General features: G+C 43.9%; 5 protein-coding genes across 6 annotated transcripts in view; 2 read left to right on the plus strand and 3 right to left on the minus strand.

Moving 5' to 3' along the window:
* Positions 1 to 1,992, minus strand: part of LOC120711751 (protein DETOXIFICATION 16-like) — a 4,530-nt gene extending 2,538 nt beyond the window's left edge. Inside the window, exons 1-5 of the mRNA XM_039997377.1 lie at positions 1,276 to 1,992; positions 970 to 1,056; positions 790 to 846; positions 459 to 697; positions 239 to 357 (exon numbers count right to left, since the gene is read on the minus strand). Coding sequence (XP_039853311.1) covers positions 239 to 357; positions 459 to 697; positions 790 to 846; positions 970 to 1,056; positions 1,276 to 1,955 — 1,182 coding nt within the window. The 5' untranslated portion in view covers positions 1,956 to 1,992. The remainder of the gene's footprint in view (positions 1 to 238; positions 358 to 458; positions 698 to 789; positions 847 to 969; positions 1,057 to 1,275) is intronic.
* Positions 1,993 to 7,525: 5,533 nt separating this feature from the next.
* Positions 7,526 to 11,942, plus strand: LOC120711752 (pantothenate kinase 1-like; the record flags this gene model as incomplete). The annotated part of the gene is made up of 7 exons (XM_039997378.1): positions 7,526 to 7,746; positions 7,948 to 8,071; positions 8,345 to 8,461; positions 8,571 to 8,665; positions 9,196 to 9,289; positions 9,882 to 10,183; positions 11,762 to 11,942. Coding segments are annotated over 6 exons (822 nt in total), but the record flags the coding sequence as incomplete, so codon positions are not given.
* A 16,587-nt stretch (positions 11,943 to 28,529) lies between these two features.
* Positions 28,530 to 29,302, plus strand: LOC120711753 (cysteine-rich and transmembrane domain-containing protein B-like). Its single transcript, XM_039997380.1, has 2 exons — positions 28,530 to 28,919; positions 29,029 to 29,302. The coding sequence occupies exons 1-2, from the start codon at positions 28,717 to 28,719 to the stop codon at positions 29,072 to 29,074; spliced, it is 249 nt and encodes an 82-aa protein (XP_039853314.1). The 5' UTR covers positions 28,530 to 28,716; the 3' UTR covers positions 29,075 to 29,302.
* A 1,994-nt stretch (positions 29,303 to 31,296) lies between these two features.
* LOC120711754 (probable gamma-aminobutyrate transaminase 3, mitochondrial) lies at positions 31,297 to 36,745 on the minus strand. The gene is made up of 19 exons (XM_039997381.1): positions 36,580 to 36,745; positions 35,960 to 36,081; positions 35,764 to 35,848; positions 35,544 to 35,616; positions 34,893 to 34,990; positions 34,551 to 34,643; positions 34,134 to 34,207; positions 33,735 to 33,773; positions 33,561 to 33,649; positions 33,405 to 33,481; positions 33,241 to 33,315; positions 32,756 to 32,803; positions 32,599 to 32,682; positions 32,426 to 32,513; positions 32,257 to 32,335; positions 32,082 to 32,172; positions 31,911 to 31,989; positions 31,587 to 31,702; positions 31,297 to 31,489 (listed from the first exon to the last, which is right to left on the minus strand). Exons 1-19 carry the CDS (start codon positions 36,622 to 36,624, stop codon positions 31,418 to 31,420), a joined length of 1,527 nt encoding a protein of 508 aa, XP_039853315.1. The 5' UTR covers positions 36,625 to 36,745; the 3' UTR covers positions 31,297 to 31,417.
* Positions 36,746 to 38,353: 1,608 nt separating this feature from the next.
* LOC120711755 (general transcription factor 3C polypeptide 3-like) lies at positions 38,354 to 56,675 on the minus strand. Of its 2 annotated transcripts, XM_039997383.1 has the most exons (19): positions 56,158 to 56,284; positions 55,936 to 56,064; positions 55,614 to 55,725; positions 55,003 to 55,110; positions 54,098 to 54,279; positions 53,294 to 53,489; positions 51,406 to 51,663; positions 51,020 to 51,166; positions 44,001 to 44,109; positions 43,398 to 43,511; positions 43,156 to 43,325; positions 42,362 to 42,480; positions 41,714 to 41,789; positions 41,557 to 41,628; positions 40,473 to 40,599; positions 40,151 to 40,265; positions 39,287 to 39,477; positions 39,076 to 39,188; positions 38,354 to 38,907 (listed from the first exon to the last, which is right to left on the minus strand). In XM_039997383.1, exons 3-19 carry the CDS (start codon positions 55,668 to 55,670, stop codon positions 38,638 to 38,640), a joined length of 2,424 nt encoding a protein of 807 aa, XP_039853317.1. In that variant the 5' UTR covers positions 55,671 to 55,725; positions 55,936 to 56,064; positions 56,158 to 56,284; the 3' UTR covers positions 38,354 to 38,637. The 2 variants fall into 2 exon arrangements, with proteins under 2 accessions (XP_039853317.1, XP_039853316.1); XM_039997382.1 differs by lacking the exon at positions 55,936 to 56,064 and having other exon boundaries at positions 56,158 to 56,675.
* Between the last annotated feature and the right edge of the window lie 4,273 nt (positions 56,676 to 60,948).

A 60,948-nucleotide genomic window follows, 5' to 3' on the forward strand; every position in this document is an offset into this window, starting at 1 on the left:
ATGCTGCGGCCTTAGTCTAGAAGGTTCTTTCATTTGCTAATTGTGGTTGCTGTCTGTCGGGAAATTTTAGCCCTCTTTTTCAAATCTTGATCAATCACGGATAATTATCAGTGGTGGAAATTAATACTTTTGAGCTGTTGGTGATGACCATTTGTACTGTTTTAGTAATGTCAATACATTTTGGAAGAAGTTCTTAAGCTAAGTTTGCAGATGAGATGTTGAGCAAAGACATACATACCTTCCCATTCATATGCAAGACAAACGCAAGCACCGAGGCCATTGGAATGCCTACCAAGTAGAATGCGCCGAGATTAATGGCTGCGCCAAACTTTTGCTTGCCGCAGCCTGTGAGCACGCCTGGGAAGTTGAAACACACAAGATTACTACTCGGATCCCCCAAAATTACTCCTGATGAAGTGAGTATTCAGCTAGTACTAGTATCAGATTTGGCCGGCCACCTGAGAGAGTGCCGTGAATGCTATCCATGAAGAAAGATATCCCAACAACCGGCAGCATCTTGGCAAAGTATGCCACGACCTCACGATCACTGCTGTACATGTGTCCCCAAACGTTGCGTAGCAGGGCCATGGCCAAGGTCATGACGAACCCTGAAGATAAGGCCATGCACATGACTACCCTCGCAGCCAACTTTGCTGCCTGAGGCTGCCCAGCACCAAGTTCGTTCGAAACACGCGTGCTGCAGGAAAATGAAGAACAAGACGATGCATGGGCCGATAGATCCAAATGACAGGAAAGTAATGCTTGTAATTGGGACAGGCAGCCAGTCACCTAACGGAGAAATTAAGCCCCAATGGTATCATGAATAGCAGAATCGTACTGTTAAGGCTGCAGAATTGATCCAAGAACATGCATCAGTTGGTTAGCTGCTAGATGGAAGCGTGCAGTGTCTTTCTCTTTTTTTTCCTTTTCCTGCAGCAGGTTGATGACTTGATGTACATGTGGCCATACCAAATTGACAGCACTGAAGTCTGTAGCTGAGGATTCGGCAGAAGACCAGACAGCAGCACAATGACCTCGAAAGCCCAAAACTCCAAGCTGCAACCAAGAAAGGATCTATCGATCAGACATTCAGAGTTTCAGACTTCAGACATTGTTTGGATCTATCAGACATTGTTTCTATTTCTATATATCAAAGGGATGCTTGGTGATGCACCATCAATACCATTGTCACCAGGTGTGTCCCTCGTCCAAATCATAGAAAAGGTAGCTCAGATCCAGGATTATTCCTGGAGAGTCGCCGGATCATCATCTTACCATATCATGAACCCAGACGGCACGGCGAGAGCGGCGAAAGGCCGCAGCTCCTTAAACGCCTCGACGGAGAAGCCGTTCCATGTCCGCTCGCAGGCGCTCGACAGCCTGATGTACGCGGCCAGGATCACCAGGTTGATGGCGTAGGAGATGGCGTTGCTGATCGCGGCGCCCTTGCTCCCCATGCCGGCCTTGTACACGAGCACCCAGCACATGGCGGTGTGGCAGAGCGTGGCGGCGCCGGAGCTCGCCATGACGGGCATGACGAGGCTCTGCGTCTGCAGGAAACGGATGTGGCACTGCAGCGCCACGCTCACGAAGATGGAGGGGATGAGCCACCGCGCGTAGGCGCCGGCTTCGGCGGCGACGGCGCGGTCCTGGCCGAGGAGCGCCAGGATCCGGCCGGTGCAGGCCCAGACGAGGGCGAAGGGGACGCAGGCGAGCCCGATCACCACCATGGCGCGCTGCTTGTAGACGCCGAGCAGGTGGTACTGCCGCGCGCCGAACGCCTGGCCGCAGAGGGTGTCCAGCGCCGTCGCCATGCCAGTGATGATGTTGAGGCCGGTGGCGCTGGTGATGGAGATGGCGAGGGAGGCGCCGGCGAGGTTCAGCTTGCCGAGGTGGCCGACGAACATGAGGGACATTATGTTCACGGCGTTCTGCAGGAAGCAGCTGGCGATCATCGGGCCGGCGAGGCGCAGCAGCCGCTTCGTCTCCGCCGCGGCGGGGCCCTGCCATTGCCAGCACCCATCGTCCGCCGCCGCTGCCGCCGCCGCCGCCAGGAGCTGCGGCTCGCGGGCCGACGTGCCTGGCTCGTGGGCCATCCGGAAACTCCACACGACAAACGCGTGGACGCGCACATCAGAATCCGGAGTAGTTTCCACATGGCGCCGGGATTCTGTTGCCGAGCCGCATGCATCCCAAGGGTTGTTGCCAATCGTAACGGAACAAGATCTGCCAGTGCGAGGTAGGTCACGAGATATTATGGAGGCCCTTTGGAAAAAAAAGGTTATATATATAACACTACCAGAAATGGCACAGTTGCCGTGTGCCTACGTCTTTATCATGTGCACTAGAGTGTTTGTCGTGTGCCATGTAGGAAACACACGGCGTGCGGGCCAAGAAGATAGACGGCAACTACATAACACATGGCAAAGTACTCTATTTTCCAAAAATCGAATTTTTGCCGTTTGTATTGTTTCTTTGTCGTGTGCCTCAGGTTAAGCACACGGTAAATATTTTGAAAAACTATTGATTCTGCCCTTTCAACTTTTTCTGGTACTATACGTGGTAGTCTATGTTAAGTTTTGGTGTTTTCTCGATCTTTTTGCTACATTTAACTATTTTATTTCATAAAAAAGATTTCTTGAAAATAAGTTAAATTTGAACTGCAAGTATCTTCAATAATGGAATATAATTGAATCAAAAAATGATATTCACATCATGGAGCCCAATGTGAGGCTGTATCCATGAAATGGAAAGAAATTTCCTAGATCTTGCTCACGAACTATGACTATAAACGTGTGGCCGAACTATTTTAAAATTCTATAAAATGCAAATGAAGTATGAAAATCATAAAATTTGTCATGATATCACGATTTCATACGTGAGAAGGTTTTGCACAAGTTGTCATGTACGCTCCTTACAAATCAAAGCATCTCCGACAGCCCCGCGACGCGAGGCCCTGCGGGGCCCCTGCTCCCTCCACATCATGCCGCCCCTCCACGACGCTGCATCTCCAGCCCCTCCACGACGCCGTCCCTCCATGACGCCATGCCCCCGCCCTCGCTGCCCCTCCTAGCCATGACACATGGACAGGGGCCAGGCCGGCGGGGCCCTCTTTTGTCTCCCCTCCCCTCCCCCTCCGCTCGCCCCTCACAGGCAGTGAGGAGCAGCGGCAAGGCTAGGTACGGTGGCAGCGCATAAAGAGGAGTACAACCTCCTCTTCCTCGGCGGCGGCAAGCATGGTGGCGCCCCCCCCCCCCCCTCCATCTCCGGTGGGGGACATGGTGGCAACGGCGGTGGTGAGACTGGTGGTGGCAGTGGCCGCCGGCGGCGGGGGTGCGGCCAGCGATGGGGTGGATTTTTTTTATTTCTCATTCATATTTTTGCCTAGTGTCAAAAATACACACAAAAAAACTTTGTTGTGTGCTCGGAAGAAAGCACACGACAAAGATGGCTTTGCTTCCCAGCGTGCCTCTGGCACACGGCAAATAACCTAAATCCCGTAGTGTACCTATGTGTAGCAGTTTATTCTATACCAATAACTATACTGAGCAGAAGTACTTAAAATTGAATTTCCAGTAGTTCAGTAACCAGCGGCTATTACTAAACAATGTTCAGTAACTTGGTAAATTTAGTTCAGTATTTTGACGATTATCTTTGCTAGTAATAGAAGGTGGGTTGATATTCTACACCTAATATTCTACACTCTACTTATAAGATATATAAAACAATATCATGTTATTCTCAAAAAACCCATGAGAGATGAAGTGTCCAATATAGGCCTGGGCATTCAGTTCCTCCCGAACCGATCAGTTCTGTTCCTCGGTTCCTATACAAGTTCGGTACTTAAGAATCAGGGAATGATCGGTTCTTTCCAGAAATAGGAACCGAGGTAGTTCAGTTTTGGTTCCGAAACGAGTTCACCAGTGGAGAGGGCGCCGCCACCATGCCATCCCGCGGGCCAGTGTCGTTGATCCGAGGCTGGCACGGTGTTTCGCGGCCTGCCGCCGTTGATCCATGGCCAACGCTGTCGATCCGCCGCCGCCATTCCTCCGCCATGGCGCCATCGATCTGCTGCCATTGCACCCTTCCGCCGCCACCACGCCCTCCACCACCACGCTGTTGATCCGCTGCCACCGCGCCCTTCCGCCACTGCTGCAACCTTCTGTGTACGCTGCTGTCATTGCTCCTGCGGCCGCACATGTTAGGAAGGAGGGACCGAGGGGGGGGGAGGTGCGGGCTGGGTGCCAAGAGGGCGACAGCCATGGGGAGCGGGTGTAAGGCCTTGCGGGGCGAGGCCGGGGCCAAGAGACAGCGGGGCCGACGGGCTGGTCGAGCTGCCGAGGTGGGGTGGGGTGGCTGCCTGGGTGCTGGCGTCTGGGGAGACAGGGAGTGGAATGGCGGCTAGGAACGGGAGTCTGCTGGGGGGAATTAGTAGCTAGGGTTTGTAGTTGGTTCGTATTGGGCCTTGGCTAGGCTAGGCTAGCTGGGCTAAATTTGATATGGGTTCGGTTCCTTCCGTTAACCGAGAGTAAGATCCGAAGAAACTGAGTAATTTTTTATTCCTTAGAACCGGGAACCGAATTTCCTCAGTTCCGGTTCTTGGTATTTTTGGTTCGGTTCTCGGTTATATTTGCCACTCCGAGTCCAATATAAGAATCTTTAACAGTCCCCTCATCCCAAAGTATAAGACCCCGATTTGTCTAAAAATATAAAGAACTATGATGCAAAGGTCAAAGGTGGTCACTTGAATTTGTCTTGGTAAGTACTTTCTAATGATCAAACTTTTGTTGCCATTAATAAAAGTCAACCACGGGAGGAGACTCCCCCATGTTTTGTTCAAACAAGGTGTCGCGCTGAAAACGCTACTAAAAAAATAATTAACCGAGGCACTTTGAAAAAGACTCGGAGGCGGGCAGAAAAAATAACCGTCTCGGTTAATGGTCCGAATTAACCGGGCGGTCACTTTTTATTTACCGAGGCGGTTATGGAAAACCGTCTCGCAATATCTGTTAACCGAGGCGAATGCCTTATAGAAGTCCGCCGGTTAATACTCTATTTGCGGAGGCGGACTCCTTATAAAGGTCTGCCTCGGTTAATGGTCTAAGCTCATACGAAGCCCGTATGAGCCCAGTTAGGGTTAACAGACCAACCCTAACACTCACTCCCCTCTCTCCCCACCCGACGCCCCAGCACTCTCCTCTCTCCCTTCGCCGCACTCTCCTCTCCCCCTCTGCACTCTCCCCTCCCCCTCTGCACTCTCCTCTCTCTCTCTCTCTCTCTCTCTCTCTCTCTCTCTCTCTCTCTCTCTCTCTCTCTCTCTCTTTCTCTCTCTCTCTCCCTCTCTCCCTCCAAAGCCCGATGCCAGTCTCTGTTGTGCGGCCTGCAGCGGCGACGACACAGAGCCTGCGGGGCGGCACGGAGCGCGACCCGCGGTGGGGAGGCCTGCAGCGGCGGCACAGCACGGCGTGGTGGCGCGCGCGGGGCCCCCGGTGGTGGCAGATCCGACGCCATCCCCTCTCCCCCTCCTCCTCATCCCCGGATCCGTCGGGCGAGCGGTGGCAATGCGGCCAGGAGGCCGGATCCGACGGCATGGCAGTAGGACGCGACGGCGGGGAGGCCATATCCGGCGCCCTCCCCTCTCCTCCTCCACCCCGGATCGGGCGGGCGAGCGGCGGCGGCGCGGCCAAGGAGACATCATAACTGCTTATCATATGATTGGTGACATACATACATCTATGTTTCTGATGACTAGATTGGTTGGTCTGTGCATTTGCAATTTTGCATGCATGTGTATCTTCGAGAACTAACATATCGCGTTCATGTGTTAATATTTGGGATATCTCATGTATTAGAGGACTTCTGGTAGCTTTATTAGGAGTTTTATCTTGAGTTTATGTAAACCTAGAGATGGGAGTTTATGTGAATCTTTTTATAATAGTTTTCTTAAGCCTACATTTCCCCTAATGATATCTAATGGTTCTTTTAATCATAATCAAAAGTATTGAGTTGCATGCACCGACCAGTTCAACCCAAAAGCTTAAGCTGATGGGGAACTCGAGACCTCATGCACCAACCAATTCAACTCAAAAGCTTAAGCTGACGGGGAGGGATGAGCAATTCACTTATATTCCAACAAAAAGAACTCCAATTTGAGAGAAGACTCTTTCTAGCATATTCCTTTCTTAGTTGCTGTGAAATGTCTGTTATCATCTTTTATTCCACAAGATATCTTTTGTTGTGTTGAGACTTATCTATCTTTTCTTTTATCATCGTTGTGCATCAGTCCTCATGGATGGTTGATTGATTCATTTTTTACATGTGCCAACAAGGTGTGGACGCAAAATCTAGTCACACACTCGAACGCGCTAGAACGCGCAGCAAGATCGTCAAAACGATTAACACCGGCAGCTATGCGCTCACCGGTCAGACCGGTATAGCGGACCGGTCAGACCGGTGCTCTAGGAAGACGGCGAAAACCTAGAACCGAGAATTCGGGAGGGACCCCGTCGGAGCTAATGGAGCTAGGGTTGCTCTGAGGTCGGCAGGCCACTCAGAACGCCATCGAACGCCGTAGAGATGAGCGTAGAACAGAAGATGGGGTTGGAAAAGTTAGGATTTGTAGGATAAAAGGTACAGGTAATTGTGTGAATTGATTGGGATTGCCCTCAATCGGCCGTGGCCCTTCATATGTATAGGGTGGGGGGTCTGTACCCATTAGGAGTCGAAACCCTAACAAATCTTATGTCAAAATACAACTCCTAATTCGGATTGTGCGTTTCGGACCGGTCTGACTGGTCTTTGGACCGGTCTGACCGCCCCTAGACCGGTCTGACCGACCGGGGTGCAGGTCTTCCAGGAGGCATAACTTCCTCGTTCGGACTCCAAATTGGACGTTCCATATATACATTTTGATCGTCTCGACGAGATCTATGTAATGGTATAGTCCAATTGACAATTTGACAAACTTTTCCTGACCGGTCTGACCGGTTTCTATGAGAGGTCTGACCGGTCTGTCCAGATTGTCCAGATAACCTGAATCGTGCCAATTTTGGGTGTCAACACAAGAACTTTCAACATCAACTCTTGCTTCTAGCTTTGGGAAAGTTATTATTTCCAAAAAAGGCTGACAGATTATAAGCCTGAAGACCTTACATCCACATTATTGAGTGCCTTTACCTACAACGTTGCACAGGCAAGTTCCTTTCCTTTTACTGTCTGCTTCAGTGCTTCTAAACTTCTTACTCTCAAATGAAAATATTGAGCAAAAAGGAATAAATTCTGCCAAATGAAAACATTGAGCAAAAAGGAATAAATTCTGCCAGCTACTTCATTAGCTATTTGCATCTGTGACACCCAAGATTTATTTTATTGAAGGAAACAATCTAGATATTTGCTTGTTTTGAAGAAAAATATGGTATGAGAACAACTCTTTCTAAAGTTAAATGGAGAGAATGGAAGTTTTCTGCCTTATTTCTATTGGGTGAAACGGAACGATAGAAAGATTTACATATGAAGTAGTTTGTGAAATGAGCTCCAACAAGATAGGAGCACTGTCAGAGACTGCTCGATCTTGGTTTTCATCTATTTCTGTTATATTTATTGTTGTTATCAATTCACGGTATGTGTCATTCAGATTGTTTTCCTTGTTGCATCACTCCTGGGCCTCCGAAGGGTCTTCTTTGGTGGATCATATATACGTGGACATAAAAGCACAATGGAAAACATTTCTTTTGCAATTGATTTCTGGTAAGCATTTCGCATGCAATCATTTGCTTTGTACATACATTTGTTATAAGAAAAAAAAGGGGAACTGCATGCTATATTTCAGTGTCTGACTCTGAATTCTCTAGCTTTATCATTATGAAGATTCTACGTTCAGAACTACTTTAGGTAGGATTTCTGTTACTCTAGGCTGGCAAGAATCTAAACATATGTATGGATCATCAGGTCACAGAGCCAAATGCAAGCAGTATTCTTGAGACATGAGGGGTATTTGGGAGCTCTTGGTGCCCTGATGAGTTATGGAGATCTCAGTGTTGAAAATCTTACTGTTGAGGAATCAAAGGAGAAGGTGTTTCAACAAGGATATCCTGCGCATCTGTATCATTGTTTCCCTATTCACATGAAGTTTTAGTCTCTTGCTTTATGTATAAGGAAAATGCTTTTATCCAGAAACCAGCACTATAAGTTGCATGCTTAAGTAAACCATGATTTGAGGGCTGACCTTGACCAGTCTGATCTATATATTTTTATTAACCTTTTCAGTATGTAGGTTCTACATACAAGGATTTTTATTTGCCAAGCTAAATAGTATTTTCACTGCTCTGCTTTTTTATTGATACAGGAGCCGCATCACGAGTCAGCAGCACCTGTTGATGGAACATCATCAGATGAAGAGAACGATGGCAATATATTTCCTTATCTTCTCGTTAATATCGGATCAGGTGTCAGCATGATAGAGGTACACTGAAACTGCTTCTCTTTCCAGTAATCATATTCTTCACAAGTCAGCTGGTGTCAGCAACATGCTTTTAAAAGTCTTTTTCACAGCAACATGATTTCATGAACAGGTAATTGGTAAGGGGAAATTTGAAAGAATTATAGGATCCCATCTAGGTGGTGGTACTATTCTTGGTCTTTCCAGGCTTTTGACTGGCTGTTCAAGGTACAACTATCCAGATACAACATTTTTTCCTGGACTGTCCTTATGCAAGATTGGTCTGGAGGATTATCTTTTTTGCTAATAGTTTAACGCCACCTAGATCAATTCACCATATATTTAATTCTTGGCTGTCTAATCAATCTAAAAAGATTAGGAGGGTCATCTGGGTGGGGGTTGCCGCTGTATGCTGGGCGATTTGGAGATGTCGAAACGATTTAAATTTTAACAAAATCAAAGTTAACTTGGTTTTGCAGGTCATCTTCAGGGGAACATACTGGTTTCGTTTCTGGGCGCAGTTGCAGCGAGAGGAGCACGCCAAGAACACTTTCTCCAGGTCTATCGCTTGCAGTAGTTTGGAGTCTCTCTAGTGACTGGTGTGCTTTTTTTCTTTTTCCAGCTTTTGCAAACTAGTTCTTTTGGCTGTGTATGTCTCGTCATAGAGGCCGGATTGGTAATCCTTTATTTTAAAAAAAACTATCCAGTTACTGGTATGAGATTCTCATTTGGTTACATAATTAATCTTTTCCTTTTAGTTATGAAGAATTCTTGGAGTTGAGCCAGAGGGGCAATAATTTGTCCGTTAATTTGACTGTTGGAGACATATATGGTGAAGAAGGTTACCCAAAGGTACTTATCTATATCCTCTAAGAAAAGAGGCCTTTTATGTGCAACAGCTGTCTTCTACTTTTTGTTTCTAAGATTCTTTTTCACGAAAATCACACTGCCTCTGCTGAATGATGACCTGGGAAGTAATCTATTCTGTTCTGTAGCAGGAAAAGAAAATCAGAAAAATACATAGTAAAAAATACATACGAAAATACTACATTGGAGAAAGTGCACGGAACAGTCATCTTAGTTGGACTAAACACTTTCCATCCATCAGGGCACAGTAAACATCAGAGGCTTCCTATTCGCATTTATGTACATATACTGATATACCACTGTCATTCTTTAAAAGATGGATGTTTAATAAATGCTTCCTTTATAAGATTAGTTTTAGGTATTTGGTGCACATATCATGGAAGCAATAAAACACAAGCACATTAGCTTAGAATTCTTGAACCATTATGTGTAATATTCAATTATCCTTACATATAAGTTCAAAATATATTATATATTTGCAGAATTGGTGTTGCAATACTTTTAAGTTGTTAGCCTAATGTGACATTGTAATGAATAATTATCAGTGTGTCCATTAGTTCTTGTTTCTCTTTGTCAGATTGGTCTTCCAGCATCCACTACTGCAGCTAGCTTTGGAAAAGTGAACTCAAGCAAACTATCAGACTACAAAATGGAGGATCTTGCTGCTGCTCTATTGAATTCTTTCACTTACTACATTGGACAGGCATTCTTCTCTCCAGATATGTGGTTACTAGTTATCATCCATTAGTTATCCTGGCCTTATTAGATAGCCTACTTCGTGGCTAATCTTTGAGGCCTAAAGCGAATTTTCTTCACAGGTGCTTATGTCTGTGGTCATGAAAAGACTATGGACAAGATCTCTCGTTCCCTAAAATATTGGTAAGAATTTTGATTATGATTTAGTAGGAATGAAAGTGGAGATGAAAAATCCCCTTTACGGGGTTGTTTCCATAAATGTGATAATTTACAAGCACTTCTGATCTTTTTTTCAAGAGAAGCAACCAGGTTAACTGCCCGTCTATGTATTAATAGAGAAGGAGGAAAACAAAAAAAAAACACAATTACAACACACAACAATGCCACCTCCACACGACAAAAATGGCCACACAATGATAATTGGTGACCTCTAAAACACATCACAACTCCAATGAAGAACCAGGTGCTACCGTTGTTGCGCCACAACGACAATGATTGCAAGGAGGCGCCTTCACTTGGCTATCTCAACTGAAGCAGAGGTAGTTAGAGGCATACGTGAGTAGTTGCCTGACTTGCCTCAGCGCCAGTCTACATAGACCGCCTCTTGCCAAGCTGTCACCGACCCCCATGGATCGCCACCAATCACCACCACAACAATGACAACCAGCCCAACAATCGGAACAAAACTAGTAGTCGCTAACCAACCCACCACCACAGACTCTGCTACCGCAGCAAAAAACACTAGGGGTGTGAGATCTCCTTTGCAAAGCCTCCAAGGAGGGAACAAGGTTTGACAACGACGCCAATGTAAGGTTTTTCAACCAGAGAAAACCGTTGGGTTGGGGATTACACAACGATGCCTCCAATGAGGTACATGCCGCCCAAGGTGTCACCATTGTCAGCATTAGCATAAAGCCAAGCATGGCCTTTGCTTCAGATCCCTCGCCACCCACATGTCCCAACACAGTGGGGAGTCAAACCCAAGACCTAGGGAGGTGCTACTTGAACCCATCTAACCAAGTTAGCTAGAGGGTCATTCGCAAATGTAACCTATCTGTTTGTGTTCTATTTTGAGTTATTTGGATCTGATTTATTCGTAAATAATATGTGTGAGTACAAGCAAAAGAAAACACTAGGAGGGAACAAATTAGTTCCAAACAACTAACATGTAGAGTACCAATAGGTGTCATTTTTAGGAAAACAATTGGTATTAGTTTCATATTTTCTGATTTAAAATAAATTACAGTTTTTACTTTAGACTGGAATTTTTAAAATTTCCATAAAATGGAAAATCAACTTTGAAACCACTAAGCCGCCAAATCTGCTTGATTTCAACAGTTGGATGACCCTCGCTATCCGATTTTGTAGTTACGGGTTGAAATTTAGACTTTTATAATAGTTGGGAGGGTGTAAATTGGATTTTTCCCAATTTTTCTCAACATGGTATTGAAGTCTCCACTAAATGGTTAACTTCACAAATATGGAAATCTGTGCTTGACTAGGAATCATTTCCGCATAAACGATGTTGCTTTTAGCCATTTCTGACCGATGTACTTTGTGATTTGCCTCTCCATATAATATATTGTTCAGGCTCGCAACTTGCCCGCCATACTCCCCCTCAAAAAAATCTGATCATTTTCATTCCTAGGGAGATGTGATAAATATTATTGTACTAACTGAAATTTGCTATCCGGCGCCATGACTATGTTTGCTACATGTCCACTTAGTCTAGTTCCTTACCTCTTTGTTCTTTGCTTCTAGGTCCAAAGGTGAAGTCCAGACTACATTTCTATGTCATGAAGGGTTCTTGGGAACACTGGGTGCATTTTGGAGTTACGAAAACATGGGCATTGATAGCTTGGCGGCGCATGAAGTCATTAGGGAGGTCTTGCTTGGCGCACCATACACTGGCCAATTCCCGTCTTTACCTGTCACTGAACAGCAGGCGAATGTAAGAGACATACATCAGCAAGAAGCAACCTAGCTAAATTATAATAGAATAATGCCAACCTAACAAGTTCTCTTACTTTGGCATTTTTATTCTGGCCTTCCTTTTTTCAGGGGGAGAAAATAATACACTTGAAGGGGAAATTGAATGCTTACGGAATAACAACGCTGCGCTTAAGGCTGAGGTTGAGCGATTGCAGAGGGGGAACGCAGAATTGAGAGCTACTCCCTCCGTCTCTAAATAACTGTCGTTCTCGTTTTCCGAGAAATAAATTTGATTAATTTTATATAAAAATATATTAATATTTATGATACATAATTGATATCATTAGATAGATCTTTTCATCTAGTTTTTTAATAAATTTATTTGGAGATACAAATATTACACTTATTTTTTATAAATCGAGTCAAACTTTTGGCACGCACACCAAAAACAATTGGTAAAAAGGGATAGAGGGAGTAAGCTGCAAGGTGCAACCTTGTGAACCAGTAAAAGGCCAACCTCTGTTGTAACCTATAACAGTTTAGGGAATGGCTAAAAAATGTAACTCGTATAGGAAGACCAGTCTGGCAAAAAAAGGAAATGCCAATTAGCATTGCTCATCTAGTGAGCCTGTGTTGTATTATTATTCTTTTTCTTCACAAGAGCCTCTGTATTTGCTCCCTTGAATCCTTGATGTAGCCTTGTTCCTGTGTAAATGTTGTATAAGTACTTATCGAAACGAGTAATTATCCGGTATTGTCAGAATGGTATATATTTTCCAATTTCCGTTGGAAAACATTCAGTTTCAGGTGGAATAGTAAACTTCATTTATTTTTGGAACAAGTCCAATTTACCCACCCCCCGAACTTGTCAAGAAGTCTAAAATACCCCCCTGAATTACAAAACCAGACATATTACCCCCCTCAACTCCTAAAACCGTGCAACTCACCCCCCCCCTGACTGGTTTTCAGGGTGGTTTTAGCTGACGTCGGCATCTGGGTCCCACATGTCAGCCTCTCAATCCTCTCTCCTCCTTTTCATTTTTCTTTTTTTTTATTTTTCTCTCATTTCTCTTTCTTTTTCCTTTTCCCTTTTCGCAGCTCTCTCCTCTCCTCGTCTTCTCCGCAGGGCCCAGGCCCGGGTGGCGCACCTGCCTACCCATGGCGGAGCTCCGGCCATGCCCCAGGCAGAGCCCAGGTGGGGCGGCGGGCCCCGGCCTCCCGGCAGCAGAGCTCCAGCCATGACCCAGGCAGGGCCCAGGCGGGGCGGCGGGCCCCGGCCTCCCGGCTGCGGAGCTCCGGTCAGGCCCCCAGGCAGGGCCTAGGCGGGGCGGCGGACAGTCAAAGATCCCGCCCCTGCCTCCCGGCGGCGGAGCTCCGGCCTCCGACCGGATAGGCTCCGACCACTCCCCAGGCAGGTCCCAGGTGGGGCGGCGGGGCGTGCCCCTGCCTCCCGGCAGCGGAGCTCCGGCTTCGGCCGGCCACGCCCCCAGGCAAGTCCAGGTGGGGCGGCGCCCCTGACTCCCAGCAGCGGAGCTCCGGCCGCCGGCCAGGCAGGCTCGCGGCTCCCCTCCGGCCTGCGCTTCCAGATCTGGCCTGCCGCCGCCGCCTCCTTGCCACGCGGAGGGGTGCGCGGAGCTCCGCCACAGCGAGGCGAAGATGCGCGGCGGCGACCATGGCGGCAGCGGAGGATCGCGGTGGCCATGGCAAGGCGACGGCAGCACTGGTGGGACGCGGTAGGGAGAGCTGGACGGTGGCACGCGCCGACGAGAGGAGCGCTGGAACCGGCGGCGGTGGAGAGGAGATCGGGAGATGAGAGGGGAAAGAGGAGAGAGGGTGGGAGAGAGAGGGGCTGACGTGTGGGACCCGCATGTTGACGTCAGCAAAACCACCATGAAAACCAGTAAGGGGGTGATTTGCACGGTTTTAAGAGTTGAGGGGGGTAATATGTCTGGTTTTGTAGTTCAGGGAGGTATTTTAGACTTCTTAACAAGTTTAGGGGGGTAAATTGGATTTATTCCTTTATTTTTCTTTCTTCATTAAGGGCCTTGAAAGAGAGAGAGAAAGACACAACACGTCACCTGGTCACCATGTCATTGCAGAAAAGAGGGCCCATAGTAAACTGAAGCTCGGCAATTTGAGATTGGTTGGTTTTCTATCGACTAATTGCATCTATCTAAAGTGTCAGAGATTCATCTAATAAATTCAAGAGCACGAGATTACAAATGCTGTTGAACTTTTACATGCAGTTTTCGTCCACAGGACAAGACATAAAATTCACCTTTTATTATAAAATCACTCAAATTACCCACCTCAGGAACACAGAAGTTTATCGTGAGTACATGGACATAGAAAATTAAGGTGCAATGAAATGCACTCCAAAGTGCTTAGATCAATCGAAGCCTCAGCTGCAAGATGGGCTCAAGGAAAAGACGCTGACCGGAAATAATTGTGTGAACTGCTGCACTTGGAGCTTGAGCTGGTCACCGGCTCGATCAACTTGTCTTAACCCAAGCCACCCAAACTTGATCTACACCCTCACGCCGTACACCTCATGGATGGATCCAGATCGGATGACGCCACCAACTGTGGTGGCGAAACGAAACTTGAACTCTTGGCCACCGAAGGTTATGGGGAAGTCACACTACCTAGGAAGGATCACCTCAAATTTACCTTCCGGATTAAGAGTGTATGACCGCACGCCATTGGGGAGAAGGCCACGCGGTAAGTTGTTTTTTTCTAGGACATTGTACGCTGTCGTGGTCACTTCTGCTATCAAGTTGACGGAAGTTGTAGATGTTGTAGCGCAGGCCACATGAAGGATTGAAGCCACCAGGGCAACAAGGAGAAAGTGGCTAGCCATTTTTGATTCCTATGAATGGGATTATTTCGTGCACGAGTATATGGTGAAGCTGAACCTGATGGGATAATATGGCGTTAACCAGGTACTTGTGTCTATATATAGACCAATTTCCAGCCATCCATGCGAGGCCGAATTGATCAGAGTTTAATTGCATTTATTTCTATGTTAATGCCATTCTATCCAAACGTCCACCATGCAAACGTCCACTATGGGATTTTAATTGTTTTTATTGTCGCTGGCATAAAATTCTTATTGCAACATCCACAATGTTACATTACTTCACCGTTTTTTGTGAAACAATGCTACTCCATTTTCTTTAATATAATTATTTGCTACTCCATATTTTTAATATAATTATTTGTTTCAGATTCTGCAGATATATGAAATAATGGATTTTCATTTACAAATCATGAAAATTATAATTATTTGATATTTTCGGGCATTTGTAATCTCATGATTAAAGTGAGAAATATTTCACACTTACTAGTAGAGACCGGCACGTATTGATTCTTCTACCATCAAGCAACAATGTTATTTATTTTCTTTCCAAAAATAAAACATACCTTTTTCCCCCTTCCATAAATAATGATGACAATTATTATCCTTCCAAAAAAATTAATAACACGAATTACAGGTGAATGCATGTGCAAAAGAAAGTAAAAGTGTGTGCCAAAGGAAAGTTATGTGGGTACAAGAGATGAGTATAGAAAATTGCTGGTGTAAAAAGTATTAGGATTTTGGTGAAAAATATTTTCCATCAAGCAACGATGTTAATTATTTTCTTTCCAAAAAATAATACACATCATTTTTTACTTCCATAAATAATGATGACAATTATTATCCTTCCAGAACAATTAATGACGCGAATTATAGATGAATGCATGTGCAAAGGAAAGTAAAAGTGTGTGCTAAAGATAAGTTATGTGGGTACAAGAGGTGGGTATAGAAAATTGCTGGTGTAAAAAGTATTAGAATTTTGGTGGAAAATATTAGTGAAACCAATCTCCCCTCCTTTTCGTCAAACCTTTTGGCCTGACAAGTGAGGCCTCCATGAGGAGTATAGTGGGACTAATCTTGGTGAGAAAGGATTTTAATTGTTTCAACTTTTTATAGATTGAATTGGTTAATATGCCGGTTTTCTCCCCCCGAGTATCTTACAAGGACATACTTATTTTTAGCAGACAATAATTTGGGAAATATCTCATTGTCATTAGTCCAGAGAGCATCTTGCAGGCAAAGACAGATGAATCCTCCCTAGTCTTTTCGCTGGCTAAAAAAATAAGTATGTCTCTTTCACACAAAAAATGGTGAAATAACATAATATTGTGGACGTTGCAATAGGAATTTTATTTAGTGACATTAAAATAAATTAAAATCCTGATTAATTTCTTTGCATGGTGGACGATTGGATGGAATGGCATTAACACAGAATGCATTCATCAAAGGGCGTAGCATCCACGATAACTTCGTCTTTGTACGCAACATGGCAAGGTGCTACCACATAAACAAAACCCCAATGCTCCTTGTCAAGCTGGACATCTCAAAAGCTTTTGATTCCGTGCGGTGTGGAATTACCTGCTATCCTTAAGGCAGCAAATGGGGTTCTCGGGTCGATGGAGGAATTGGGTGGCTGCGTCCTTCTCCACTTCTTCGTCACAAGTCCTGCTCAATGGGATGACGGGGCCACGAATGCAATCGCTCACGGTCGAGAGCTTCGGCAAGGCGATCCGGTCTCACCGCTTCTCTTCATCCTCGCCATTGATCCGCTACAATGGCTTCCCAGCATGGCCACTGGCGCTGGCATTCTCAGCAGAGTGTCAAGGGACAAAACCAGATTACGAGTCTCCATGTACGCGGACGACATCGTCATCTTCCTAAAACCGGCAAAGCATGAAGCGGAAACGCTTAAATCCCTCTTGCATTCTTTTGGGGAAGTAACGGGGCCGAGGACAAACGTGCACAAAACATCGGTGGTGCCAATTCGCTGCAAGCAGATCGACCTTGATGAAGTGTTGGCCGGCTTCCCTGCCGTCAGAGCGCATTTCCCGGTCAAATACCTTAGGCTTCCATTGGCCGTCCGGCGGTTACGAAAAGTCGACTTCCAACCACTAGCGGACAAAGCTGCAGAAAAGTTTTCAGGCTGGTGGGGCCGCAATGTGATTCAGGCAGACGGGTAACGCTTACGAAATCCCATGAAATCCGTTCTTTCCTCACAACCGGTCTACCTACTCATAACACTAAGCACTACAAAAGAGATCTACAAATCAGTTGATAAGTTTAGAAAAAAGTTTCTATGTGCAGGTGACGCGAACATCTGGGTGTGTGTGTGGGGGGGGGGGGGGGGGGCAAAGTCAACTGGCCGACTGTCGCTTGGCCAATGGAATCGGGTGGGGCCGGCCTTTTGGATCTTGAGAAGTTCGTGAGGGCTCTTGGATTGCGGTGGCTTTGGTAGGAATGGATGACACCAGAAAAACCCTGGGTTGGTTCGGGCACGCCGTGGGACGAGACAGACGAGCTACTTTTCGCAGCATCCACGTAAATCCAAATCGGAAATGGAATCAGAACCTCCTTCTAGCACTCAGGCTGCGTGGCAAGCCGTCGGCCCAAAGACATTGCGCCGTCTTGGCTATCTCAAAGCAGAAAAAACAGATGCGTGTGGATGCTCTCACAGCCAATCAGTGAATTAGGGATATCAACACCAACTCCAACATCACCGTCAACCACATCCAGCAGCTACGCTTTGTCATGTGCAAATTAAACAAGCAGCGGTCGTGCACATCCGAAACCGAATTAGCAATTGTGATGATGAAGCCAAGCGACCATCAACCCATCAACGGCGCCAGGGAAAAGCAGAAGATCATCAAGAAAAGTGACCCAGACTCAGGAAATTCCTGATCAAGCTCAATGCACAAAACGATTAATTAGAACAGAGATCAATACACAAACTATCTGTATATTCATAGTACCGTACACGACTACACATAATACCTCAGATACCATTTTTACATGTAATAAACGAAACTTTATGTTTGGGTAATTCCTAGTATACTAGTTAGGCTTAGGATAAATGAAATCTCGACTGTCTCATTTGCAACAAGAAGAATTCACATTTGTCGGCCAAATGTCCAATTCGGAAGATGCCGAAACCAAATGCATCTTTCTTTGGGTTGGGGAAGGAGTTTGCTTTCATCAGAATTACAGACGTGGATTACAAGCTCGAGACACCGGATCCGTCACCCACGGGACTGGTCACTGTCACTAGGGGGCACATCACAGTGGAGGTGGTTCAGTCTGAACTTGCCCGTATCACCATAACAGACTGGAAGTGGGAGGCTTTAGTGCATGATGAAAATTCCTTTTTGGTGGCTTTTCCTAGTGATAAACCGCTGCAGAGTATGGTTGACATTGGTTTTTAGCTGAAAAATCATGGTGTCACACTCACAGTGTCAGTCTGGCAGAATGATCAGGATATTGCGCCTACGTATGAGCTAGAGGAGGTCTGGGTTCATATTACCGGGTGCCGTGCATGCATATAGGTACTACTTAGTCTTCTGGGCTATCGGTACCGTGATCGGCCGGATCCGACGGTGGGACGCGACGGCGGGGGGCGAGGTCGGAGACGAGCGTGGCGGCGGCCGGCGCAGCAGCTGCACCGTCGATGGGCTAGGCGGGCCCATGAACGGGCTCACCGGGCTTGCCCATGGGTTTTTTATTTTTTTTTGTTTTTATTTACCGAGGCGGGCACCAAACCTCCTCGGTAAATATGGCATTTACCGTGACGATGGGTTCGAAGCTGTTGTGGTTGCCCGCCTCGGAAAACCCATTCGAACCGCCTCAGAAAATGAATTTTGTAGTAGTGAATCCTAGGTTGGATGACAAGCTTTGACATATTATAAGAAATTAATGGTCAAAATGTGGTTTTGAAGAGTGCAATGTGTTTGTAACAAGGCCTTTGGCTCGGCATTGTCTGCGGCAGCCTCACCAAGGTTCTCATGTTTGCATCTATCGCGTGGTCCACAGATTGGAACAAGTAGAGTTACTCCGACAAGGATGCTGCTAGCTCTAGACTAGCAAGGGTGACATATTCTCCTTTTCCCGTGTTTCAAATTTCAGGCACTCAATGCAACGCAGGACAGGGTGTTCGGCTCATCTCTGCCAGTATCATGAAATTGGAAGCATCATGGTGTTGACGCAAATCTCGGTCAACACACGAACGCACTGGATCGTACGGCGCGAGAAAGAGCTCGATGTAGCTCTTCCTGCGTGGAGCAGTCAGACCGGTCTAAGGGACCGGTCAGACCGGTCGCCGGTGAGAATCGGCGACGGCCAACGAACACGAACACGGGAGGGACCCCGTCAGGGTAGGCGCACGTAGGGTTGTTCTAGGATCGGCAGGCCACCTAAAACGCCTTCAAATGTTGCGGAGACGAAGGAAGAACAGCAGAGGGGGTTGGAAAAGCTAGGGTTTGAAGAAGAGGATAAAAAGTAAGGTTTGTATTGATTTTGTTCGATTGTCTCCTCTAATCGGCCGTGACCCTTTATATTTATAGGGTGGGGTGGACTTATCCCGCAAGAAATCCTGTTTACAGATCTAAATCTATGAAAAACCCTAGTTGTACTCGGACTCTACCTGGACCGGTCAGACCGGTCGGACCTACCGGTCAGACCGGTCGGTCCCTGCCGGTCAGACCGGTCGGTCCCTGCCGGACAGGCCGCAGTGCTTCTACCGGTCAAACCGCTTGGTCAGACCGGTCAGACCGGTTGGTGCCAATTTTGGCTGTCAACATATGCCCCCCTGTTTTTTGGTAAAACTCGTTTGCCAAAAAATATTCTTCTGAGCCAAAATTATCTAAGGGCGATGATTAACACTGCATCGGCCATGTTTTGCTCAAGTCAATGTTGAAACAACTTGTTTGAGCCGCCACCCTTCTTCATTGTCGCTGACGTCTTTGGCACCGTCTCCACTTGTTGTCCCATTGCCTCCTTCTTGCGCATACGTTGCAGCCTTCACTTCTGAGTATGAGACAAACCTGAGGGACACCACCTCGGCTGTAAATACTTTGAATCTTGCTCCTTGCTCTTCCCATTCTCTTTGCTGCAATCAACATCTTGCTTGACCGGATTATTGCTAGCAACAATCGGTCTTTGTAATAATGCATGATTTGGATACATAGAAGGATATTGAATATAATATGATTGCATATGCATCCTGCTATAATCCATAGGTATATAAAAGTAAGGATACCAGCAATACCATAGAGCAATCGGTCCACTAGATGAAGTATAATTACTTTGACTCGATTGTTCTTGATGTCTTGACGATGATCTCATATCCTTGACTTCGCTTGGTGGCCCCTTCGGTCTCTGAGCACTCCCTTCCTTCTCATATTTGGCCAAGAGTTCTTTAAAACTCGACCTTGTCTTAATTTTGGAGGAGTTCCCAGATTTACTGGGCGCACCGGTCAGACCGGTCCCATGACCGGTCAGACCGGTCGAACCGGTCAGACCACCGCCATGGCCGGTCAGACCGGTCGACTTGTTGTCGGCCTTCTTCTTCTTGTCTTGCCCCCCGAGTATTTTTGCGCCTTGAGGGATCTTCTGTGTCAGCTTCTTTTCAGGTCTTTCATCACCAATAACTACATTCTTCCCCTTGGTTGATTCGGCTTGACTCGGCCGAACTATCACTTTAGGATTATTCAATTCTAACTTATGGACCGGGAAAGGAGTCTGATCAATTTGCATATTAGAAAGAACCAATCGTCCTTCATTAATGGCCGATTGAATTTGTCTACGTAACACATTGCAATCATTAGTAGCATGTGAGAAAGTATTATGAAATTTGCAATATGCTCGCCGCTTCAATTCTTCAAGCGACGGTAAAGTATGTGACATTTTGACGTATCCAATCCTATATAACTCATCAAATATCCTTTCGCACTTGGATACATCAAAAGTAAATTTTTCATCTTGCCGATTTTTCTGAATCGGCTTAAGAGCAGAACAAGTAAATGGTTTAGATTGAGATGGCCAAGCAAACTCAGCAGCATACACATCATTAGATTCATCGTCCGAACAATTTGAATTGCATTCTAAAGTATGCACATTAGAACGATGATGTCTTTGAGACTCTTGAGGCTCTTTGCTTCGGCTTTCTATAGCCAAAGCTCTTTGATGCACCTGAGTAACGGTAAAGAAATCATAGCCCTCTAATCTTTCTTTAATATGAGAGCGCAAGCCATTAAAAGCCAAATCAGCTAAATCCTTTTCTGCAATATTCACACTAAAGCATCGGTTTTTTGTATCGCGGAATCGTCTTATATAATCATTGACAGATTCATCACGCGATTGTCTAACCGATGTTAAGTGAGACAATTTAAGCTCATCATGCCCACAAAAAAAGTGCTCATGGAACTTCTGCTCTAATTGTTCCCATGAGCCAATAGAATTAGGTGCCAAAGATGAAAACCATGAGAAAGCGGTTCCAGTTAGAGATAAAGAAAATAAACGCACTTTCAACTCGTTTATTGAACCAGCTTCTCCTAATTGGGCAAGATACTGACTAATATGCTCAAATGTACTCCTAGTATCTTCCCCACTGAATTTAACAAACTCAGGCAACCTAAAACCAGCAGGGTATGCAACCGAATCAAACGAAGTAGGATACGGCTTTTGGTATGTGCGGGTTTTACTTCTAACATTCACTCCAAAACTTTCTCTAAGCAGATTAGCCAAATCATTCTTATAATCAGTAAGCATTTTATCGAAATTACTCGAAGAATTTGGCTGTGTGGATGTAGATACCTCTCGCTGGTTTGGAACAAACTGACCGGTTGGTACAACCGGTCGGACCGATTGGGGGGAACCGGTCTGACCGGTCTGATATACCGGTCTGACCGGACTCTGCCGGTTTTGCCAATGCTGCACATATCGGTCGAACGTCTTGTCGGAGATTGGACCGATGTGTGGCACTGAGTTCTTAGAGATTTCTGGTGGTGTGTACTGAACAATCTCGTTTGTTCGGCTAATGTTGGCCGAACAAGGAATACTCATAATAGGATCAGTGTACGTGGGCGTAACAATTTGACCACTGAAATAATTCATCGGCATCCTATATTGAGGTTGACTCGTAGGAGATGCTGCCGATAGTTGAGGAACATAAAATTCAGAAGCAGAAATAGATGGAGGTTCATCGGCTGATTCTGGTTTCTTACCGGCCGATTCCCTTTCCTTAGAGCTAAGCCAATTAACCCAATAAACATCACGCTCAGCTACTAATTTCTGAATTTGTTCCATAGTAACAACAGAAGGTGGAGCAGTTGCAGCAGGTATTACCTCAGTAGATGCATTCGAGGAGGTAGAAGCGAAGTCGATCTCTTTGATCTTGGTGACCTTGCCGCATCGACTGACCTTGATGCTCGCAAGCGCCGCTTGTAGATCTTCTTCATCACGCTTCTTCTTGCGCTCCTCCAGCAGCAAACGAACGTCCTCCGGAAGATGCTCATACGAAGGGATGATGTTCTCCTTGTCGATTTCTGTGTTGGAGCCCATCTTCTTTGGAGTAGATTAGATCGGTTCTATTAACCAAGATCTTTCTTCCCCAGCGGAGTGGGCAAAAAGTATGTTGACGCAAATCTCGGTCAACACACGAACGCACTGGATCATGCGGCGCGAGAAAGAGCTCGATGCAGCTCTTCCTGCGTGGAGCGGTCAGACCGGTCTAAGGGACCGGTCAGACCGGTCGCCGGTGAGAATCGGCGGCGGCCGACGAACACGAACCCGGGAGGGACCCCGTCAGGGTAGGCGCGCGTAGGGTTGTTCTAGGATCGGCAGGCCACCTAAAACGCCTTCAAACGTCGCGGAGACGAAGGAAGAACAATAGAGGGGGTTGGAAAAGCTAGGGTTTGGAGAAGAGGATAAAAAGTAAGGTTTGTATTGATTTTGTTCGATTGTCTCCTCTAATCGGCCGTGACCCTTTATATTTATAGGGTGGGGTGGACTTATCCCGCAAGAAATCCTGTTTACAGATCTAAATCTATGAAAAACCCTAGTTGTACTCAGACTCTACCTGGACCGGTCAGACCAGTCGGTCCCTGCCGGACAGGCCGCAGTGCCTCTACCGGTCAGACCGCTTGGTCAGACCGGTCAGACCGCTTGGTCAGACCGGTCAGACTGCTTGGTGCCAATTTTGACTGTCAACACATGGTAAGTTGCAGTCAACTGAAAGACATATAATAAACTGAATGGTAAAAAAAATTACGCTTTTTGTTGTAAAAGTGGAACCACGGCGACTTTTTTTTATTGCCACTTTAGCTAGGTTTCTTTAGAGGACTCCCTAACTTAGACCCTCCTATAAATAACTCTCATTTTTCTAAGGGCAACGGAGACGTGATCTTTTTGCTACGCAATAAATGTAACAGCTGAGACAGCACTGTTAGATCTTATGGTTTAGGGTATGTTTGAAGGTACTTTAGCACCTATTAGCACTCATATTTGGATAAGCTAGTGCTAAAATTTAGTCCACCTCATTAGCATTTCTGTTTGGATGTGCTAGTGCTAAAGTTTAATACTTTTGAATATCAACACTTGAATCCAAATAAACACCCTCTTAGTTGAAATGACATCAGTTTAATAAGACTCCAAGCAAATCCAACTAATCGGTAATATTCAGAGGAACTTAGTGGTTGTGGTTTTGAGCGCAACTACAGCACCATGAGGACAAAGAAAGAATACAACTTGAAACCCTAATCTTGCGGATCAGTGAGATGATTTCGCCTAAGAGAGCGGAAAGCTGTTGGCCCACAAGAAGTATGAGCGGGCTAAGGCCGTTGTGCGGTGCTGCTTCATTTCAATGCTAGCCGTCGGAGATCAGCATGTGCTCTCTTTTTTATTTCCCTTTTTTATTTCATTTTCTTCTCTTTTATTTTATTTTTATTTTCTTGTTATTCATTTTCTTACGATTTTCTTCTTGATGGATGCATTTGTTCTTCATGTTAAGTCTTTTATTTATTTATTTATTTATGTTTGAAGTTTATTTTTTCTCTATATGTGTGCATGCTGCATGCTGCATGCAGCTTTTATCTATGTGTGCATGTTTACTGAGGATGGATTCGGATGTCTATTCGAATGTTAGATTTTTGGTCATTTTTCTTCGTTTATGGACAAATAAGATATATAATTTACTATATAAATTCATAGCCTTATATTTAACATTGATCTTGTAAAGATTCATAAAAACTAAACCTCAAATTTATCATATATATTCTCAAATAATAGATATAAAAATTCGAATCCGGATCGGATATGGATTCGAATCTTTTTTCACCTTTTTAATTGTAGGGAGCAAATAATACATAAAAAATCTATACAAAATTTTATTCTTATGTGTAATAATATGCTTGATAATATAAAAAAAGATTAGTATAAAATTTTAAGCATATCTATTTTAAAATATCAAATTTGTTCTAAGAATTCGGATGTCTTCCATCCTTACTTACTAGCGGTGGTGCAACGCAAGCAGCTGCACCTTTCTTTTCCTTCTTCTTCCCCTTTTTTTCTCCCTACTTTCCTTTTTCTTTCTTGATTTCAATCCTTTAATGATAATTTCTTCTCAGCTTGAAAATTATATTCTTATTTTCATTTAACTTCTAATTATTTATTTTTATAATTTTTCTACTTTCAATATATAGTATATGTCTCATTAATTTATAATTTTATAATTCATATTTATTCTTTTTTCATTTTTATTCTCAATGTTTTAAGTGTGTCAGTGATATCACTGCATCAATACTTGGTATTCCTTTTCACTGATATTTTTTACCTTTATTTCATTTAGTTTTCTTATTCATATCTATTTGTTCATATTTAGAAATGGTCCATGCTTAATGCATACTAACTTATTTGCATTCTAGACTAATTAGTTGGTGTATAGAACAATTTAGTTAAATACAAACTTATCATATTCATATTCCATTTGCATATTTATTAGGTCGATACGTTGTTCTTCATGTCAAATTATTTGTTCGCTTTGTAGATTAAATTATTCGACCATGTTAAAACTTTATTCGTGATATTTATTTTCCATTATTTATTATATACAATGAAATATTTACGATGTCTAATATTTTGTTTGTTGTACATTATTATTATTATTTGTTCATCTGTAAAAATAATTATTTATTCATGCTATTAAAATATTTATTCTCAGTAGCGGAAACTAATTATTTAGTACAAAAACAATATTTTTAAAAAAGAAAGTTTAAACATAGACAAGTGTGGTCTTGTTTTGATGATTTTATCAAAAAAAGATACCGGCACAATCAAAATTTATTTGGATGAACGGTTTAAGATTTATAATTTATTTGTTGTTCTACTTTATTAGCTAATATATACGACACATTAATTAGACAAACATAAGCTTAGTTTATTGGGCTGATCATAACGGCCCATTTACTTTTTTTTTTGATAAAGACGAGTATATATTAAGATTTAGGGAAAACATACATATACTCGTACACGTACAGGATCATACGCAAAGGATACGGAGAGGACAACAGCTCCAACCAAACTACACAAAGAACCCTGGTAAACAAAGAAATTACAAAGAAGTCCTCCAGGGCCTCCGTGACCACCGATGTCGCCGCCGGTCGCCGAGCACCACCACCGAACAGGTCGTCGGAAGAGCTTGACGAGAGCAGCCGCCCGGACCAGGGGAGCGCCATCGCACAAAGGCTTTGAACAGAGCAGCAGACGAAACCCGCCGCCAAGGACGAGACGAAGACGAAGGAGGACCATCGGCCGGGGACATGCCCCACGCTCACCCAAGCCTGGATCTGCCGAACCCGCCGGGCGGCGGAGAGCACAAGGAACAGATCCACTAACCTTGCTGCCGCAGAACCCGAAGCCGCCTCTCCGACACCGAAGTGCAACATCCTGCAAGCAAAAAGCCAGCGACCGCACACCACCGTGATGATGAGCCGCCACCGCCGAACTCCTGTACAGGGGCTCCACAGGTGAAGCCCCTCCTCCATGGTCTCGCCACCGGTGCCGGAGCGGAGCGCCGACGAGGCGAGGAAGAGTCCAGAAGGACTTATTCCGCCGCGACGCCGGCATCGTCGCCTCGCCGTCGCCGTCTGGAAACTTAACCTAGAAAACCTAGGACCTAACCTACCATTCCCACCGCCAGCCGGCCGGAGGCCAACAGTCTCCGCCACCTCGCATAGGTTCTTCAGGTGATTGTTCGCCTCAGGCGATATTTAATCGCGCACCCTAATCCTCCTCAGCTCCTCCTCCTAAAAATGGTGAAGAAAAAAGAAAGAAAAGGGACTTGTCTATATGAACTGGGAATATGGGCCCAAAACTAAGGCGGGCAAAATGAAGACAACAACTTTCAGCCCATAACACAAAACCGGCACCAAAACCCTTAGTGCAGAATCGGCACTCAAGACAGATCGGCCCATAATGTAAAATCAGCACTTTGAACAGCTCGAAGTTTAGCCGTCAATACTTGACTGATGATAACAGCACACCAAAATTTTAGCCGGCTAGTATATAGAAAAATTCGTATTGAAATTTGGAAAAGAAAGAGAAGAGAAAATGAGAGAAGCAACAAAAGGGGTAAGGAATTTTAATTCCAAAATCCTGAGAAAAATCTGAGAGGTGAAGTTGGATACGACGAATCCATTTAAAATATTTGAAGCTCGTTTAAAAGTTGTCTAGAAAGTTCCAAAAAATTAATTAGCTCTAGAGAAAAGAGAATAAAAGCTATCAAAATCTGGATAATTCGTAGAAAGTATAAAAATAATTTTATTTGAAAAGATATTCACAATATAAAATTAAAATTTCAAGGGTGACAATCAACCATTGTTGAAAGAAAATTCATGCAAGCACTATAATTAATGACTTAAAGGGATTGATAGAAACCAATACACCGGTGCTCATGTGAACATATCTACTCTTTATTTTGATCTTTCTTCTTTTCTTGTTCATACACTGTCCACCGACCAAACAGTAGCAGTTGCTGTCGAGATCAATTGACTTCAATAGTCTGGAACTAAAACTTAGTCACACCACATCGGGTGTTTGTTCACCATTTAGGAGTATTAAATATAAACTAATTTATGAGGCGAATCCTTTTTTCTGTTCTTACTTTAGTGCACTCCATTGCATCTTGCCAATATTTCTCCAAAATAAAGCAATTCAATTATTAAAAATATAAAATAAATGGTAAAGTCCGATTTACACTCTCGAACCATTATAAAAGTCTGAATTTCAACTTTCAGCTACGAAACCGGATAACATAGACCATCCAATTGTTAAAAACCGGGCAAATTTAGCCCTTAGTTGGTTTTTTATTTTGTGAGAATTGTATTCCATTATAAACTAAAAAATTCATAAGTAATTTATTTTAAGTCAAAAAATACAAAGTGGGTATCAAATGTTTTTTAAAAATGTAACTATCTAATGGCACAATACTTGTCAGTTATTTAGATCTAATTTTTATGTTTATAATATTTGGTTAGTTATAGTTATGCCTATTTTTTTGAATAACTAAGATTCAAATGGAGCAATAATAAATAGGTTATATTTTTAGAAAAAATTTGGTACTAGTTTCATATTTTAATAATTTAAAATGAATTAGTTTTGATTTTTTTAGATCTAATTATATATTTCTTAATGTTTTATAAAATACAAACCACCGTCAAAACCACTCCAAGGGTCAAATTTGCCGGTTTCAACAGTTGAATGTCCTATATTATCCGATTTTGTAGTTGAAGATTGAAATTGAACTTGTATTATAGTTCGAGAGTGTAAATCAGATTTTTCTATAAAATAAAATAAAATAACATAAGAGCAATTGTGAAGTAATCCATGGCCACATTGCCTACAGACTAGCACAGTTGAACCACCCTCCACCACACCCTGCCTCGGCACAAGTGCACACCAAAGTTTTTGTATTTGTGTTGCCGAGTGCCAAAGCAAACATTCGGCAAAGTTTAGTAAATGCTGAGTGTCTGGTCTATTGCACTCAGCATTACAATATATTTGCCGAGTGCCCCAAGCTGACACTCGGCGAAGCATGTTTTTGCTGAGTGTTACCTAGCTGGCACTCGGCAAACAATAACGGTAACGCCCGTGGAAAAATGGGAACGTTCGTGGCAACGGCGTGTGCGGGGCACGTGACAGAGTTTGCCGAGTGTCGACTGTGGGGCACTCGGTAAAGATCTATTTGCCGAGTGTCCCCTTGTAGGCACTTAGCAAACAAAAACAGCCCCCACCGTAACGGTCATCTGCGGGTGGGTGCAGTGCACGTGACGATATTTACCGAGTGTCAACTGGCCGGCACTTGGCAAAGTGTGTCTTTGCCGAGTGCCAACTGGCCGGCACTCGGCAAAGAGATATTCCGCCGAGTGCCAGTTGTTCACCGAGTGCATGTTGTTTGGCACTCGGCAAATAGTAGCTTTTTGCCGAGTGCTTGTGATTCTGCACTCAGCAAAGAACTTGGCACTCGGCGTACGTGGTTTTCCGGTAGTGCGGGGCGTGCCGGCGTGGCAGCATCCTCCGCTCTCCACGTGGCTTCAAGGGATGATCCATCGTGAAAACTTACTCTTTTTTCCCTAATCTTTTTAGTTAGTAAACAAAACAAAAGCGCGTCCAATCGCGAGGCGGCGTTTCTGCGAACGACCCCTTGCAGCTCTTTGGTCAGCAGCAGCAAGCAGCAGGAAGAAGACGACGACTAACGCCGACGCCGACGCCGACGCGTCTAAGCAAAGCCATGGTGGAGGTGGATCCATGCGCGTCTCGCCTGCTCTATATAACACAGGAACACCGCGCGATCATACATCCATTCATCCAAACACCTCCCACCTCGCCTCTGCCGTCCGACTGCCCTTTCTTGCGTGCTTGATACTCGCATCAGTCAATCATCATGAGCTACCAAGCAGGCAACCCGCCGCCGGGCACAGCCGCGTACCCTCCGCCGGGGCAGCAGGCCTACTACGGTGCGCCCCCGCCGCAGGCCTACGTCGCGCCGCCGCCGGCGTACCCGCCGTCCCAGCAGGACGCCGGTGCGTACGGCCAGCAGCAGCCGGAGACCACCAGCCGCGGCGGCGACGGCTTCTGGAAAGGATGGTGAGCTGAATTTCTTGCTGATCCTCTTCAGCTTATTCCTGACATGCATGTGGCCTCTCTTTCGATCTGTTTGCTAACTGATCTGCTGCTGTCCCCGGTGATGTCTCAGCTGCGCCGCCATCTGCTGCTGCTGCGTCCTCGACATGTGCTTCTGAGGACGACGACCGGCGACGGGGAAGAGATCCAACGCCGCCATGGTCGACCAGGCCTCGCTGATCGATCGAGCTGCTCTGCTATCTAGCTAGCTGTGTTGTTAATTACATTTACATATATACATCTTGATAGAGTCATTAGTCTTCGTTAAGCTGTTGTGGCTTGTAATTCTTCTATTTTTATGATGGAAAATATATTATAAATAAATGATCCCATGTTATTCCATGATATTCGACATGGCATTACTTGTTCTCCAACGGCGATGAATTCGTTCCATGAAAATGGGTTGTGCTAACCTGTAATTTTAGCGAACTTTCAGCATATTTTTTTCTTCTTTTTGAGAGGAAAATTCCAACATAATTTCGGAAAGGCAACAAATTAATAACTTTGCGTGAGGGAAATATTATTTATTTATTTATTTATTTATTTATTTATTTGCTTGCGAAAGAGAGGGAATGACGACAGATTTGACCACACAGTTCGTCTCGCACGTCGTGGTCGATTCAGCGCCCACATGCTCTACAGTCTGGAAGCACAAATATCTGCAGCCTATATGGACCGATTCAGCTTTGAACTGAATTTCAACGGGAGCAAGCCACCAAACCCACCAAAGCTCCAAACCAAACCCATTAACAGAAAATGAGACAAACGCTACTGGCTTCATCGCCTCGCCGCAAGAACTTGCTGCTTCTCTGTCATCAGGAGTGCCATGTAACCTGTAGCAGATGGTATTCAGCAGCTTCAAATGAAAGATGATAGGCTTACCAATTGCTTTGCATATCTACTCCAAACCACCAACATGGCACAAGTGTGCAGTCAGTTCGCTTTTTTTTTTTTTGGCAGTCACTATCAGAGAACTGGCGCATAGTTTGGCAAACATACGAGACTTTCATTTGTTGCCTCTGTTCATTTGGATAGTTTGGCTGGACCGAGGCAGAGTCGTTTTCGTTAAAATTAAACTCAAGCACGAGATTAGACAATGCAAATACGAGATCTTACTTCTTCACTGCTCTTGCTCATTTTTGGGCATTGCTTATGACCTACAACATCGATGGATTCAGGAAACGCTTCCCAGCTGCACCAACATCTATCTGCTGCCTCTTGGGCCTGCTCACCATGATCATTCTATTTATATTTCTCTCTTTTTCTTTAAGGACTGTCCCGAACAAATACGACCATTGCTTTCGGCTTCGGTATACTCCTATCTGTGTTTGTTGATCCATCATTTTCAAATCATATCTGATGATGTTTCCCGTCTCTATTATTCTATTTTATTCATAAATTTTGTAGCCACTGACTAACTTTGGAGTTTAGTACGACTTGTGCATGATTGGGGCGAAGTATCCTCTGCAATTCGATCAAGTTGAATATCCCTGTAGTTTTAGTTGCTTAGCCTGTCAGAGTTCACCTGACCATCTTCGCCTATCATCCCAAACCCAATATTTTAGATGCGACCAAATATCTGATGGTCAATCAAAGGAACTTTTCCCATTGGAAAATTAATCAGGGCAACATTCAATTAATGTCAAAGGAATTCCAACTCTCGGTAATCTAGAAAGCATAGCAAACTGATGAATTTGAACGCTAATGCGACACATATTTGCTGCCTATATGGACCAATTCAACTTAGAAAACAACAAGATCAAGTAAGCCACCTAACATAGAAAGGCTCCAGAACTCCAAACCAATTCCAAGCACAAGGCCAACCTAACCTATCACAGACAATGAGACAAGCAGTACAGAGCATGATCATAGCCTTGGCATATATATGAACCTGCTCAACCATAATATATAGCTATGTACTACTTCACAACCATATCAGAAGTACTCAAGTAGATGATTTCAACCTATGTTGATGCTAATCATGATATACAGATATCTAGAATAAACCATTGGCAGTTTCCAGACATGGTTGACTTACATACTCTGCCTCTGCATATCTACTACCAGAATGCAATTCATATTATTTTGGCCATCACATCAGAATGTTGATGAAGAAAAGAGTCCATAATTTTGTTGTTGTTGTTAATTAGCTTAGCCGACAATTTGGCTGCAATTGGGTGGTAGTGTGTGTGTGTGTGTTTTGGGGGGGTGGGGGGGTGGGGTGTGAGACTACACGTCAACAGTACAAGAAGACAGTGAAGAACGTCTTCAGGGAATGCTACTCTAACTGAGAGAAAAGAGCATGTGTTCCCCATTGCTTGATAACAAGGAAAAGTTGTCATTCTGCACAATAAGTACGAAGTTCCAGCACTTTATTCAGAATTTGAGATTAAGTATGAATTACTCTGTACATTAGATGTTGTCATCATCATCTCCCAGATCGTTACAACCAACGGTATTAGCTAGTTCTTGGATTTAAGCTCTGCGATCCTTTCCTCTGTGGCCTTCAGGGCATGGTCGAATTTGATAATGATCTAAAGGGTCAGTCAAGATTGAGTTAGCTTCGTATTGGTTACATGATCACATCAATAACAAAAAAAAGATTGGATAATGTAAAACACATGGTCTTACTTCTTCAACTTCTTCAGGAGTCATTATCAGTGCGGGTGACAGCATGATGCTATCCCCAGCCACCCTAATGAGCATTCCACGCTTCTCACACTCGGTGCCGAAGATCGAACCCACACCTGAAATTACAGGCATAACGAAATCAATTTACTCTCACCATGCAAACACACGGCAGGCCTGGGGATTGTGATGAACTTTGCCTTGATATGCTACATTAATTCAGGAACACTAAGTGAGCCTTCAGAGAACATTTTGGTAGCCTAAGAGTTAATTTTTTAACATAGTAAATTCTTTGAAAATGGAACAAACATCAAGAAAGATACAAACCCCATTCAGCTGGGAATGGATCATTTGGCGATTTGTTGTCGACAAATTCAGTTCCAAGTATCAGTCCCTGACCACGTATCTGTGTTGTGGAGCACAAAATGTATAAGCACAAATAAGAATCTCCTGAAATATATACGAAGATAGGATGTATATACTCATAAAGATATATACCTCGCCAACAATTGGGCTTCCTGAGAACGCCTTGATTCCCTCCTGGAACCTTGGAGCAATTTTGTTAACATGTTCAACGATATTCCTTTCTCTAACAGCAATTATGAGAAGGATTAGTCAGATATATGCATTGAATAATAGGAGTTTGTTCATCAATACAGGAAGTGTGATTTACTTATAAATCTTCAATGTTTCTATCGCAACAGCACAAGAAACTGGATGTCCCGAGTATGTAAAGCCATGAGCAAAAGAACCTATACCAAAAAGGAAAGAGAAAAAAGAAATTATGGCCCTTTTCAATAGAGTAGCAGTAGAAAAATGAGTTCACTATGGGATTAGCTTACCAAGCTTATTGCTCTGTGAGTAAATTACATCCGTTATTTCTGGGCTAACAAGGATTGCTCCGATTGGCATATAGGCAGAAGAAAGAGCCTGTTAGAAAAAAGAACACTAAGTTCACCACTGCCACTTTATAAAGAAACTGTAGTAACTAATTAGCGTTCTATACAGAACTAACCTTGGCAATGGAGACAAGATCTGGCTTAATGTTATACATATCACATCCAAACATGGTCCCTAGTCTTCCGAATGCAGTAATGACCTAAAACAAGATATGGAATTTTAGCAACTTCTAAACCTTTCATCATGCCTGTTTTGCTGGAGGCATATGTTACCTCATCTGCGATTAGTAAGATGTCATACTTCTTGAGAACTGCTTGAATCTGTTGCAAGGGAACAAAATTTCACAAAATCAAAAGAAGTAGAATGGGGGGAAAACATTTGATAAAATGAAAACAATACATTGTCACATATTTTAGCAGTCAGAACTAACTTCTTTTTTGAAACCCTGGAGAGAAGGTATACTGCAAATTTCTAGAAACGTCATAATTTCAACCTGATGCACCCTTGATTAAGCATGAAGTTCATTCTAAAATTTAATTTTAAATATAGCTCTTAAGGTGATGAAAGAAACAGTTCCAATGTTTGGGTAGTATCCACAACTAGTACATTTGATGATATGCTTACAGTTCAATACGTTTGTGACGTTTGAAAAATAATAAGAAATTGAATTTAGAATTTATTATGGGTGCCAATACCCCATCATTTGTGTTTATTTAGGAGTCATGACAAAAATCTGTTATTTAATGTGGTAGGTCACCTTCTCAAAATAGGTCTTTGGAGGAAGGATCACACCACCAGCACCCATCACGGGTTCTGCAATGAAAGCAGCAATCTAGAAAGAAAAAATTAATTATCAACCAAATGCCAACAAATATGAACTGTTCTTATATTATCAACAAGAAAAAAAGAGAGGATTTTTACTGTGTCAGGTCCTTCTTTGAGGATAAGATTCTCCAAATTGTTGGCAAGTCTAGTTGAAAACTCTTCTTCTGTCTCATCTATATCACAACAAAATTATTTAGTTGGCATTGGATCCTTGTGTTATTGTACGTAAAATTATTTACTGATGTAAGGTACCAGAAAGATGGAAGCGCCAGTAGTGAGGGCAGTCTGTGTGCAGAACAAAAGGTGCTGGTAGATCAAACTTCTGATGAAGTGCAGGCAAACTACAGATTAAGAAGAAATTAGAGAAAAAAAACTACATGGGAAGTCACTCGAATGGAAGCACAATGTGTTGGTTAGTTAGGTTACCCCGATAGACTAGCTGCTATTAATGTTGATCCATGATATCTGCAAGAAAAAAAGAAGAGGGAAGGGTTTTTTTTTTTTACATTAGAAGAGGGCAGTTTGTAATACCATTCAAAATACTTATTACTATTAAAATTGAATTCATTAAGAATATTCCAATATTAGCGTTGACATAATACATGAATACAGATGGATAACAACTGAAATTTAATTATTGGAATATTCATTTTTATGCTTTGTTAGATGCAACAGTGACCCTCTCATCATCTGGAACTGGTATGCAATGCAATTTGACTGGCCTTAAGGTCAGTATGGTAAGACCAACAGAATTGGAGTATCAGGTGAAGATAGGTAATGAATTTCAGGAGGACAATAGGATAGAGAAAGGAAATGGAATCTCACGATTTTGACCGAGCAATAAATTTCTTCTTGTTTGGCCTTCCTAGTGCATTGTTATAATACCATACTAGTTTAACCTGTTATGGAAAACAATGCCATAAATCAGGAATCAAGGAAACAGCAGCCACTAACTAGAATAAGTAACTGAACAAGCACAAACAGGCCATGCTTCAGTAAAACGGCACTTAATAAAAATGATGAAACAAAAAGTGTATAATTATAATTTTGAACCATCACTGTTATTATTTCAGTAAACTAGAATAAGCCATAGTACTTCATGTTAATATACTATATAAAGGGTGTACAAAATGTCAATTGTTTCAACTATTCCCATTCGAGAAGAGATAAAAGACCATGGTAGTACTGGCATAAACTCCAATAGATGATAAGCATTCAGTTTTCTTTTATCAATGATCATACCTGGGAGTCATTTGCTTCTGAACCACTATTTGTGAAGAATACCTTGCCCATTTTCCTTGCAGTGAACATGCTGAGAATTTCATTTGCAAGATCCTGTAATGATATTGGCAAGAAAGTTCTAATCATCAAGGCTTGTAAATTCAGGTATTTCTCATTCAGAATAATAAAAAAGGTATAGAAGCGATTTGGTTTACAGTAACATTCATTGATTCTTTTTATTTTAAAAAGAAGATAGGGATATGAACGAAACAGTCGCATAAGACAAGAAAAAATTTGAAACAGAAGATCACAAATGAAAGGATGTTGGTCAGAGAAGGAATATCAAAGATCAAAGTATATTACCAATGAGGGTTTGGTTGTACGGTTCCAAAAGGAATGGTAGAAGGGTAATTTGTTTAGTTGCTCAGTTGCAGCTTTGATTAATCGAGGCTCATTACCACCTGAAAACAATGTGAACAGTGTACTAATGAAAAACAGAGTTTAAATATTATGTCTAAAACAACATGTAATGTGACAGATGGGTGTGTTCTAGGTAATGATCTTAACATTTTCTCCTAGTTGATAACCACACCCATGTAGGAGTTCGACACCGGCACACATGTCCTAGTAGCACCTCGAATATGTTGTAATTACCACAATGAAGTTTGTGAGCCACTGGGTAAGTATAATAAGATATTGAATCTTTAGTCTTTCTAGAGGTGTGTAATTGACTTCTCTATTCATTATCTTTTCAATAAAGCTTGCTCAAATGTGGAGTAGTCAGCAAGGGGAGTTCCTCTTTTTTTACCTTTATTTCCATCGGAGCGCAATTAAATTCAATTTTGAGAGTGATTTGTTCTACTTCTTTCAATGAAAGATGATCAACACAACAGATATGCTGTCAATTTTCTAATCCGATACATGGCGAATATTTTTTAAATGAAGCATAAAGTTTCAATTAATGCGTAGAACTGTAGCTATACTGCAAAATCTGACACCTTAGCTGGCACATACCTAAAGCTGTACACCACAGTCCTGCAAGAGCATCTATATACTTCTTCCCATTGATGTCATAAACGTAAGAGCCCTGCAATATAAGCTAAATGCTGTAAGGTAAAACTGACAGTCGCTGTGATGCGACAAGAAATCAACATGCTAATATTCATTTTCCAAAAATCTTTGTGCTGCATTGTAACAAGGAAAAGAAAAATAGCAGAATGCCGGAGTGAAGAACCTCAGATCTATCTATAACAAGCGGATGCAAATCGGAGCTCTGCCATCCAGCTGTGAATGGAGCCAGCATGCTATGACCCTTAAATCTGTTATACAAAAAAATATCATAAGTGGAAGAAATTGTACACCAATCATGTCTGCACATATCCTAGCTCACTGTAAACTGTGACAATTGTGCAGTTGGAAATTTTACACACCCATTTTCCTCTGTTTCCTGAAGTGATGGTTCAGAGCTGTAGTATCCGGCAGGCTCCTCTGCAAAATTGTGTGTTCCTTGCAAGCTTCCAGCACTAGCTACATATTTCACCAGCCTGCTAAACTGTATGAGGGAAGATAGTGAGACAAAAATGAAAAGTTAGATACATTAGGTACAGAAAACACACTAACTGAAATAAAAATGATTTCCGGTTTCCTGAACGAGTCAAGGTCTAGTGTCAGAACTGTCTGAGAGGAAGTTATGATCTTGAACAAAGCAAATGTAGTTCTAATTTTCAGTTCCAATGAAGCTGAACCGAGTAAAAGGGGGGAAAATTATTGGTTCACAAAAGAACAGACAACAGAGCTCAGCTCAAGATGCTGTTCTTCGATGGTTCCTCCAAAGACCAAAAAGCTCCTGACCTCTGCTCTGTTTGCTGCTCCAGAACTGCTCGAAGAAAAAAACAATCTTTTTTCTCACTCATGACCGAACTAAAAAAAAATCTCATCTGCATGTCCATTACTGGCTCGAAACGAATTTCGTAAAAACAAAAAGAAAACTGTTTTAAGTTCCTCATAAAAACAAAGTGCTGCTATCCGCTACCGCGATCGAGAAACCCACCTGCGAGGTGGCGGCACTGGATCTGAGGAGGCCGCGGGCGATCATCTCGCCGGAGTTCCGCCCACCTCTTCCACTTCACTTCACGGGTTCTTGGAACTGGGAGGTAGCGAGGGGGACAGGCGGAGGGCGGATGATAGGGGACGTGATTGGATTTATCCCGTCCATTTCTGACGCAGCCAAAACGGCGGCCAGAGGAACAGGGGTTAAGGGCCCCCTGCTACGTCCACCATGCAATCGCACACGCGTGGGTGCGCTCGATGAATCTAACCCGAAATTTAGCCTGTGTTCAGCCACGGTTAAAGGGGATAATTTTGGCGTAATCCTAGCTATAACAAAGGAAATTAACCATGTTAGCTAATATTAAAGTGTGCATTAGTTTCGCCTCTCCAGCTAATTCATGGCCCAATAAATGTTAAGACTCAGGGTCGAGGAATGTGTTTGTATATGACCTTGACATTATTAAGTTTCTACATGTGTGAATATTTGAATAGACAACAAAATACCTACGATGCTGTAGATTCTTTCTTTCATGTAAATATTGCTACTCGTGTGTTTGTTTAGGTCAAAAGGGACCCTTGACACCCTTTTTTTAAACGACCCTTAACACCCTTAGTAATGAAAATAGTAGTTTTTTCTAGATAAAATATTAGTTGAGTTAATTCCTGGTTTTAACCCCTTGCTAGTTGAATCTCTAGCTGATTTTTACTAGTTTCAGTTAGTAATGCTATATTTTTTTTATTATTAAAGAGATAAAACTATGCATGTGCAATAGTTTACATATCCACTAAGAGACAGAGAGCAGGTAGTGGCAGCCTATGGAACCCAAAGAGAAATCAGATATATAATATATAGAGAGCATAGCTTGCGACAAGTAGGCAATTCACCATTAATTTCATAAAATTCTTTCCATTTTATTAGGTACAACCTTTGTGTGCACCAACGATTTTTCTTTTACGAACTCCCGGGAGCAAGTCCACCTCAGCATGCTGGCATCATCAAGTAATTGAATGCTGTCCTATGAAAGCAGCTCCTGTTCAAAATTCATTTATTCTCGCTTTCAATTTAAGATTCATTCGGAACAAAACCCCGGAGATACAAAGTTCCTGCTAAAATCTTGTGATATTTCCACATCCCAAATAGACCCTCGGTATCTCTGAACAATTCCTAATTATTTCTAGGAGGTTAGGTATGAGAAATCATACGAAAAAAAAAGATACAGAATTACAGAGCAATTCGTACCAACAAGTCAGTGCTCAGTAGTGATTAGTGACTTCTGACAGTGATACGGGCGAGCAAGGTTGGATGATGAGAGTGCTGGGGCCAGAACAGCACAAAAAATGCAAGTTGCATCTGCTTTTGGCTCATACAAATATCCCATATAGATTCCATATCCCCGGGCCCAATCGCCACCCTTTCTTTCCTGCCATTTGCTTATCCACTCGACCACTCCCTCCGTTAATCGATTCTTGTGCTACCTTCACAGGATGAACTCCATAAACCAACCTCACCTTAAGATTGCATTCCTAGTGCTCATCCCAACCTGATTCCACCATTATTTTTTTATACCAATACATGTTATTTGCGTCATGAACAATTGATTGTGACTAACCTTTCAGTGTTCAGATTATGCCACCAACAAATATCAGCCATGGCTTGTCTACTCTTTCAGAGCAAATTGCAGTTTCTGATAACACATCACACGAACCACCAAAATGCAAGCCCAATGGTTTTGTTCAGGCTAAGTGGAAGAAATCTTGGAAGCTCTATCCAACACTAGTCTGAGATAGTACAATTCCTTCCTCATATCAGAGTGAATGGGGGCTTCCTCATATAACTAGTGGGACCTGGTGCGACCATATTGGAATGTGTCGAACACATTTTGATCTCAGCTTACTCTTCTCTCCCATATGTAATCGATTGCTGATTAATTATTCATTGACATTACTGACATACATAAGTATTCTACCTGTATAGACTAGATTGATCCTGGATTACTGAGAGCCCATGTAGGGTTATGTATTTGCTAATTCAGTTCCAGGCAACAATAAGCACAAGTTCCTAAAAAGTACAGTAAGTTTTCAGAATCCGCCTAGCGAGATCGGTCGCTCCGCTTTTCTTGTAGATAAGATGCAGATTGAAGGCAGCTTCTCTTCGTACGTCACAATATCCTGGTCTCGGATCCTCCTGCGCGCATGAACCAGCCTCGTACGGAAGCTTGGGAATGGGATGATCTTCCTCCTCAATCGCTAAAGCCTTCTCATAATAAACAGCTGCTAAGGTATTCAGGCCAATCTGGTGATATGCCCGAGCAATGTTGTACAAGGCTTCCTGCAAAGCCAAAACATAATCTCGCTGTGTAACTCTTGCTGGCATGCCACAATTAAACCAGAAACGTGCTAAGCCGATACACTTCGGGAGCAATAAATCATAATCCCAGTTTAGGGACTCAAGTTAAGAGCATTACTCGTGAAGATATTTTAAAAAATAGTACCGAACCTGACTATCCCCACAAAGGCGCAGATATCTATATAGGAATGCAAAAGCTTGGACGATGCACTGGTTCTTATTCTGAAGCCTGAAGCCAAGGGCTAAACTAATCAGGGCAGTGCCTGCAAAGATTGGATAGCAACATGACTGATAACTCATATACTGATGCAGCGATGCATATTGATACTAAATAACATGACTACGGTGTCTGATGACATACCTACACAGAGATTAATAAGAGGGTTTTCTGGGTCCAATTTATAAGCTTCTAGGTAATCCCGGGCGGCTGACTGATGCTGACTTATAGCAGTGAATCGATGCCCGGATATGATTATAGGAGGCACACAGTCAGGCTTTTCTTCTCTTGTTCGAAGAATATATTTGAAATGATGTGGAAACCTGTCCTCTATTCTGCAAAGCAAATGCCATAATAAAATATAAATTTGAAACATCTGACTATGTTTATTTAGTTTCACTCCTAGAGATAGAAACATATGCAAAAGTACAGCATGATTAATATCTCAGAATTCAAAGACTGGGATAGCAGCGATAAGCCAATTATCAGTTTCCTAACAAGACTATCCAAAGTATTTGAAAGTAATCTCCTGGCAGATCAGAATCCTACATAATTAGAGAGATCTGAATAACTAATAAGTATTGTGCCAACATATAGGTTACATTTTTAGAAAACTTTTGATACCTATTTCGTAATTTTTTGAACTAAAATGAATTACTTATGAATTTCTAGTTTGAATTTGAATATTTGTAATTCTCACAAAAAAATGGAAAACCACCTTCAAAACCACCTAAGGGGCTAAATTTGCCCGGTTTCAACAGTCGGATGGCCTCTGCTATCCGGTTTCGTAGTTGAAGGTTGAAAATCAAACTTTTGTGATAGTTCGAGGGTGTAAATCGGACTTATCCCATATGTAAATTGCTTTAGGGGTGCAAAAAAAAATTATTAGATCAGAATGCGTCATCACTAGTATACAACATTAAAACAGAATAATGTGTTGAAAGTTAATTATAAAGTGATAAATAGAAAATGAAACTAACTGTATTATATGAGATTCTAAATACTCACCTTGATATCACTTTGTAGTAGGAATTCCATGCAGAGAGAGAATATGGGTGCTGCTGAACAACATATCGGACATACTTAAAGCTATGACGGGGATCTGGAGCTCTATAAGCTATTTCTGCAAAATTAAAAAGATAGCTTGTTTACAAACTAAAAACACTGGCTATGCACTTCGCTCTTTTCTATTTAATGCCTTTTTACTTAGTCTACGATTCTTTGCCTAGAAATTGTTGAATATCTGGTGTCAAGTTGAAAGCACAAGATAATGTTCCTTATGACCCGATTTTATGATGGTGCACGCTATAGTTAGGTAAATAGATCTTACGAGCACCCAAGGATCTGAGTTCCTCTTTGTTGTCATCTGTGAGTAGATCATTTCCAAGTTTGAGAGTGCGGTTGATAATCTGCAGTGCATCCCAATATCGCTGCAGCAATGCTAAAGTCCGACAAAGCTACAAAAAGCCAGAAAAGGCCATCTTAATAGTCAGTATAGGGCTAGAAAGGAGCACCAAAAGAAGAAAAGTGACTTTACATAAATACTATCGAAGTAGGTGTCATACAAATAACACATGATCACTATGCTGTCCTTCAGTATCAATATTATCCGTATCAGTTATGGATCTATATGATTATTGGTCAAATATTTAAGAGTATGGAATACACTAAGCAGCAGACACATAACGATTAAAAATCAACTATACTTACAAATGAAAAGATATAAATCCCAATAATAAAAAGGTACACTTCAACTATTCTTTTATTTTCTTTTGTGATTACAAGGATAACACACGCCTACACCACACACTCGCACACACAAGTATGCTTCCTATCACACGACTACAATATTTGAATGTAATCCACAAGTAGGCACCATGACTTGAACTTTGGTGAGTGGGGTTATACCCTCACGCCTCCATCACCACACTAAGTGGCGGTTACTTGTTCTTCAGCTATTCTCAACTTCATGTGCTAATTCGGATGTATTATGCTATTAGCTTACTGTTGACAACTTTATGCACTAAAAACGTTCTAGCATACTATTCTGTTTCTTCACACAAGAACTCTTAGAGTGCATGAAATTGTCAACAATAAGCAAATACATACTAATTAGTAAGATGCAGGAGATGCTGATTTGCTAACAAGATTATTTTAAGTCATGAAGAAACATTCCCACACCACCAATCCAGATCTCTACTCATGGGCAATTAGGTATTCAATAGATGCATGTTTCTGGACATAAAATACACAACGGTTTAAGGGCCATAAACTTAAACTGCCAAACTTGTTTAGTAACTTCTGGTGCAAGTTTCTCAAAATTTATGATTATAGGCCAATGTACCGTACGAGAGGCAATTGTAAAGATGAAACCTTAGGGCAGAAAAGGAAAAGAGACTTGGGCAGATACAAACATTTAACACAAGTTGATGATGCTCCATATTTGTCAATAGACCAGGAAGAGGAGGAACTTGCTTTGTTCTTTGCTGAAAAGATCAAATAAGAAAGGCATTTAGAGTTTATCAAGGAGAAAAGTAACTAAAACTAGATTCACCAGCAAAAAATTAATACCGAATCAGCAGGTTTTAATTCCTCATTTGAAGCTGCTCTTTTCTCCATAATTTTCTTTGCTCTATTTGCCTTTTGTCTATTTCCAATTCAATAATATATCAGTATCTTCAAAGAAAAACGTGGAACAAATAATCAACACAGTTAATAATCAGAGATAGAATGGAGTCAATTATAAATAATGATATCGAAAGATTAATACTATCAAATATAGCAAATAAACTATGCAACGAAAGAGAATAAGAAACAAGTGCAACACATACGATCACATGACAGAAATGCCATCCCGTGTCACTGTTATAGTCAGCTATATACAACATCCCATGCATCACCAGACCCTTAATGATATAGTTTGTGATGAAGTGCGCATCTTTTCCAGATTCAATTACATAATACAGATACATCTGCCTCGTATATTGATCATTATACACAAACATGTTATGATTGTTTTTGAAAGTTATGGAAACATCGAATCATGCACTTCTCACAAATTTCACAACAGCAAGAGAAATAGATAGGTGAAAACCTGAAGTACACAAATCTGGGCATAGCTAGGAAGCATGCTACAAGTAATCAATATTGCATATGCTTGCAGAAAGTTAGCGTCATTGACTAAAATTAGAATTGGCCATGAAAAAATGGTGTACTTACAACTCCCCAGGTGATGCTATTGGCCTTAATCCTTGAAATATACTATCTGGACGTGGTTCCCCCAATACTTTAACTCTTTCATGCAGAACAGTATTTGTAAGCTTTCTCATTGGCTTGACCTGATTGAACGTAATTAGAAATTAGCATCAAGAGCTCTGCCTATCACATATTGCTCATCAAGAAAATAACTTAAATGTACTCCCTCCGTTCCAAAATGTAGGTTGTTTTAGCTTTTCTAGATTCATAGTGTTTGCTATGCATCTAGATATAACATATGTCTAGGTACATAGCAAAATATATGAATCTGGAAAAGCCAAAACGACCTACATTTTGGAATGGAGGGAGTATTGTAGATTCACATACAATATATACTAATGTTTCAGTAACCAATTTTCTGATATTTATTATACAAAGTCCCCATGCTCACTTCACCAGCGTGGAATTCAACAAGCATAGTTTTAAGAACTTTGAATTTCTGACCATTTACGCAGACAATGAAGTAGTTCCATCAATAAGAATTCATGGCTTTTGACTTGGTAGTGATGTTTGTTAAGAATGTCATGATCACAATGGCTGGTGTCTGCAATTTTTTTAAGACAATGTTGCTGCAGCACTTGTTATCATAGAACGTAATCATGGCATGGAGGAAAATGATATGGAAAGCATATTTCCATTTAAATGTAGAATAATTAAAAAGGAATATATAAAAATAGTAGACTTGAAAATGGCAGCCATCATATGCACAGCTTGATCAAGCCATGCATGAACACCATACATGGAAAGGATCATTGTACCTTTCGATTAGCATATTCAACATTCAATGTTTCTAGAATAGGATGAAAAATTGTATCCACAAAGTCTTCCAGCTTGCCTTTATTATAATAAATTTTTGCAAGCTGCATTTTTACTCTCCCATCACACCACCAAGGTTTGTGTTGGTCTGGAGTGTTAGCAGACTGCAACTCTGCAAAAATCATATAAAAACACTGAAAAAGACATCAACAAGTTGCACAAAGCGGCTCAGTAAGTACTATACCTGGATTTTTGGGAGGAGAAAGCAAAGTGATAGCTTCATCTGTCTTGTCCTCATCAATAAGGAGGGAGGATAAGGTCAATCGTATATCGATATTATCCTTTATGCTTTGTAAAGCTAAGACGTAAAAGGAAGAAAGACACTATGTCAATAATGACAGTAGAGAAGAATTCTAGCACAGAACTAGAGCATGCCATATAATTATTATTTTAAGAACTATGCATGTCAGAACCAGGCGTTGAATATATATGAAGCACAAAAACAAGGACTCCTTAGAAAGGTCCATCAATGATGAAATTAAAGGTAGACTAGACTGATCTTAAGCGTCGATTAATAAGTACATAAAAAGCAACTATTATACAAGTGTAATCAGAATCAATCGAATATCATAGAACATGAGAAAATAAGGGACAGGACATAAGCTTCTCTTCATTTAAGGTAACCGCAAAAGTGAAGACCCTTTTCTAAAGCCATCTAAAACTAAGGGAGTCCAGACCAATACTCAGAAGAACTATGGTGCAATTTGCACTTACAATAAACCTTTGAGAGTCTATCTTCAACTAGTGTCAAGCATAGAAGTGCTTCCTAAAGGTAATGAATCATAACCTTTATAAAAATAAGGAATGGCATTTCTTTTGTCCCCTAAGACCATGAAGCACTGAGCGACTTTGACATATGAACTACCCAATTCTTTGTGATCAATATATGAACTGCCCTGAAACAAGAAGTATATCAGAAAAATCAGCAAAGAAGATTAAGAAAGCGAAACTAACATTCTCTCTCAAAAAAAAAAAAACAAAGCAAAGCTAGCATGCAGTTGTACCATAAAAATCAACAGAACAATTTAAAAACTTGAACAGATGTACCAAACAAATTATTCCAGAAATCTTATAAACTTCTAAAAAACTAGAGCAATCTAGGAGGCCCAGGTGGCTTTATTATATTAAGAAGAAAGTAGGTGCCAAAAATTTGCCTCAATGAGGAATTGAGGACTTGAACCTGGGTGGTCTAGGTGTACATCCACACCCTCAACCAACTGAGCTAGGCTCGGCTTTCTTCAGGAAAATCTTGCCACATGTGTTACATAGCCAAGATCCATGAAAAGGTGATCTACAGACCTCACTCGATGAATTAATATGCATGAAAAAAAATGAATGTTGCTCAGTCTTTGGCAATATGGAAACGCTCAAACCAATAAGATAATGAAGTACAATGCTGCCAAGCAATTTTTAAAAGTTTTGGGAGGCATGCTTGGAGTTTGGATCACGTGTATCTATTGAGGCTTCTGATGGATAAGTCTGTGTACTTGGTCTTTGTGGGTGTACTTGGTCTTTGTGGGGCTGCACAAGAGGAGATGCTCTTGCTGCAGCACGTTGTGCTTTGCTGCCCCTAGAGGACAGCAAGGACAGCATCTTGACTACCTTTCAGTTGGCATCTAGGACAGACAGCAGTTAGGACTAGCAGTTAGCATCTTGGACTAGTGTCCTTAGCATCTAGCTTGGCTGCCCTGTAGCCCCTTGTATAAATGTATCCCCAGCCCCCCCTTGGGAAGGCATGGCATTGTGAGTGTGAATGAAGAAAAACCAGAAAACTTCCCCAGCTCGAGTGTCATCCTCTCAGCTCAATGAGAGTTAGAATTGACCTTCTAACAACTGGTATCAGAGCCGTACTTTCCTGTAGGTTGGATATCTCTTGCTCCTCTCCTTCCCAAGAGCTTGTAGCAGCCCAGCCACCACCACCAGCAGCTAACGCAGCAGCAGCAGCTGCTGCACCAGCCGCTGCAGCAGCTGCTGCTGCACCACCGGCTGCTTCCCCTTTCCCTTCCTCTTCTCCACACAGCAGCCCCTTGGAGGCGCGCCATGTCCGACGCACCGTCTCAGCGCTCGGTCGCCTCGAGCGCACGGCGTCAGCGAGACGCCGAGCTCGCCGCAGCAGAGGAACGCAGGCGAGCGACGGCTCAAGCCGTTGCAGCAGCGGCGAGGGCGGCTAGGCTGGCTGCAGCGGAGCTAGCAGCGGCTAGGGCGGAGGTGGAAGCAGAGGAGGCGGAAGATGCAGCGCGTGCGGCGAAGGTTGAAGTTGAGACCTTGCGCGGCAGCCTCAGCGGCTCCATCGCCGGCGACACCACCGCCGACATGGACCTTGAGGAGTTGGCGAGGGAGAGGGCGCAGGAGCGGACCGCGTGGTGGGCCTGGACGACGGCGCGCCCGGCGGCGGCAATTTGGTGGCCCGCGCGCCCCGCGGCGGTGACCTGGTGGCTCACGCGCCCGGCGACGGCGACGGCGGCCCGCAGGCTGACGGCCGCGCTCCTGGCGGCGACGCGCAGGGCGGCGGCGGCGCACAGGCTGGCAGCCGCGCCCCTGGCAGTGGCGCGCAGGCCGGCGGCGGCGGCCCAAGAGGCGGCGCGCAGGCCGGCGGCGGCGCCCCCGGCTACCATGGCTTCCAGGCGGTGGTCAGGGACGTCGGTCCCGGCGGTGGGTGGCCCACCCTCACCAAAACCAACTACGTCGAGTGGGCCGCGGTCATGGAGGTGAAGCTCCAGGTGCGGCATATGTGGGAGGCAGTCCGGTACGGCGACGTCGACTACGATGAGGATCGACGGGCGCTGGATGCTCTCATCGCAGCAGCCCCGCCCGAGATGCAGTTCACGCTTTCCAAGAAGCGAACTGCCAAGGAGGCCTGGGACTCCATCGCTGCGGCACGCATCGGCAGCGATCGAGCCCACAAGACCACTCTACAGGCACTTCGCAAGGAGTGGGAAAACCTGGTCTTCAAGCCAGGTGAGGATGTTGATGACTTCGCTCTCCGTCTCAACACTCTGCTGCAGAAGATGGTGCAGTTCGGCGACGACACCTACGACGAGGAGAGAGCTGTCGAGAAGCTCTTCCGCTGCGTCCCCGAGAGGTACAGGCAGACCGCTCGCTCGATCGAGTCTCTGCTAGACCTCTCCACCATGACGATCGAGGAAGCGATAGGTCGCCTCAAGGTCGTCGACAGCGACGAGCCACAGCCTCCCTCGGGAGGCATCTCCATCGGTGGAAAGCTCCACCTCACTCAGGAGCAGTGGGAGGCCCGGCGCGGTGACAGGAGGAGGGGGGAGCCATCTTCCTCGACTGGTGGCCGCAAGCGCGGCAAGCCGCGAAAGGGGCGCGGAGGTGCCCAAGCCAGGGCACGAGGGCGCGCCGAGGGTGGCGCCCGCGGAGATGCTCAGGGCGGCGCCGCCGATAGGCCCAAGGCGGCACAAGACGACGCCTGCCACAACTGTGGTAGGCCCGGCCACTGGGCCAGGAACTGCCCGCAGCGGAGGCGTGGGGGCCAAGCCCACGTCGCGGAGACCCAGCCGGATGACGAGCCGGCTCTGTTCCTCCTCCACGGGGACATGGAGCCGCATCCGACGGCACCGCCTGCCACCGCTCTACTCCACCTCGACGAGCCGCGTGCCCGAGTCCTCCTCGGCAACGGCTCCGACGACGACAGGGTCGACGGCTGGTACCTCGACTCCGGCGCCACGCACCACATGACCGGGCGGCGGGAGTTCTTCTCCGACCTGGACATCGACGTAGGTGGCTCCGTCAGGTTCGGGGACTCCTCCGCCGTGGAGATCAAGGGCGTGGGCTCCGTGATCTTCACCGCCAAGTCCGGAGAGCACCGGATGCTCACCGGAGTCTACTACATCCCGGCGCTGCGGAACTCCATCATCAGCCTTGGGCAGCTCGATGAGAGCGGCTCCCGCGTGGTGATCGACAGCGGGGTCCTCCGCATCTGGGACCACCGTCGCTAGCTTCTCGCCAGGGTGGTTCGAGGGAAGAACCGCCTCTACATCCTCCACGTCGGGGTGGCCCAGCCTCTTTGTCTTGCAGCTCGCAGGGACGACGAGGCGTGGCAGTGGCACGAGCGCTTTGGGCACCTTCACTTTGAGGCCCTGAAGCGGCTCAGCGCTAAGGAGATGGTGCGAGGCCTCCCGAGCCTCGACCACGTGGAGCAGCTCTGCGACGTCTGCGTACTGACGAAGCAAAGGCGACACTCCTTCCCCCAGCAGGCGAGCTTCCGAGCCAGGGAGCGGCTCAAGCTCGTACACGGGGACTTGTGTGGCCCGGTGACACCGGTCACACCAGGAGGACGGCGCTACTTCCTGCTGCTCGTCGACGACCTCTCCCGCTTCATGTGGGTGATGATCCTCGGCAGCAAGGGAGAGGCTGCGGACGCCATCAGGCGTACTCAGGCTGCTGCGGAGGCGGAGAGCGGCAGCAAGTTGCGCGTGCTGCGCACCGACAACGGCGGCGAGTTCACGGCGGCCGAGTTCGCGGCGTACTGCGCGGTTGAGGGCATCCAGCGCCACTACTCCGCACCGTACAGCCCGCAGTAGAACGGCGTCGTCGAGCGGCGCAACCAGACAGTTGTGGGGATGGCTCGGGCCCTCCTCAAGCAGAGGGGGGTGCCGGCCTTGTACTGGGGAGAGGCGGTGGTGACGGTCGTCTACATCCTCAACCGCTCGCCCACCAAGGCGCTCGACGGCATGACGCCGTATGAGGCTTGGCACGGGAGCAAGCCGGCGGTCTCCCATCTGAGGGTCTTCGGCTGCCTCGCGTTCGCCAAGGAGCTTGGCCACATCAGCAAGCTCGACGACAGGAGCACTCCGGGAGTGTTCATCGGCTACGCGGAGGGTTCGAAGGCCTACCGCATTCACGACCCGGAGACACAGCGTGTGCGCACGGCGCGCGACGTTGTGTTCGACGAAGGGCGAGGATGGGCGTGGGACAAGGCGGTGGACGACGGCTCGGCTCCGACGTACGACGACTTCACTGTCGAGTACGTCCACTTCGAGGGAGCTGGGGGAGTAGGCAGCTATTCTTCGCCGAGCGTGCCTACCCCGGTCCCCGAGCCTCCACCGACTCCGGCGCCCGCCACACCGGCGGCACCACGCCCTTCAGCTACGACTCCAGCTGCGCCGAGCTCCTCGGCTGCACCACCACAGCCGGCGACGCCGCGCACTCCAGTACCGATAGCCACTCCTCCGGGCACGTCTACTTCGACACCTGCTCGTGCTGAGCACAGTCCGGTGGAGTTCGCTACTCCGCTCTCTCACGACGAGGAGCGCGTCGACGCGTACCACGACGGCGAGCCGTTGCGGTACCGTACGATGGAGGACCTTCTCGGTGATCAGCCGGTGCCGGGACTGGTGCCTCACGACCTGGAGGCGTAGTTGCACCTCGCGTGCGACGACGGCGAGCCTCGGTCTTTCGCAGAGGCCGAGGGACACGCGGCATGGCGTGCCGCGATGCAGTCGGAGATGGACGCAGTTGAGAAGAACCGCACTTGGGAGCTTGCTGACCTCCCTCGTGGTCACCGCGCGATCACCCTTAAGTGGGTGTTCAAGCTGAAGAGGGATGAAGCCGGCACCGTCGTCAAGCACAAGGCTCGTCTGGTGGCACGAGGTTTCGTGCAGCAGGAGGGGGTCGACTTCGACGATGCCTTCGCTCCCGTGGCACGGATGGAGTCCGTGCGACTTCTCCTTGCGCTGGCTGCCCAGGAGGGCTGGCGCGTCCATCACATGGACGTCAAGTCGGCGTTTCTCAACGGCGACTTGAGGGAGGAGGTCTACGTGCACAAGTCGCCGGGGATTGCAATCCCCGGCAAGGAGGGCAAGGTGCTACGCCTGCGCAAGGCCCTCTATGGCTTGCGGCAGGCCCCGAGGGCGTGGAACGCCAAGCTGGACTCCACGCTCAAGGGGATGGGCTTCGAGCAAAGCCCGCACGAGGCGGCCATCTACCGGCGGGGCAATGGAGCAAATGCCCTGCCGGTGGTTGTCTACGTCGACGACTTGGTGATCACCGGCACCAAGGATGCGGAGGTGGCGGCATTCAAGGAAGAGATGAAGGCCACCTTCCAGATGAGCGACCTGGGGCCTCTCTCCTTCTACCTGGGGATCGAGGTGCACCAGGACGACTCCGGGATCACGCTTCGACAGACCGCCTATGCCAAGCGCGTCGTTGAGCTAGCTGGGCTCACCGACTGCAACCCAGCTCTCACTCCGATGGAGGAGAGGCTGAAGCTGAGCCGTGACAGCACGACGGAGGAGGTGGACGCCACCCAGTACCGGCGCCTTGTGGGGAGCCTTCGCTACCTCGCCCACACACGGCCGGACTTGGCGTTCTCCGTCGGCTACGTTAGTCGGTTCATGCAGCGTCCGACGACGGAGCACCAGCAGGCCGTGAAGAGGATCATCCGCTATGTTGCGGGGACTCTCGACCACGGTCTCCACTACCCGAGGTGCCCCGGAGCGGCACACTTCGTCGGGTACAGCAACAGCGACCACGCCGGCGACATCGACACCAGCAAGAGCACGAGCGGGATCCTCTTCTTCCTCGGCAAGTGCCTCGTTAGCTGGTAGTCGGTCAAGCAGCAGGTGGTGGCCTTGTCCAGCTGCGAGGCCGAGTACATAGCGGCCTCCACCGCGCGACTCAGGCGCTCTGGCTCGCTCGACTGCTTGGTGATCTACTCGGCAGAGACACTGGAGCAGTGGAGCTCAGGGTGGACAGCAAGTCCGCTCTGGCCTTGGCGAAGAACCCCGTTTTCCACGAACGGAGCAAGCACATCCGGGTGAGGTATCACTTCATCCGAGGCTGCTTGGAGGAAGGAAGCATCAAGGCGAGCTACATCAACACCAAGGATCAGCTTGCGGACCTGCTCACCAAGCCCCTTGGGAGGATCAAGTTCATTGAGCTCTGCTCCAGGACCGGGATGGTTCAATCTTCCCACAAGACGACGCACAAGACTTAGGGGGAGAATGATGGATAAGTCTGTGTACTTGGTCTTTGTGGGTGTACTTGGTCTTTGTGGGGCTGCACAAGAGGAGATGCTCTTGCTGCAGCACGTTGTGCTTTGCTGCCCCTAGAGGACAGCAAGGACAGCATCTTGACTACCTTTCAGTTGGCATCTAGCTTGGCTGCCCTGCAGCCCCTTGTATAAATGTATCCCCAGCCCCCCCTTGGGAAGGCATGGCATTGTGAGTGTGAATGAAGAAAAACCAGAAAACTTCCCCAGCTCGAGTGTCATCCTCTCAGCTCAATGAGAGTTAGAATTGAGCTTCTAACAGCTTCTATGGGGCATGTACATCCCAATCAAATTTGGAATGCTTCTCTTCCCAAATAGGATGTCTAGATGATGCTATCGATCTCTCAAACACATAATTTGTGATGTTTCTGTTCAACATCTACCAGTTGTTTCTGTACGAACTATGAAGGGTTTTAGGCATTCAGTGTATATAATCTTGGCCGATGAATATATAGCTTACATGTTCAATCCAACGATTTCTTCATGCCAAAGCAATTCATAGATGATCCAAATTTTACTCCATCTTCCTCTTTCAAGAAAATTTTGAATAAAACACCAATAGTCCTACCGCACTTGTCTTCAACTATCTTTCCAATGAACAGGATTTATTGCTCTCTCAAAGATTTACTAGCAATTACAAGGTCTAGTCCAGAACGCATCATACTAGGTCTTCAGTAAAAAATATGATACTTGAGTTGGAAAATAAAGATATTGCGGCCACGATCTCAGTCCCAAAATCAACCCTTCCATACATATGTTGGGGAGAGATGAAAAGAAGCAAATGAGTTACTCACATCATTATGATTAGCAACATTTCCAATCATCAGGTAAAACTTCACTGCATACTCATATAGTCCCATAGTTTCTAAATTGCTTGCGAGCTCCTTAGTCACATCAGTGCTATCTTTTGATGGCTCCAGGTGCACATCATTAAGGAAAATCTGCACAGAAATAATGCAACATGAGGAACTAAGTAATAAGACTAGTACTACTTTGAAGTGAGTTTGAAAAAAACAGTGACTTTATGCAACGCAAATTAATCCAACAGAACAAATTTACAGCTCTCTATTCAGAAGGGAATTCTGACTTTACTTGAAACTAAGGAGAGCGGAGGAGGGAATTCGATCAGACAAGGATGGATTGTGTCAAGAGATATACAACAGAATCATTTGGAACAAACCTCAGCATGTTTCATGTCTCCTAGATAAGCATGGCAGATTACTTCCTTCGCCTGCAATTGTACTGGTAATTTCTGTTGAGATCGCAACTGTAGGCGTGCCTTCTCGATCTGCTTTAGTGCTTCACTAATAGCATTATTTCTCAAATAAAGGGATATCAACAAATCTAGAACACTCCAGTCACTGTTGGTAGTTTGAGTATTAACATAGTCTTCCAACAAATCAATAGCTTTGTCAATTTGACCACACTCTCTGTACATCTGAAAGAAAGGTAAGAATCAACAAGTGGCCCAAAACTAAACCGGTAGGATGACACACAAATACGACACAGGGGACAAAAAGTGCAAAGTTCAGGGTTTGCAAAACAGAGCCACTGTGATATTCGAACCAGGTCAGTTCACATTTTTAGCAAGATTTTTTTTTTATAAAAAAGGAACAGTTTTAATGATGCATTTTGTCCTTGAAAGTTATCAAATTCAAGTGAAAACAAGACTGAGAATCGAGCAGTGAGCAATAACATACACACTCAATGGTTTAGGGGATAATTTTGACACACAGACAGCTTCCCAGTAGTTTTCTCAAACCTACAGGAATTCATGCATAAAAAATAGAAAACTTCAGCAAAGGTGAGAGAATTAGAATATTGGCGTTGAAAACTTTGTAATGTGCCTTTTGAGAAAACTTGGACCAAGAATTGATAAACTAGTACTTCTTTTAACATGTTACTCTTGCACATATGGCTATATTGGTACAAGGTGCTGGTTACCGTTGTGGGCTTACATTAGACCACTAGGGCCCTGTTTGGATGCTTAGTAACTTTTTTACCATTGAAAAGTTTACAATGGTGTATTGTACAGCATAAGACTACACTATATCTTAGGGTTAGCGGTTTTCATTCCACTACCAAGGTAAAATGATAAAAACAAAAAGGAACTTCAACTGAAACTCGGGGCTCATTGCTGCCAGCCAAGCACACTTGTGGCCCCAGAAACCTAACGCTCCGTTTAGATGATGCATGCCCCGTCACCCTGATAGGACGTGGAGGACTCAGCACACAGCGAATCAGCAGCAGCAGCAACAGGCTTAAAAATAATCGAAATATTCACATTTAAAATTTCACAGAGAACTTCAACACATCAAACCAAGATCCTCAACAAATTAATTCATCAGATTGACATGCACTGAAATTGGAGCTCAAAACTGAATAATTTCATACCAGAGCTCAAACTGGAGCCTAAAAATCAGATCAAGGCATCCAATTTAAGATCAGAACATAAGAATGGATCTCAGAAGTGAAGAAATTTCAGATGAGATCTCAATTCAGATGCAGGGGGTCAGGGGAGTGGTGTTGTGCTGGAGACATCAGTGTGTCCTTGCTGACCAGTTGTGGCCCGCAGAAGGAGGTGAGGCCAGCAGTGTAGGAGAGGGTAGTTGCAGTAGAAAACGGCTTAGGAGAGGGAGGCGCGCTTGTGGCACCGATGGAGTCATAGGAAGAAGACGACACAACTAAGTGAGGGATCAAGGTGCGGGGGTTAGGCATCCTTACTTCCTTAGACGAAAGAGTGGTCTTTTAGGATTGGTCGTTGTGTGTCACCACCTCCCACCTATCCTACACATTCGATCAAGGCTGTCACTACCCTGACATTCATTAGAAAAAAATTTGTCGTCTCAGGAGGAGATTCTATTTCTTCGGATGTTTTAGGTCTAAACAGTGTAAACTTTTGGGGGCTATTGGCCATCCAAGCAACTTTTGCAGATCCAAATGTTCAATTCTACAGGCCTAAATTCCAATGGTTTTGAGCATAAAACCACTCCTCCAAGCAGGCCCTAACATTACAGTCCATCTCAACTCTCAAGTAAAAATCACAATAAACTGTAATTGCATCATACCTGTGCAGCTACTTTACGAACGGCAATATTGGCAGGATAAATTCTAACTATCTGCTCATATATCTCTGCAGCTTTTTGATAGTCACGAAGGTTACGATACATATCACCGCAAAGATACTTCAGATCTACATCTTCCGGGTCTGCTCTCATTGCTTTTAAAATGCAGTGTCTTGCCAGAGAAGCATCTTCCTTTTTCCTGTAAGAAAGTATTCTATGACCTCACTATTTCTATTTTATTTTTAAATATCTCCAGGAAAAATCAACTGACCATGTCAAATTATCAGCACTCAGTGAAATTTATAATCGCTTACAAAGAAGACAAGAAACATCTAATGTAGAATGCATGTCACACTATATCAAAGAAAAACCTGAGGGTGCAGAAGTATACTATTCTGTCAAACAGCTAAACTGAATTTTAAAAAAAAATGCTTGAAGACTCGTCTCAGACATACTACTATAGATTGAGCAAAACAGAACCACAAAGCCTAACTTGCATCCCTATGTGTCTCCCATCACTCCAAATCAGGGGATACAGATAGTTGTTGCTTACCTAATAAGCATCATGCTGATATGGAAAGGTCATATTGCAATAAAGAATCCAAAACATAAGGAATATGTATGAAATCATAGTTTCAATGCATTCAACATTCAACAAATGTATAAAGAATGATCAAATATCATCTCATTTAAGCTATGTATGCAAAATCTTTTTCCTAAGAAAATTATGAAGAAAATTCAGCAATAAAAATCAATATTATGTTCACAGAAAAAGATCAAAAGGAAAATAGTACGAAGTAAACTCACTTTGCCAAGGGAATGAGTTTCTTCCACAGAGATGCATCCTTTGGGGAGACATATGCGGCAAGCATCAGGAAGTTTATGGCTTTATCTACTTCACCAGTCTTGTTATAAATGCTACCAAGTAGATAATATGAATCTGGCAAATTTGGTGCAATTCGCACGATCTCATGTAGTATAGGAATTGCCTGCAATGAAGGACACCAACACAACACTACTGTCAGACAAATTCAATGTTCAAAGACTTGAGTTTCGTGGAATCTCAAGCAGACAGCTGTTATAATTGCTAATCCGGAATTTTGTAGATAAAAGTTGAGTTATTCGATAGTCAAAAACTCCATGAAGCCATTTTGTATGTCTCAACAACCCCGGCTAAATGGTAAAGACACCATGTCACCATACCGTGATGATGTTAAAAAGACTTGCAAGAGAATCCACTGGTAATCCTCCTCCTTTTAAGAATCATAATCTACAGTCCTCTTAGATGTGAGGTACAAGAAAAACTAGCTCACAGTGCATATACATACATAGACAATATCACAATAATAACATCTGGAAGTTGCTACGAGGTTGGATATACATAACAGGTTAAGGCAGTGTCAAATATTTGCTTTACTTAACTGACAGATTAATTTGATGCATATCAACTTCTAGTTCATCAGAAACTCATCAAGGCAGCAGTTATCTTGGTCACCAAAACAAAGCATCCAGCTGAACAATAATTGATCGTTGATTTTTAGGGCAGAAGCTCACTCCCAAGCTCAAAAAGCATGCAAATAAGTAAAAGCCATGATTTTTCCAGTAGAACATTGCATAGAATTGGGCATATGCATTGAATAACTTGTGAACAAGTATGCAGGTAACAGACAATCGAAAAATTTTGTTCAAAGTAGGCAAGTTAGAGATTAGACCTTGTCAAATTTTTCTTCAGCAAAAAGTAGAGTAGCGTCACCCAATTTTTTCATTACTTCAGGGCTGCCCTTATTTTTTGTTCCTTTCTTTCTTCCCCTCTTCTTGCCCTGATGAAAATGAAAGAAAATAAGAAAATTACTGATTTGTTAATCCTATCAAATATGCATTGAACACATAATGACACATCAATTGCTATTAATCCAGAAAATAACTGTTTGCCAGATTAGTAAGAAAACAACTTCAGCAAAGAGCTTGAAACAGCTAATCTGTTCTCAAACGAAGCTAGAAATGAAAGTGAACGCAATTCTACAGTGGACTGCGACTTTAGTCTAATAATATGTTCTTAATACTGCCCCCGTTCCAAATTATAGGTCGTTTTGGCTTTTCCAAATACATATTTTTTGCTATGTATCTAAACATGGTGTATATCTAGGTGCACAGCAAAATGATGTTTTTAGAAAAGCAAAACGGCCTATAATTTGGAACAGAGAGAGTATTTCTGTAAGATCTATAGAAACATACTGCATCTGTTTGCTCCATGCAATTAGTACCACGAGGGAATATTTTAAGAAGAATTTCTGCTAAGGACATAAGGAAAGGAGTGCCATACTTCTTTTGACCTTCTTTTGCGCCGAAGACCAAAGCCTTCCATCAGTTGGTCGAACATGGTTGCTGCTTCCGCTTCTGTAAGTTCATCCTGCCTTGGCCTCTTGGAACCCTCCCTGCAAGATGCCCAAGAGTTGTCAAACATATGTACTGCAAACACAGTTCCTTGTAACAGAATACATGATGGGTTTCACAATGCATGAAGCCGAAAACTACAGACCAAAAATAGCACTTCCACTGGCACCACAGGATAAGGATAGCCCCACCAAGTATGAACAACTGAACCATACAGAATCATGGCATAAGCAATCGAATTAGACAGGTACCCTTGGAACAGCTAATCTGGCCCTTGGAAGTGAGCAATCCACTACTCCGTGAAGCGAGTCAAGCAATCAGAATGACGTGCTGTGCGCATCTCTCGAAGCAAATTGCGCCAAATACACATGAGTTGAAGTCTAGATGGAACATGAGCAACCAAATTTACCAGAGGTTCAGTGAATCAGACTGTATCCCAATTTTCAATCGAGCATTGACCAATGGAATCGTACCTCTGGGGCTGGTCCTCGGCGAGGGCCTTGCGCTTGTGCGCCGCGAGCGCCTCGTAGTCGTGCCCTTGCGCACGAAGCGCCCCGGCGGCGGTGCTGCGGCCCGCCATCTCCACGCACTGCATCGCCTCCTCGGCGTCCCCAAACTCGAACCCGTCCTCGTCATCCTCCTCGAAATCCTCATTGCCGTCGAGCCCGGGATCCCCCGCCTCCGCGGTCACAGCCGACATCCCCGCGTGGCGAGTGGGGGTAGGAGTACCCCTGTATCAGCCGCAGGGCTTGTGCCGAGGTGCCGCCGCTCCTCAACGCTCACCTCGCCTAGGTCGCAGAGTCTCGATGACTGGGTGACTGGTGAGGGTCGCAGTCGCACGGGCCTGGCGTGGCCGCGCGGAGGCGCAGGGTAGCGGGCGGCGAAGTGGACGAGTGGGGGACGGGGGCTGGGAGCGCGCGGCCGCCAGTCGGGCTTGGTGTGGCCGAGCGGAGGCGCAGGGTCGCGGGCGGCGGCGTGGCAGAGTGGGGGGCGGCGGCGGGGCCGGGCGGGGTTGGGGCGGGTGGCTTTTTTCCAATTTAGCCCATTCCAAAAACCATTTTGCGATAGACCCCAGATGAAACTATTTCCAATTATGCACCCAAAACTAAACTCGACGTATAAATACTTTATAAAATATTTCCAATTATGCCGAGGCAGGTACTCCGTCCTAATCTATAAAATATTTTAGTTTATTTTAAGTTAAAGTAGTCTGATTAAATTTATAAAATAAATTTGTTCATATAAGAATATTAACATCTGACATAAATAAGTAAACTATAAAAATCTATTTTATAATAGATTAAATTATAATTATTTAGCATTTAAAATATTTTACTCTTTTCTATAAATTTATTTAAATTTATAAGAATTAATATAATGCTTTTGCATTGCTACGGGTAATATAAAGTTTATCCAAACATACATCAGACCGTCAATTTTTTGCTCTTTTACTTCACTAGTAGGGTGCACGTGCGGCACGCACGTGTTCGAAGAGTGATATTGCGAAAAAATGATCAAATTAAATTTTAGGGGCCACCAGCAACGAAAACTCAGCTTTGGTGAAAACGTATATAATTTCGTGGCGACATGGTCTCGATTATGGGCCTAATAAAAAATCATGATTTCAATATATGGAAATGGAAACCTAATCAACAATCCAACAATCGTGATTTTAGAAATTCTGAAGGACGGACAAATTATCTATATCAATTTGTCGATGCAATGTTTACATACTTCTTAGTTGGATGGACAACAAGTCTGTACAATATCCGAAATATGTATGCCTCAACTGCTCCGCCAAATAACATGAGAATCAACTCAAATGATGAAGGAGATTCACCACTTGTCATCAGGATTTGACGTCTATCTCCAATCCCAATAATGATTGTACGATGTGTCCATCTCCACTATCATGGCACCATGAAAGCATGTCAAGAAAAACCAATTGATACTTCAAAGAAAATAGTATATATCAAGTGAAATACCTGTATTCAAGTATGAATGGTTCTATTTTTCAAGTATGTAAAATGTCTCTGAAAACAATATTTTTGGTACTTCTACTAGAGGGATCCACATCTTTGTTAGGTTTGGCCAACATTCATGTAGTTGAACGTGAAACACCTCTTGATAAGACAACATATAGCTGTACATGACAGAAAACAGGCTCTGGAAGATAGATCCCAATATTCGGTATAGTTTGACCCTGAGCTTTATTTATAGTCATTGCAAAATTGAGTCTTATTGGAAATTATTTCCTCTTGAACTTGAAAGGTAGTGAAATATCCTCTGATGGTGACAAGGGAATCAGTATAAAAACTCGATTTCCAGCATGCTGTCCATTTATAATTTCACAATCAATTGCATTATCCTCAAAAGCCTTCACTATAAGTCGAGTTCCATTGCACAGTCCATTATGAGGATCCAAATTTCAAAGGAGTATGACAGGACAGTTCTTCTTAATCTTAAGCTCATGCGGAGGTAGTCCATTTGGAGTAATTGAGTTAAGAAAATCAAGAGGATAGTTATTAGTTGAATCATCATCTACGAAATCATGACTGTAGTAAATCTTTTCATTTCCAGGAAACTTTCCAATCATCCTAGCGTTGAGATTATCAACATGCTCATTTCTTGTTGATAGGATAGCACGCTCGCGCATGTAATTGACAGAGATAAAGTTCGCAGCTAGATAAGGAAATACATGATCAATGAGAGTGTCAATTGATTGCTCATCAGTATACTCAAGCATAATGTCATCAGGCAGTTGCACATAATCATTTTGAAAGGTCTTTTCTGTTCCCTCACCAATTCTTAATAGAAATTCCGAGAATCATACATCATTCTGGGCTCTCATGTTCTGCTTCAACTGTATTATCTTGATATCATCCCATATATATGATCGAAGTAAAGTGGCGTCACAAATATGTGCTCTAGTACCTCTAGTAACAACAGGCAGAATTTGTCTAAAATCTCCACCAAACACTATTACTTTACCCCCAAACAGTAAATCACATTCTGTAATATCCTGTAAAGATCTATCAAGTGTCTCTAATGCCTGTCTTCGTGGCATGGCAACCTCGTCCCATATAATCAGAGATGCCTCACGCAAGAGTGCTGCAGTACCACTTTGTTTGGTAAAGTTGCACATAGAGTTATCTTCAATTTTTATGGGAATTTTGAACCTCGAATGAGCTGTATGGCCACCAGGCATGATGGATGCTGCAATTCCAGATGTAGCCGTAGCTATTGCGATGCGATCCATGGATCGAATTCTGGCCAAAAGAGTCCTACAAAGATATGTCTTCCCGGTACCACCAGGACCATCTACAAAAAAAAACTTTCCCTTTATTGTTGATAACATGATCCAAAATTTCGTCAAAACCTTCCATTTGCTCAGCATTATGCGATTCAGATAATTTTAAGTCTTCATTATAAACGACAATTTTCTTCTCCTCAGTTAGTTCCCTATAATAGTCTCTGCTCATATCATCTGTTCGAGTAAAATTTTAAATATCAGTCAAAGTTCAGTTCAAAATGAATTTAATAGTATAAATAATGTTAATGAGAATGGAAGGCATGAAACAAAATATATAAATTATCTTACCAGATTGATGTAGGGTTGGCAGACCATAATTTCTAATGTCTTTACCCATCGATGAAACAATATCAGCAATGTCTCGAAGCACAAACTGCTCAACATTTGAATAATTTCCATGAACATGACGGTAGTCCTCAGCCATTGAATCAAAAAGCTTTTCCCAAGGGGCACGGATATTCGTGTATTCGCAAAAAACCATAATAGTGGCGAACATTCTTCTGAGGGCATATGGCATCTGAAAAGTTACTGCTTCATTAAGTGCGGCATCAAGTGAGCTATCTGATTCAACAAGTCCAAGTTTCTCACAGCATTCTCTAAATATTAGGCTGACCACACCACGGATTGTTCTGATTGATGTGAATGATGTTGGACCTCGAATATGGTTTAGAAGCACACGAAGATAAAACTTTTCACCTTCAGATGGGTATGCATACACCAACCTTCCAATTTGGAACCTTCTCGTTCTAGGTTTCCAAATTTTTTTGGACTTGTTCCATGTATAATGTTCTGGAAATTCCCTGTATAAGTATCTCCGGGCATTTGGATCTTCGATACTCATTCTAAAGAACTCTGTAAGCATTGATCTCTGGTTCTTAGTGCGCTCTAGCACATCCTCAAGGTTGTCGTGATCATTGAATGGAACCATGTGCATCCCAGGAAGATGAACTTGTATTTGAAGCACAGGGGGATTCATGGAATACAATGGGAATCTATAGAGTCGGTATACAGCTTCGATAGATGTAATACATCATGCCTTCCTGTACTGTTTAATTTCATTGATCTCTATCTCTTCATTCTGATTATGATTCCCAACTGCAAATGATGCACAATCAGTGCCCTTTTATATATATTTATAGAGATACTTGCAGCACTTGATACTACTGCAAACTTCAACATTGATGTGGTTGTTATATCTCATCAGGAGCGTTGGATTATGTGGTACATCCCATCTATTATCTAGCCATTTCTTACGCATAAAAACCTTATGACCATCGTTTCTTCTTCTATATATAGGGTATGCATCCTTTCCTTGTTCTGTGGTCTCACTGAACTGTTTAGGATACTTGAAACGGCATCCACCATCTTGCATGCAAGCACAATTTTTATTAAGAACTCCACAAGGACCATGCATCATGTGTTTGGTGTTATGACCATCATCCGGCACTTTGCAATCCAAATCTTCCTCTGCATCAACCCTTTTACTATTTACATACACAGCTTATATATCTTAATTAATTAAATGTGATTGGTGTTTAAAAATAACTACTGAATAGTACCTTCTTGTGCGGCTAACATCTCATCATCCGGTTCCCAAATACCAGAGTCATATTCTGGTTTTCCACCATTCACAACTGGTAGCAAAGCACGAACCAATCAAAATGTCTTAACCCAAAATGTAAATAAACTTAATGTTATACAAGTATATATATACAATAACCTGATGTTGCACTCCTGGTATTAGGGTATTTAGAAACGCTGGGCTCGTCATTTTGTGAGCAAGGGTTCTGCAACCTATTTCTGCATGCCTCCTCTATAGTTTTCCTGTTAATTTCACGTGTGATTTTCTGCTTACAAATTCTATCTTGTTTTTTAGTAGCAGACATAGCAACATATCATTTCCTAGCTCTTTCTCTTCTATTATCTGCTGGTGTATTTTCGTCAAAGTTTC

Source organism: Panicum virgatum, chromosome 6K (assembly GCF_016808335.1).
Source record: "Panicum virgatum strain AP13 chromosome 6K, P.virgatum_v5, whole genome shotgun sequence".
Lineage (NCBI taxonomy): Eukaryota > Viridiplantae > Streptophyta > Magnoliopsida > Poales > Poaceae > Panicum > Panicum virgatum.

Bases quoted from the DNA above. Each gene is read 5' to 3' on its own strand.
- LOC120711755 (XM_039997382.1), bottom strand. From the start codon at position 56,384: ATGTCGGCTGTGACCGCGGAGGCGGGGGATCCCGGGCTCGACGGCAAT. The intron at 51,167-51,405 runs GTTTGTTCCAAA...ATTTCTGTGCAG, and splicing joins GAGACATGAAACATGCTGAG to ATTTTCCTTAATGATGTGCA. The intron at 43,326-43,397 runs GTATAGTACTTA...TGATTTTTGCAG, and splicing joins TTCTCCTCCCAAAAATCCAG to AGTTGCAGTCTGCTAACACT.
- LOC120711754 (XM_039997381.1), bottom strand. From the start codon at position 36,624: ATGATCGCCCGCGGCCTCCTCAGATCCAGTGCCGCCACCTCGCAG. The intron at 36,082-36,579 runs GTGGGTTTCTCG...TCCCTCATACAG, and splicing joins CCAGTGCCGCCACCTCGCAG to TTTAGCAGGCTGGTGAAATA. The intron at 31,490-31,586 runs GTAAGACCATGT...CTGACCCTTTAG, and splicing joins CTCCTGAAGAAGTTGAAGAA to ATCATTATCAAATTCGACCA.
- LOC120711753 (XM_039997380.1), top strand. From the start codon at position 28,717: ATGAGCTACCAAGCAGGCAACCCGCCGCCGGGCACAGCCGCGTACCCT. The intron at 28,920-29,028 runs GTGAGCTGAATT...GTGATGTCTCAG, and splicing joins GACGGCTTCTGGAAAGGATG to CTGCGCCGCCATCTGCTGCT.